This window comes from Ascaphus truei, chromosome 8 (genome assembly GCF_040206685.1).
Source record: "Ascaphus truei isolate aAscTru1 chromosome 8, aAscTru1.hap1, whole genome shotgun sequence".
In the NCBI taxonomy this organism is placed as follows: domain Eukaryota; kingdom Metazoa; phylum Chordata; class Amphibia; order Anura; family Ascaphidae; genus Ascaphus; species Ascaphus truei.
The window spans coordinates 85049317-85121405 of NC_134490.1; the positions used below are offsets into that span (position 1 = coordinate 85049317).

The following is a 72089-nucleotide window of genomic DNA, read 5'->3' on the forward strand; positions in this document are numbered from 1 at the left end:
ACTCACTCTCGGTCTGGGAGGCTTCTAAAACTAGCTGCTCTCTGACCTCCAAACACACACTGATGGCTCCTTTATTTGGCAATCCGGACTTTGCTCCTGGGCTGGCGGAAAAATGCTTCCCGCGCTGGCGGCAATTAGGGATTAGTCGGTTGAAGGACCTGGAGGTTAAAGGCAAGATCAAATCTTTTGAACTATTACAGTCAGAAACGGGCGTACCTAACACTGATTTTATGAGGTACCTCCAGGTCCGGGCATTTTATAACGCACACCCGGTGAGACCACCGCTGACCAAATTCGAACAGCTCTGCGTGCGAGGAGCCGACACGCGGGGACTAATCTCTGCGTTGTACAGAGAGGTGGTGAATACTGACTCAGACGGGACAGTCAAACCCAGTTTTATGACACAATGGGAAGAGGATCTCCAGACACAATTAGAGGACGAGGACTGGGCTGCGGTGTTCAAAGCTGCGGCCTCGAGCTCCATATGCACGACATTGAAGGAGAACTCATATAAGGTATTATTAAGGTGGTATCTCACCCCAATCAGATTAGCTAAATTTGTCCGGGGGGCTTCCCCGCTCTGCCCCAGGCGGTGCGGGGAACAGGGGGATCTGGTGCACATGCTGTGGTCTTGCCCAAGATTAGTGCCGGTCTGGACCCAGATCCGCGATTGGCTGCAGAGGATCTTTTTAGGGCTCACAATACAGCTGGACCCGTGGCTATTTTTATTAGGTAAACCTACAAACGAGGTATCTAGATCGGGTAACAAGCTGATAGCACATTTTGCTACCGCTATGAGGTGCGAGACCGCAGCACTGTGGAATCAGAACGCAATTCCGTCTATTGATAAAATTAGAAACAGAATTTGGTTCATTTGTAGAATGGAGAAGTTAACGAGTTTAGTTAACGACTCAGCCGATAAATTTGAGAAAGTATGGTCATTATGGCTTGCCCAGACTGATATTCAGGGGATGAATGAGGCCACAATATGGCTCTGATAGAGATAGATGGGTTCTCCTTGGATGTTGGGTTGGGAGTCGGACGGGACGATCGGACAGTAGGACTCCCCCCGAGGTACAGTGGTGAAGAGATTCTCCGACTCATGAAATCCTGATGTGTTCCGGATCTGAGCTCCTCTGAGAGGCGAACTGGAGCAGAACAAAGGCAGCAATGGTGAAAGACCCCGGCGAAACGTGGAATCAGCGCTACTACCAGGCCGCTCCACCCCCACCCCTACCCCCCCCCTCCCCCCTCTTTTTCCTTGTCCTTAGATGTTGTCAGTCTGTCTGCGTCCTGTCCTGTGGTCCCCCCAATGTTCGTCCGTTACTTGTAAAGTTTCCCTGTAAGTTAGGTGTATACCTGATACAATTGACAACATCCTGCATTCTTTGACGTGTATGCACAAAAAACTAATAAAAACAATGTTTAAAAAAAAAAAAAAACCTGACCTGTTGGTGGCCTTTGAGGACTGGAGTTGGCCGCCCCTGTCCTTGTCATAGGCTATTACTTCCGGACATGGCATATTGCAGTTCAATGTCATTAAGTGACCACATCCGCACCTCCTTTTTTGTTCTCTTTTACAACCTGGATTTCAATCCTTGGATCACCCTCCTTTACAGATTGGAAGAGGGCAGAAGTCTCCCGGATTAAGCATTTATATTCTTTAACTTGGATTTCAGACACTTGATCTTCTTCATATAACAAAGAAATATAATATATTTCCAAGTGAAAGATTTGGCACGGCAGACATTACAAGTCTTTTGGCAATAGTGATCATACTCCCTTTTTATGCCATTTTGTTTTTATTTATCTTGTGTAACTCTTGCTTATCTATGTCTGTTCCCCCCACCCCTTTTACTATTTGTATATTATTGTTTGAACAAACAAAGGAAAAATGTTCTCACATAGAATCTAAAAAAAAATAATGTCTATTCGCTTGTATCACACCCTCTGCTTGCCACGCTAATAAAGGATTTCAGTCATATTAATAGGTTCTATTGAGAGTGTCAAAGTTTATATTGAGGTAAAAGGAGTAATCCAAGCCGTGTGTATATATATATATATATATATATACATATATATATATATATATATATATATATATATATAATGAGACCCATTAAGGTCGAAACAGCTGTCTGTGGGTGGTTTTCTGGGTATGCACCTTAACCCTGGCTGTGCTCAAAGCTGTGACCATGCAGCAAGCTTAAGCCTATAGGGAACCATGTTAAAAATGGTTTTTGAAGCAAAAAGTGGCACTGTGTGCTCATTTGCATGTCATTTCCCAGAATCCCTTGCTGCAGTGAAAGTGCTGTGTGATAATGGGGAAAGGCGGGGTTGCAGACCTGCCTAAGACATGCAGATGAGCATACAGTTGTATTTACATTTGCATATTTGCTTTGCTGTGGAGGGTTTTTGTTACTTTTTTTACTCACCATAACTTAACTCAGTATATATATATATATATATATATATATATATATATATATATATATATATATATATATATTTTTTTTTTTTTTCTTTTTTTGCATAGGATTGAGGCAGGGATTCTCCAGAACTGAACCCCAATAATTTTAGCTCCGGGTATCCCGTTTCCCGTGATACAGACCTCCAAAAGGGGGCGCCGGTATCTCAGCAAAGGTTAAAGCTCCCGCATCACGTGGGCCAATAGGAAGCCGAACCTGGTGGCGTCATGGCCTCCTATTGGCCAGTAGGACGTGGGAACTTTAAAAAGCGGCCATTAAATGAACAGTGGTAGCCGAGCGGAGCGGTTACCAGGACCCCCAACGGGAGGTCTGTATCTCCAGAAGTCAGGGGTTCCCAGAGCTGAAATGAATGGGGTTCAGCTCCAAAGACCCCCTGCTTCTTCCCTATGTTAAAAGAAATGCATGCTCGGATTGCCTCTTTAAAATCAGTGTTTCACACAGAAAGTGACGTCAACGGGAGTTTCCGTTCGATAACGCCCCAATCGTCAGTATCGCAGTTTAATGAATAACCGTCACAGTCACATAGGCAAGTAATTACAATAGGACGCCTACAGGTGCTGCAGCATGTGCTGAAACAGCAAAATACTCGGATGCTAATCCCGATAACTACAACTGGACAATCTGCAATGTGTGTTACATAATACAAGATCTATTAAATTGTGTATCTTTAATAAGAGTTCAAGAATCCAACCTGAAAGCCAAACTAATAACCAAGTCTACAGAAACAGAAATGTACAAATTGACAACAGAAAAGAGCCTTTGGGCCTATTTTCCCAACCCACTAATAAAAACAAACTAAATGTATGGCCTTTCTTCAGAACATCCAATATCTCCGTCCATTCCCAGCATTTTATTATTCACAGACTATATGTACTTCTCCCACTTTTATTTTCAGTAAAAGAAAATGACTTGCTCGCCTGCCATCTGCCATCAGCCACATACAGACAAGGATTCCGGATAGTGACAGGCAAAGGGGCGGCACTTCTTACCGGGCAGCCTTGGGAAACCCCCTCTCCTCTCTCTTCTCTCCACCCCCCCTCACTTGGGCCCTACCTGTGCATAGGCACATGCTGGGCCTTACCAGGCGGCTGGAGCCAACCCAGTCAGCGATTGCGGAAGCTGGGCCAGACTTCTGGTGGGGCCTGACTTCCGTGTTAGGACTGACTGCCGCTGGGTAAGGCCCCACACGCCCTGCTGCATAGGGGGAGGGGAGAGAAAGGGGTGTGTGACAGAGTGAAGTCAACTCCTATCAGTTACGCCTGGGAGACATATGTCTGAGTGCTTCATCCAGCACTCATAAGCGTTAACTCAGGTGGAAGTTAGGAAATCAGAACTCTTTAGCTGACACCTGAGAGCCAGCAAGGTAGATAAAGGATCATGTGACTGGCAGTAGCTGCCAGAGAGAGAGAGAGAGAAGCACACTGCTGCGTGAGCCCTTAGCCAGAGGGATTTCACCAAAGACTACTTCAACTAAAGTAAGGATTATTCATTTGTTTACTGACTGCTTAAAGTACCCTTATGGTTTGGTTCTGGTTTAGCCAGCCAGCCTGCTAGATAGGTCTGCTGTGTTATTAGTCAGTTTTTCTCCCAAAGTGGAGCAGGATTTATTTTGTTAAAGGGACAGTGTACCCGCATGTTATGTTACTGTGGAGAAATAAAGCCACTGAACGTTTTTATTTATCCTGAAACTATACGTGTGGACTGTTCCCTGACCTCGGCTACAGGCCGTCCTGCCACCGGGTGGCCCTGTACAAATGCCAGAACACTGTTTCCAGCAGGTGAGAGGATGACATGCAAATGAGCACATAGCACCCCTTTTTGCTTCAAATCCATTTTGACATGGATCCCTATAAGCCGGCCGCCGCATTACACGGCTTTTCAGCACAGCCTGGGTTAAGATGCATAGCCAGTAAACCTACCCACAGACAGCTGTTTCGACCTTTTGCGTCTCATCAGTGTGAGGCTGGTTATACTGGCTTTGCAATTTGAAGCTTGGATAGGTACCCACCACACATTAGTTAAGATATGGTGGGTAAAAATGTGACAAACAAAAAACACCGTAAAGCATATAGCAAATGCTATAAATTATATATATATACACACACATTTATACATACATACACAGTGCTCGACAATTAATTATAACTACACGCCCGTGGCGAGTGGATTTAGGCCGTTGCTGCGGCTCTAGGAATCCTCCTCCCTGATTGGTGTGACACGGGTATGTTCCTGATGCAGAGGCTTTGGCGCCTCTTCCTGGCTGTCGGAGGGATTCACCTAGTTTCTGAGGTAGGGCTGTGGTTCAAGCATTTAGGGTCAGCCCCAACCCCCCCTGCCCCGATCCCTGCTTGCTGCCCGGGCGGGTGGTAGGCTGGGTGGGTCCCGCGGCTGCTGCCCAGGCGCTTCCCCTCTGTCCCACGCTCCTTTGCCACACGTGTAGTGGGGGTGTTCCCCCTGGTCTCCGGTCTCCGCTCCCCCTCCGGTCTCCGGTCCCCGCTCCTGCTCCGGTCCCCGCTGCCCCTAGGTCCCCGTTACTGCTCGCGTGGGCCGCGAGATGGCAGCGTGGGTGTTCCCCCTGGTTTCAGGTCCCCGCTCCCCCTTGGGTCTCCGCTTCGCCTCCGGTTTCCGGTCCCCGTTACTGCTTGCACGGGCCGCAAGACGGCAGCGCGAGTGTTCCTCCTGGTCCCCGTGTCAGTCTCCGCTCCCCCCCACAGAGTGTGTGTGTATGTGTGTATATGGGATAGTGTGTGTGTGTGTGTGTGTGTGTGTGTGTATATGGGATAGTGTGTGTGTGTGTGTGTGTGTGTGTGTGTGTGTGTGTGTGTGTGTGTGTATATGGGATAGTGTGTGTGTGTGTGTATATGGGATAGTGTGTGTGTGTGTGTGTGTGTGTGTATATGGGATAGTGTGTGTGTGTGTGTGTGTGTGTGTGTGTATGGGATAGTGTGTGTGTGTGTGTATATGGGATAGTGTGTGTGTGTGTGTGTGTGTGTGTGTGTGTGTATATGGGATAGTGTGTGTGTGTATATGGGATTGTGTGTGTGTGTGTGTGTGTGTGTGTGTGTTGTGACAGAAACCAGGGGATGGTAATAAATTCCGTATATAGGGCTCCCAGGATACTAGACAGTTTCTATCCTGTTTGGCCTGGGAGTGCAGCCTTATAATACATACACTCCATCCCACAGTTTGGCAAGCGCTGGAACTGAGGGATGAGAGATCCAGACCAGAGTTTGTCTGCTGCCTGATTTCTGTCACCTGTCATGCTAATTAGGAATCAGGTATGAAAGACTGATTTCCTGTTTGCTCTGGTCTCCCCACAAGAGCCAGGAGGCTGGAAGGCTGCTGAACTACAGAGGGGAGAAGCCTCTTCCCCAAACAGGTTCAATCTTTCTGTTCATTTGTGTAAGACTGCAAAAGTACCGTGTTTTGATGTTGGAAGTGGAAAAGCCACTTCCAACCCTGAGTCAGGGATATCTAAGTTAAGTTATCGCTCAGGTGAGCAGCTTTTGTTTTGATCTGTTTTCTGTTGTATGCACTGTGGCAGTCTCAGTGCCTGGGACTGAATAAACCAGGCATAGCCTGTTTAAAGGAACAGTACGTGACGCCTCATCATTTAACCTACCCTAAAAGACCGTGTTCTAAACAGTCCCGGACAAACGACGGAGCCCCGGAGTAAGCCGTTTGTCACAGTGTGTATATGGGATAGTGTGTGTGTGTGTGTGTATATGGGATTGTGTGTGTGTGTGTGTGTATATGGGAGAGTGTGTGGGGGTGTGTAGAACACCAGAGGTACCCCCCCAATCAGTCACCCCCCCACCTAGTCAGTCAAAGTCACCCAGTCAGTCACCTCCTCCCCACCCAGTTACCCCCCCCCCCCGTCAGTCAGTTACCCCCCCGTCAGTCAGTTACCCCCCCCCGTCAGTCAGTTACCCCCCCCCGTCAGTCAGTTACCCCCCCGTCAGTCAGTTACCCCCCCGTCAGTCAGTTACCCCCCCAGTCAGTCAGTTACCCCCCACCCGCCCAGTCAGTCAGTTACCCCCCCCCCAGTCAGCCAGTTACCCCCCCCATCAGTCAGTTACCTGGTCAGTCAGTTACCCCCCCCGTCAGTCAGTTACCTGGTCAGTCAGTTACCCCCCCCCCCGTCAGTCAGTTACCTGGCCAGTCAGTTACCCCCCCAGTCAGTCAGTTACCTGGTCAGTCAGTTACCTCCCCCAGTCAGTCAGTTACCTGGTCAGTCAGTTACCCCCCCAGGTCAGTCAGTTACCCCCCCCATCAGTCAGTTACCTGGCCAGTCAGTTACCCCCCCCCCCCCCGTCAGTCAGTTACCCCCCCAGGTCAGTCAGTTACCTCCCTCAGTCAGTCAGTTACCTCCCCCAGTCAGTCACCTCCCCCAGTCAGTCAGTTACCTCCCCAGGTGAGTCAGTTACCTCCCCAGGTCAGTCAGTTACCCCCCCCCCAGGTCAGTCAGTTACCCCCCCAGGTCAGTCAGTTACCTCCCCAGGTCAGTCAGTTACCCCCCCCCCCCCCAGGTCAGTCAGTTACCTGGTCAGTCAGTTACCCCCCAGGTCAGTCAGTTACCCCCCCAGGTCAGTCAGTTACCCCCCCAGGTCAGTCAGTTACCTGGTCAGTCAGTTACCCCCCCAGGTCAGTCAGTTACTTCCCCCAGTCAGTCAGTTACCTGGTCAGTCAGTCAGTTACCCCCCCAGGTCAGTCAGTTACCCCCCAGGTCAGTCAGTTACCTCCCCAGGTCAGTCAGTTACCTGGTCAGTCAGTTACCTCCCCCAGTCAGTCAGTTACCCCCCCCCAGTCAGTCAGTTACACCCCCCAGTCAGTCAGTTACCAGGTCAGTCAGTTACCTCCCCCCATCTCTCTCCCCTGTGTCTCTGTCTCTCTCCCCTGTGTCTCTGTCTCCCTCCCCTCTCCGTCCCCCTCCCCGCTCCGTCCCCCTCCCCGCTCCGTCCCCCTCCATCCCCCTCCCCCTCCGTCCCCCTCCATCCCCCTCCCCCTCCGTCCCCCTCCCCCCTCCGTCCCCCCCTCCGTCCCCCTCCCCCCTCCGTCCCCCTCCCCCCTCCGTCCCCCCTCCGTCCCCCTCCCCCCTCCGTCCCCCTCCCCCCCTCCCCCTCCGTCCCCCCTCCGTCCCCCTCCGTCCCCCCTCCGTCCCCCTCCCCCCTCCGTCCCCCTCCCCCTCCCCCCTCCGTCCCCCTCCCCCCTCCGTCCCCCCTCCCCTCTCCCCCCGCCATCCCCCTCCCCCCTCCCCCCTCCGTCCCCCTCCCCCCTCCGCCCCCCTCCCCCCTCTCTCTGTCTCTCTCTCTCTCACTCTCTCACACTCTGTTTCTGGATCTTTTATTTACCCTGTATATCGTAACTGCCCTATACTACACCAAAATAACTTATACAGGCATACCCCGCTTTAAGGACACTCACTTTAAGTACACTCGCGAGTAAGTACATATCGCCCAATAGGCAAACAGCAGCTCACGCATGCACCTGTCAGCACGTCCTGAACAGCAATATCAGCTCTCTAGCTGTGCGCAAACGGGGACACTATAGAGCCTGTTACAAATGCGTTATTTACATCAGTTATGTACATATATGACGATTGCAGTACAGTACATGCATCGATAAGTGGGGAAAAAGGGAGTGCTTCACTTTAAGTACATTTTCGCTTTACATACATGCTCCGGTCCCATTGCGTACGTTAATGCGGGGTATGCCTGAATGAAGCAAGGATTACTTTAAAACAGTGTCTCTTGGAATGTTATCTGTGCTGGTCCTTCCCCCGATGTGGATGTGTTTTATGGCTAGAGGTGACACCACAGCACAGATAACATTCCAAGAGACACTGTTTTTAAGTAATCCTTGCTTCATTCATTGTAACATCGCCGGAAGAAGAGATCAGTGTATCTCGAAAGCTCGCACAAATAAAAGCATTTCGTTAGCCACAGAACGGTATCATCTATTTATTTTTTGATTATATATATATATATATATATATATATATATATATATACATATACACACAGTGTTCGACAAACCTATACATTTGCACGCCCCGGGCGAGTGGATTTAACATTGTGGTGAGTTCCTATTGGCCCAAGCAGCACACGTTTGGTACTAGGTGGCGAGTAGATTTTTTTGTTTGGCGAGTAGATTTTTTGGTGATTTGTCGACCACTGTATATATATATATATAATGTTTTCTTGCCCTTCCTTAAAGCTTGAGCTATTTGCAGCTGTGTTGGTGCCTTTGCACATAAGATGATTCTCACTTCCTCCTTCTTGATATCTTGATTATATAAAGGGCCATATTTACTAAGCAGTCTTCTGTCATAAGACACCTCCCTTCCGGCACTGGAAGACATCGTACAGCCTGCTGACCCGAGTAAGAATAAGTAACCCAAGTGATTCAGAACGGCGCTAAACAACACAGTGTATATAAAATATAAGTGATGCGAAAAATTAAATTAGGTGTAAGGTGAAATAGAAAAATTCTCGACCTTCAGAGGGAATTGTACAAATTCCCTATAGCAATAGTATACATCCAGGGTATGAAGGGAGCGATAAATCAGGAACACCCCAAAACAGAAAAGAATAAATGATGGTGCAGTAAAATCACATGAGGATGATAGAACAAAATTTGGCTCGTGCAAAATGCCTACTTACAAAAAGTAAGTGAAGAATCAGCATGTACCGGGGAACAGCCAAGTTTTGTTCTATCATCCTCATGTGATTTTACTGCACCATCATTTATTCTTTTCTGTTTTGGGGTGTTCCTGATTTATCGCTCCCTTCATACCCTGGATGTGACCCGAGTAAGCCGTAAGGTTTCTCCTAGCTCTGGAAGATATCTTAAGACAGAGCACTTCTAAGTAGCTGTGGGACAAGGTTTCAGTCCTCATTCTGATCCTGCCTTTGTTAGATGTACTTTGGGTGTTATTATGCTGTTTCACAGTTGTAGTGGTTAGTGCTTAGTTGCAAAGCAGTTTTTATAAAACACATTCTTGAAATCTTTTAATCAGGATTTCCTGATTTTCTATTAGGATTTCTCTGACGCAGCAAAACTTTAAGGGGAACTTATAGTGTATTGTGATCAGCGTAAGAATAAAAATGGTATATATATTTTTTTATATATATACTGTGTGGCTCAGTAATGTGACACTACACTGGTGGAAGTTGAAACTTGACTATTCTGATTTTAGAGCAGTAGCGCCACCTACTTGCAGGCCTGTAAAATTTCACTAAGGCTGGGATTATGGTGCCGGCGTCGCTGCAAGCGCGCTCTTGCGTGCACGTGCCCGGCAACCACTCTGCTCTATGTTGTTATGGGACCTACCCCACTGCCTGCGCAACTGCCGGCAAAGTAGCGAGTTGAAGCGGCAGCGTTCTCAGGATACAAGATAAACTGTGTTTTGAGGCGGCTGACGCGTGGCGTCAGTGCACGTGAGCTGGTTCAGCCAATGAGGCTGAACCAGCTTCGTGACGCGTCCGCCACGCCCCACAACGCGTCTACAATCTCCTGCAGCCAAGTTCACAAATCGCTTGGGCTCCAGGAATACGCACGGGGGCGTGCTCGTTCACACGTGGCCACGCAGGGCCATAATCCCAGCCTAAGGCAGTGGTTTCCAACCCTTATTTGGCTACGGTGCTCTATAATTATATTGTGAAATGCTATGGAACCCCAACCCTCTCTAATAGCGTGCCTGACATCAGATGCATTGTAAGGAACCCCAACCCTCTCTAATAGCGCGTCTGAGATCAGATGCATTGTAAGGAACCCCAACCCTCTCTAATAGCTCGTCTGACATCAGATGCATTGTAAGGAACCCCAACCCTCCCTAATAGCGTGTCTGACATCAGATGCATTGTAAGGAACCCCAACCCTCTCTAATAGCGCGCCTGACATCAGATGCATTGTAAGGAACCCCAACCCTCTCTAATAGCGCGTCTGAGATCAGATGCATTGTAAGGAACCCCAACCCTCTCTAATAGCTCGTCTGACATCAGATGCATTGTAAGGAACCCCAACCCTCTCTAATAGCGCGCCTGACATCAGATGCATTGTAAGGAACCCCAACCCTCTCTAATAGCGCGTCTGAGATCAGATGCATTGTAAGGAACCCCAACCCTCTCTAATAGCGTGTCTGAGATCAGATACATTGTCAGGAACCCCAAACCCTCTCTAATAGCGTGTCTGAGATCAGATACATTGTAACGAACCCCAAACCCCCGTGTTTTTTTCCCTCCCTTCTCTTTTCCCCCATTTTTCATTCATACATTTTAATCATGAGCAGAACTAATTTATTCTGCACTATCGCAACTGAAATAACACGGATATATATATATATATAAAATAGCCGTGTTAGTCCAGTTGCGATAGTACAGAATAAATTCTCCAGTATTAGGTGATAGCTTTTTTATTTGGACTAACAATTTATGTCATAGGACAAGCTTTCGAGAGTTATCCATTTGCTGACCTGAGGAAGAGAGGAGAACTCTCGAAAGCTTGTCATCTTATTATATATTTGTGAAAGCACTGTATGCCTGTCTGCATCTTCCTGTGTCCCTAGGGGAAATCTCATTGGTCCCTTGGGCCGCCCGCCCCTGCACACCTCTCATTGGACTGAGGCGGAGTGACGACACACACACACACACACACACACACACACACACACACTCTCTGTTGCTTGGCCTCACTCACCCCCGTCAGTTGGACCGCAGCTCACCTTCCACCCCCCCTCCTCTCCCGGTGCCCCTCCTCTCCTGGTGCCCTCACTCTCTCCCCCCACCTCACCCAAATCCCCACGCTCCACAACATCCACCTGCACCATCACCCTCACCGTGCGCCGCTCCCGGAGAGGGGAAGCGCGGCCCTCCTGCTCAGCAGCAAACTCCAGGCTCCTCCCCCCTCGCTCACAACGAGGAAAAGCGCGGCGCGGCCCTGGCCTCCTGCACTCCCCCTCACGTGCGCCGGATCCCGGAGAGGGGAAGCGCAGCCCTCCTGCTCAGCAGCAAACTCCAGGCTCCTCCCCCCTCGCTCACAACGAGGAACGGAGGGGAAGCGCGGCACGGCCCGGGCCTCCTGCACTCCCCCTCACGTGCGCCGGCTCCCGGACGGAGGGGAAGCGTGGCGCGGGCCTCCTCCTCACGTGCACCGGCTCCCAGACGGAGGGAAAGCGCAGCGCGGGCCTCCTGCCACTCTTGCCCCCTCCCCCTGCCAGCTTCCCGAACTCACCTCCTGCCCCAGCCAGATGCCACGGGGTCAAGGTAAGTCACCCACCGTCTCCCACCCACGCACTGTCACCCAGTCACCCACACACCCACCCAGTCACCCACACACCCACCCAGTCACCCACTCACTCAGTCACCCACCCACTCAGTCACCCACCCAGTCACCCACCCACTCACTCAGTCACCCACCCACCCACTCAGTCACCCACCCACTCACTCAGCCACCCACCCACCCACTCACTTACTCACCCACCCACTCACACACCCACCCACACACCCACCCAGTCACTTTCACCCAGTCACCCACTTTCACCTAGTCACCCAGTCACCCACTCAGTCAGTCACCCACCCACTAACTCAGTCACCCACCCACCCACTCAGTCAGTCACCCACCCACTCACTCAGTCACCCACCCACTCACTCAGTCACCCACCCACTCACTCAGTCACCCACCCACTCACTCAGTCACCCACCCACTCACTCAGTCACCCACCCACTCAGTCACCCACCCACTCAGTCACCCACCCACTCAGTCACCCACCCACTCAGTCACCCACCCACTCAGTCACCCACCCACTCAGTCACCCACTCACCCACCCATTCAGTCAGTCACCCAGTCACCCACCCATTCAGTCAGTCACCCAGTCATCCACCCATTCAGTCACCCACCCATTCAGTCAGTCACCCAGTCACCCACCCATTCAGTCACCCAGTCACCCGGGGGAAGCCCAACCCTGTCATCCGCCCCCCCAAAATTACATCCCGGGCAACGCCGGGTCTCTCAGCTAGTATGATATAAATTGTTAGTCCAAATAAAAAAGCTATCACCTAATACTGGAGAAATATATATATGCATAACCCTGCTGAAGGTCCCTCCGTAGTGACCGAAACGTTGGTTGCAGTGCCCCTTCTGTTTTCAATACAGTTTTCGCTTGGATTTCAACTTGCAGTGTGCTGTCTCTTATTACTGGACGCTTTCCCCCCCCCCCCCCTAATAATGGTGGAAGGCGGGGTTGCAGACCTAAGACATGCAAATGAGCTTACAGTAATATTTCCATTTGCTATATATATATATAAAACAAAAAGTGAGCGCTTGCTAAGATATACCAATAATATTGTGATACATAATCTTATATAGGTATAATCAAGGTAAAGGTGTTTGGGAAAAGATCATATAAACTAGGTGTAATGACAGTGAACAATAGATAAAAAGAAGTGTACATAGGAGTGTGACAATTCAATTAAAATATATAAGTGCTGTGAACATCATGATAATTGCAACAACAAAAAAAGTCCATACATTTAGTCCATATGCTGTATAGGACCACGAATAAAGAGACACAGTGCCGTGGCAGTGAGGATGAGCCTCTTCCACAAGAATCTACTTGGAAAAATGAATAAAGAGGTGCATGCCACATAGCATAATCTGTGCTGACATTTATGATCAAAAATAGAAGTAAAAATAGCACACTCACAAGTATAGCTACAACGTGCGCTCTGAGAGATATATTATCTCAAATAGATGCTACTCATCTGCGACTTCTTATGCTCCCAAGTAAAAGGCAATCACTCAGAATCCGGGGCCCATGGTGAAATGTAGGAGTCCAGGCTTTTGAAACATCCATGAAACGAACAGCAACAAAGTTGTCCAAATGTGTCATGTAACCACTGTAAGAATGTGCAAGTCTCTCAATACACTAGCTGCTCATGGACCGTGATGACACGATGGCACCCGGATTTTAGACATATGATGTCATCACGTATTACGTCTAATAATTATTCATTAAATTCATTAACTCAAATACATTAACATATGTGGTTTAATATCTCCATGTTTATGCGTTATTATGTGTGTGTTATTATGCTTATGTAAATTTCTATCAATTAGCGTCATGCGATTGGCCTGAAGGGGTATTTAAGAGATACATGGAGTTGTGAGCATTCACTCCTGATGAGGCACAGCTGTGCGAAACGCGTAGTGGTCATATTACACAATCTCCCTTCGCACAGCATCCGGTTGTTTCGTTAAGCCAGGATTTGGTGTATGCACACGTATGTACCGTGAGAGAGACCCAACCAGGAATACCACAAAGGCAGTGGCTCCAGCGCTCAAGGCACTGCAGAGGACATTTACCTGTTACTCCAGGACTTCACCTGTGGCGATCGTCATTTTTAACCCATCTATGCTACCTTCATTGTAAGTGTGCATATACATTTTATATTGTTCAAATTATACTTGTTCAATGATCCCCGAAGTGCTCTGTGTTTTTCTTCTTTCTTCTGTATTTGGTACAATTTTGGAATGCCCTGAAAATTGCAGGGAACCCTTTAGGGATTCCCGGGGAATCCTGGTTGAAAAAAACTGCACTAAGGCATTGCTCATATATAGTTAAAGCAGCAAAACATGTGAAATCTTGTTGTTTTTAAATAAATCAGTTCTGTAGTATTAGATAATAGTTCCTTTTTTTTTTTTTTTTTGTTATTCAACTCTTAATGCCATTTTTAATAAGTTTTAAAGCACCCTTTGGTTTTTCTTTGGGTTTTAAAGCACCCGTTGATTAGCAGGCTTTAGCCCACCTCCTAAGCAGTGCAAGGGCTTTGCAACACTTTCCTGTTTGTGATAATTTGTTGCCAATGTTCCCAGCAGTTTGAGCTGTAATCTGTAAAATAGATAATGTTACCTACCCTAGTAATATAAGAATACATTGTAGCTGAGTTACACCGACTGAAGGATTAATTTGAAACTGAAAGGCAGCCATTTAGTGAACCCTGGGAAGCAGGATCTTTGCTGATTGACCACGGGAGAACGAATCGATCGGCAGCTTAGGTAACTCGTTTTCAATAAAAATAACAAAATGCTGCATATTTTAAAAGAATTTTTTTTTTTTTAAGCTGCTTGGACTGACTTTTTAAGAGCAGTTAGTGACCTTGCAGTATTTTCCATGAACAATGCGGAAATGTCAACAGAATATCAGATTGCAAAATAAAAAAAAAACAACATTCTCTTTATATGTCTTTGCCAGAGAATAGATGGTACATTTCTATAGACAAAGAATCAAGTAATGAGTCATAGCTCAGGATCAGTAAGGCACTTTTTAAAAAAAATGCATGTATGTATGTATATATTTTTCTATTTGTATGGCGCTAACAATGTACCCAGCACTTTACATAAAAGACAATAGAACACAAGGAATTAGAATACAAGTAGTGCAACTAACATAAGCAGGGCGCAAAAGATTTTACTGCCCTGTATCTGTCCACCATGGGAGGCCACTCGTCCCCCAACGGAGGCCACTCGTCCCCCAACGGAGGCCACTCGTCCCCCAACGGAGGCCACTCGTCCCCCAACGGAGGCCACTCGTCCACCATGGGAGGCCACTCGTCCACCATGGGAGGCCACTCGTCCACCACAGGGCCTATGCAGGAAAGACAGTGGCTGCTACAGAACCTCTTCTGTCAGTCACAGTGGCGGATTTCGAATTAGGCCCGGACATAGGGCGGAAGCATTTCCGCCCCCAATATGAATTTGCCGCGCTCTCGGGCCTACTGGACCTAATGGGAAGTCACTTACATGTGTCGGCCACCACCTTTCTGCCGCCCTCTATCTCCTTTAGAATCCCAGCGTCAAAAAACGGCACGGACGCCCCAAGGTGACATCACGCAGTCTCACGTTGATGACGTCCGCTGCGTCATTTGACGCTGGGATTCCAAAGTAGATAGAGGGCGGCAGAAAGGTGGCGGCCGACTCATGTAAGTGACATCCCATTGGCCCGCATGATGAATGGGATTTAAACATGCTGAAATAACAACGCTTTCTTCCCCAATATGTATCTCGGAAACCAGGGCAGTATCTCAGGTTTAAATGTCCCATCACATGGGCCAATAGGATCCCTGACATCATATGCGACTTCTGTGACAACCGCCCCTCTTTTGTAGCGGTGACGTCTGTCTGGGTTCTTCCCGACACAGTCTTCTAGGGTTAATTATACAAAAAACAGGAACATGCAAAGTATTACGTTGCTTAACTCAGGCTTCTGCCTGCTTTATTTTCATCCCAATAAGGGACTTCAGCTTTAACAGGTGTAGGCAGGAGGCATTCAGCGGTTTACTCATATCACCGTTGTAACATTTCACACACTGTCACTTTTAAGAAATAAAAACCAAATCATATAAAGAAATCCTATCCCATTCAGGGATCTAACTACACAGCAGAATCAGCCTCTCTAAGTGCTGCTGGACCAACTATCCTGGTTCCCAGCTTTAAAACAATGCCCTCTTATTTAGGGTCACTAGATACATCATAGTCTTTTAGATACAGCAATAAACATTTGTTTGTCTTATCTGTTCGTGGTAGGGAACTCGGTCCCAAGTGTCCAGGCAAATCCTCTGGTACTGTGATACTTGAAGGGGCCGTCCACCCCGAACTGGATGCAGGGGAGCAGTGAAACCCCCAGTCTCCAGGCTCTAAGAAGAGAGACTGAAAAGCAAACCTCTCTGCTCTAAATACCTGTGCTGGTGATTAGGAAAGCAGGTGAGGGAGAACTAGACACATTGTAAACTGTGGTCTGGATTCTCCATCCACCAGCCTGAGTAAATGTGAAGATATGGAATGGATCATTTTGAACTATTCCTGCACTTTCTGACCTAAAACGGGGCAGAAAGCTGCCTAACATCTTTGGACTATGTCACACTTCCTATTGGCCCATGTGCCCGGGGACTTTAAACCTCAGCTGAGATACATGCAGCCCCTAAGGAGGTAAGTATCTCAGGAAGAAAGGGGTCCCTGAGATGAAATTAACAGGTTCCACTCCAGACACCACCTGCTTCAATCCTACATGTATTAAAAAAATAACTAAAAAGGAAAGCATTCGTGCTGCTACTCTCTCCCTCTTGCCGCCCCCTTAGTAACATTTTAAATCCTTTACTCTACACCAGAGTTGAGTGCTAGACAACGGGGGCCTTTTTCTGTTCTCGTCTTTCCTTAGACCAGTGGTTTTGTCTATCCAATAGCCCCAGGCACCTCTCGCCACCTATACAGACTGTAGCAAGAGCCTTACCCTTCCCTCCCCCCTTCCCTTTTGTATTGCCCCGAGACCTGCAGCCTCTAGGTGGCGCCTTACCTGCTTACCACTTAGGGTCGGGCCTGGCGAAATATCTAAATTTAGCATAGGTTGAACTTAATGGACGTACGTCTTTTTTCAACCTTATCTACTATGTAACTATGTAACTATGATATGTAGTGAGAAGCAGATGAGTGGAGAGCCTGGAAGTAGAAAAGGGCTTTGTTGGGTGATAAGGAATTTGATGGGAAGGCAAGAGAGGGATTTAAGGAGGTGAGCAGACACGTTCTGGGAGAAAGTGAAGTGATTGTAGCTGCAGCTGTTAGTAGTAGGTTACAATAATGATGATGGGAGGGAATAAGGACACAGTAGAGTTGTTGCAGTAGATCAACAGAGGAAAGAACAGATCTTATCGTCGTCATGGCGGAAGAAGCGACAAGTTTTAGATAGGTCATGAATGTGAATATATTTTATCAGAGGCTTTATAGAAGTCTATGCGCACTACACCGAAATCAATGACAGGTCAATGACTTAGGCTAAGGTCATACAGCCTTCACCCACGCGGAGGCGTGCAAAGGCTGTGACGTCACCCGCGTGAAGCAAGAGTGTTTTCTGTCCATGGTAGACGTGCCGTGGGGGGCATGACAGAGCTGGTTCACCCTCATTGGGCAAACCGCTCACATGACCTGGCTGTCGCACCGAAAAATCAGTTTAAACTGATTTTTCGCGCAACGTGCGCCCCTCAGTGCCATCTACGCGGTTTAGGGGCGCGATCAATGCCTGGGGGCATTGTGATCACACCCCGTGCGGACACCTCCACGCGGTCTGCAGCAGTATGGACCTGCCCTTATGATTCTCAGTCACTGAAAGTCTGTATTAGCATTACATAGAATTAAATGTCACTCTTTGGGTTGTTCTAATTATATGGCTTTATTTTTTACAAGAAACCAGAAATCTTACAACGTTTGGGTCATTAACAGCTGTTGGTGTGGTCTTAGTAACAAATACTGGACACAGGCACATCACACGGCACATTGTGACAACAGCACATTGTGACATGACCACAGCACACAGTGACATGCCCACTGAGATAGCGCACAATAGCACATTACATCACACAGCACATTGTGACATGCCCACTGAGACCGCACACAGCACACGTGGAACTTTAGTGCAGCCGACTCCATTTCCGGGGGGGAAGATATTATGCAATGCACCATTAGCAGAGCCGCTGCTTTTGGTTTCACTTCCTGGATCGGGCAGTGTCATCAAGCCGGTGAGTGTCGGTTACCTGTCCCGCTGTGGGGGGGGTTCCTCCCGCTCTCCCTCCGCCCGGTACAGGCGGGCGTGCTTCGGTTCTCCCTCCGCCCGGGTACAGACAAGCGTGCTTCGGTTCTCAGCCGCGCGGGAGACCTCAGAGCCGGGCTGGGGGGCGCTTAGCATCGGGGGGAAGGTCATAGGGATGCGGGGACAGAGTCCCAGGCTGGGCCCATGTGACCGCCAGGGGAGGCACGAGACTCTGCGGCTGCACATAGTGGTACTGATCCATGCAGCCCGCAGCCCTGTGATCCTACGCAGGGACACAGCCGCACTGCAGCTACACAATCACACTATTACAAACTGCCGATTACCTTAGTAACAGCAGCCTATTTACTATATTAAAAGGACCATATTAGAAGTACCTTATAATATTACTCCTTATAATATTACTCCTTATATTATTACTCCTTTCGCCAGCAGCACGTGGCTTTTGGGAAGCGAGGAGCCATGCTCCAGCTGCGAAATCTTGAAGGATAAAGTAGCCACCGTTAAAGTGAGTAGGTGGCCCTGTGCTTCATTATAACACTGTGACCGCCACATGCTGCTGGAGTAGGGAGACGTGAAGCAAGCAAGAAGTGGCACGTTATGTTGGTTGCCCCACAGTGCTGTGCTAGCAGAAGTGCATGCAATCCACCTCATCATTGGCCATATCTGAAATCACCGTAGCTCTCCAGGGGCAGTCCTGCCTAGGGAAAGTGATTCAAGGACAGCTGCATGTTTAGCCAAGTTACATGTTGCTGGTTGACACCTTTTTTAATGCACGAGTTTCTGTGTTTAATTTATTTCATGGTAAACAGCCTTTAATGTCGGTGATTAGGATGGTCAGTCCGCAACTAGGAGGTGAATTGCTGTTTATTTTATCATTGTTTGTTTGAAGAGTAATTATGAATCCTTTACCATACAGGTAAAGATATCCCTATGAATGAATTCACTAGGCCCGGAGAAGAGGCATACTCCATTTTATTGTTCGAATACAGATAAATAAGCTACTTTAAGGGTTATGAATCTTTCTAGCGAAGCAGATTACACTAAGGGTCTTTTCTATGTATGGCGAGGAGTCTGTTATGGCTGTTGCAGACAAAGATCCTATTGTCTGCAATGGGTATTTTCTGCCAAACTGTCCTAAGAGCCGCTTTACCATACATAGAATTATCCCCCAACTCGTTTACAAACATATTGATCTGTTACACCATCAAAGTAAGATTCCTGTTGCTGCCCTTTGGGATGTTGGACCATCGAGTTCCCGGCTTCACACTGCAGAGCCAACAACCATAAAACAGCCACACTTGAGTTGGTTTGCTAACTGTACCTAAACATCTGTAGGCGGTGCATACAGAAAATAAAAGGTCACAGAGGGCCTTATTCACAATGCTAAGCTAATTGTTGCTTGAGCAACCCAGATTTAATGTTTAACTCGGAGATATTGAGATCCTAATTAACAACATGTAATACTTAAAACATTACAAATTGCAGACAAGGTATATTGGCTAAAGCTTTGCTTTATCGTTTTAACAATAGTATTAGTTGCTGAGTTACTATTTCTTTTAAACTCATCCATCTGTCCCAATAACACCTGATCTAATCAAAATCATTCCTGTCCAATAAAGTCACCACCAGAGAGCCTTGCTGTTCACTTTCGCTGGGTGTGAGAGGGGTAGGTGCCACCTTCCTTTTATTCACTAGCTGAAATGAAACTTATCTTTTTCCCTCAGTGGCTCCTCCTTCCCAGGTTTTAAGCCCGCCCTCCCCACTTCCCAAGTTAGTAGGTCCTTTCATTCTACTGGATATAGATCCAATGTTGGTCTTTCTCCCTCCTAATAGAGGTAAATTAGAATTGTAATCCTAATAGAGGTATATTAGTATTTTATCTGGTAGTGCTAGGACTTGCGAACAGGGTCTGCCTTGTCGTGGCTCACAGGCTTACACTGCTTTGGCCAAAGGATTAAACTAAATGACCCTTTTTCAAGAGAATATATAAGTATTTTACTGTGTATTTTTGTCATGTTGGATGTAGCATTGGGCTTCTCTGTCGCCTGTTGTATACCTATGCCACGCTCAATAGCACTCCTTTTTGACACTTCTATACATATATTTCGTGGGGGCTCAGGGGTTCCCAAAAAGAGTATATTGTGTTTCACTCCACAAATGCCCCAGCTGTGGATTTTGGATAATTTCCCATCCCTCCTGCTCCACCAACAGCCTACCGCTCCCCCCTTTCCACCCTGCTCAAACTAACACGAAGTGAGTAATGCATTTGAAATTTGATTTGGTTATACAATTTACTGGGGGATTCCCTGGAAATCATCTGTCGGAGATGGTGTAGTGATTGCTTTAACCTATACTACTAACCAGGTATACAAAGTACGTTATGGTGAGTAAACAAGTGACGACAACCCTCCACCGTACAGCAAGTCAAAAAAAAAGCTGTGTGTGCTGTGCACGCGCATAGTAAGTGAAACTTCTTTGACTTTTGTCACAGAAATTGTGTTTGTGATGTTTTAATTAAAAATCAAAATACAATTTCATTGACAAAACGCAAATAAATTTTGACTTTGAAGGTGCGTGCTCGGCACACATCCCCTGTATTAGCTATTTGCACTAGGTGTGAATTCCTCGTGCGTGTGACTGTGTGTGCGTGCGTGTGACTGTGTGCGTGCGTGTGACTGTGTGTGTGTGTGACTGTGACTGTGTGTGTGCATGTGTGACTGTGTGCGTGCATGTGTGACTCTGTGTGCGTGCATGTGTGATGTATGCGCACCCCCCTGCACTTCGCATATGCCCCTGCACCTCACATCACCTGCACCTCACATCACCCCCCTGCACCTCACATCACCCCCCTGCACCTCACGTCACCCCCCTGCACCTCAGGTCACCCCCCTGCACCTCATGTCACCCCCCTGCACCTCACATCACCCCCCTGCACCTCACATCACCCCCCGGCACCTCACATTAACCCCCTACACCTCCTCACCTCACATCACCCCCCGGCACCTCACATCACCCCCCTTCACCCCCTCACATCACCCCCCTTCACCTCCTCACCTCCCCTCACCCCCTACAACTCCCCTCACCCCCTGCACCTCCGATCACCCCCTGCACCCCCCTGCACCTCACATCACCCCCTGCCCCTCACATCACCCCCCTTCACCTCCTCACATCACCCCCCTTCATCTCTTCACATCACCCCCCTTCACCCCCTCACATCACCTAACGGCGCCGCTGCCAGACGCTTCTGCGCATGCGTGGCATCCGACAGGGTCGCCATGACTACTGCGCATGCGCGGCGCGGGCTGCACAGAGGTTGACGGCAGCTGAACAGCTCCCCTGTACGCGAGTGAGCCCAGCGGGGAGAGCTCTGTCTGAGTCTCCCGCCCGGCGGCAGAGGAGTCTCCAGCCCGTGTATCCGCGGAGGTATGTGTATGTAATTATATGTGTTTGTTTGTGTCATTGTGTTTGAGTGTTTGCTCCGGGGGCAGGGGGACTTGGTTATCGTTGGGTTATCATCTTGAGCATAGCCTGTAGTGCGGAGGTATGTGTATGTAATTATGTGTGTTTGTTTGTGTCAGTGTGTTTGAGTGTGTTTGCTCCGGGGGCAGGGGGACTTGCAGGGTGACAGAGGAGTGTCCAGCCCCGCGGCAAAGGAGTCTCCCGCCCCGCGGCAGAGGAGTTTCCCGCCCGGCGGCAGAGGAGGGGCAGGGGGACTTGCAGGGTGACAGAGGAGTCTGTATGCTTCTGACATAAGAGGAGGAATAACAGCGGTGGGACCGGAGCAGCTTCAGACAGCTGACGGAGTTCCCCCACCAGCGCCTGACGTCACTGGGACGTATAGTAGCGTTAGGAGCGGCGCCGGCGGCTATCGCTGCCGCCGCATATGTCTGCGGCCGTGTGGGGGGAGCGGGGGCCATTAGGAGCGGCGCCGGCGGCTATCGCCGCCGCCGCCGCATCTGATTTGTGGAGCGGGTATGATGTCAGTGTTGGGGTCGGGCTGAGCCAGAACACAGCCCGGCCTCAACTGCCAGCACTGACGTCACATCCGTTTCATTTCTGTCTCCACAATTCTTTTTTGCCCCAGTTTGAATGAGGTGCCACTAAGGAAGTTTCACTTCATAAACACTTATCAGGACATGCACTAATCTTAGGTTCACAATCTCTGCATGCAATGCTTCCACTGCAGCCAGGGATTTTGGGTAATGACATGCAAATGAGCACTCTGTGTAACTTTTTGCTTCTTAATCCATTTTAACATGGATCTTTATAATTGTATTCCTGCTGTGTTCAGTTTTTCAGCACAGCCTGGGTTAAAAAAAAACCCACATAAACTGAATGCTCATTTGCATGTCATTCATTACCCAGAATCCCTGGCTGCAGTGGTAGCATGGTATGCGGAGTAATTATGGTGAAAAGCAGATTTGTGGACCGGTCTGAGATCTGAATGTGCTCATAAGTGGTACCTGTGCTACTAAAACTGCAGCTAAATTTCATCTGGCCACCAGGTGGCACACAAGTCTAGTTATAGGCAAACTGAAGCACATCACGACTACACATTGTACTGATTATAAAGACCTCCCATATCTCTTATTTTAACATTTGTGTCCAAAAACTGAATTTATCCACTGGGTATACATAAAATGTGCTGTATAATTTTTGGTTGTTGTATCAGTTGTTTTATTATCTAGATCCCTGTTTTTCTACAGGGGTTCCTAGGAACCATTGGGTTCCCTGGCCATCCCTATAGGGTTCCCTGCAATTTTGAGTTGATTTAAAAATTGCACCAAATACAGAAGAATTTACAATGCATCTGATCTCAGATGCGCTATTAGAGAGGGTTGGGGTCCCACAGAATTTCATGATACAATTATAGGGTTCTTTAACCAAAAAAAGGTTAGGAACCACTGATCTAGATACAAATTAAAGTCAGAATTCTTTGTCTAGAACACCAGTAGCCAACTCCAGTCCTCAAGATCACACAACAGGTCCGGTTTTCCTGATATCCCTGCTGCAGCACAGGTGGCTCAGTCCAACAAGCAATTTCAATTGTCCCTTCTGTTATTTTAACCCTTTGAGTGCAGGACGACTGGCAGCACTCATCCACGTTAATGTATCACTTAGTGTAGCCATCACGTGATGGAAGGAAGGGACCTCAGGACGTGACTGGAATTGGAAGATATTCGGCTTCTGTTCCGATTACTTGGGAAACAATAGTTTCTAGTATAACGTACCTCGTACGTCATAGGGCCCCTAGAGTGCCAGCTGTCTTGACTTGCATGGTACTTCGTATGGCACTCAAAGGGTAAAAATAAATCATTTGACTTTGTAAACTGTATGTATACCACAAAGTGGGAATAATCGGATGTTTGGGGACTTTAATTCGTGGCCAGTCCAACCCATTATGATCCACCACTACCAGCGGTCTGCTCTTTTTAAGGGAGCATGTTTGGGGCAAAACGCCACAATTATGATTGATCAGCTAATGTTTTCTGTGTTGTAGAACATCAAGCTTGTTGGCGGGGAATAATCAGACCCAGGATTGCTTTGCAATGAGATGTCAGGATGCTCTTAATTTGCACAATTGATTTATATTTTATTCCCCATCCCAAACACTGGTATCCCAAGCCAAGCCAGTGTCATTAAAAGCTCACACCCAACACCTGCAGGAACTCTACCCGTGAAATGGTTGGCTAATAACAAGCAAATTTGCAACCTAAAAGCAGTCGTTATAAAGATAAGATGTAGGTATGCTTTCCAGTGCATGGTGTTTGAAAAATACAGTGCATTCACTGCTATCATTAAATGTACCTGTACTTCTCCTCTAGAAAATGGTCCACGCAGAAGCCTTCTCTCGTCCCCTGAGCCGGAATGAGGTAGTCGGCCTAATATTCCGCTTGACAATCTTTGGTGCAGTCACCTATTTTACCATTAAATGGATGGTAGATGCCATAGACCCAACTAGAAAACAGAAACTCGAAGCCCAGAAACAGGTATGAGTATTTCTTTTTAGAATTGCGTTAAGAATGACTGGAGAACTGTAGTGACTTAGGTTTTTGTTGTTGTTAAGCTGTGACGGTACCAATCTCGGTACTCTCTCACAGAAACGCTCATTGAAGTCAATGGGCGTTTCCATGCAATGGTATCCTGATCGGCACTATCGCAGTTTAAGCACTAACTCCCATAGTGTCTCTTTCATAGGGGATAAGTCTTTAAAGTGCGATGGTGCTAATCTTGCATTGCCACACAAACTCCCATTAAAGTGTGTGGGAGATACCGTGCAGTGGCGCCTTATCTGCAGTACTGCACATTAATAACACCCAGAGCCAAATGTTTGTGACCGAAAGATAGTGACTTGCCCAAGAGTCTTGTGTATTAGTGCAATTAGTTCAACCAATAAGAATAGTTCATTCAACAAAGCTCCCCAACCTCCATGCGTCCAGCAGAGCCACCTGGTGCACACAACTTTAAAGAATGGACCACTCTGATTGGCTCAGGCAATCACTGGCACGCTTGTATATCCATTGAACTTTGAAAGCCGCTCTCAGGAATAGTTCACCCACCCTGTATTGCTGGCACATCTGGCAGCAAAGTGGTAAGTGTGTTGTGTGCTTTCTCAAATGGTCGTGGAGTGGCAACATAATGAGACGGTCTTCGAACCTCTGCTCTGTTTCCCAGGCCGAGAAGCTGATGAAGCAGATTGGTGTGACCAACGTGAAGCTCACAGAGTATGAGATGAGTATCGCCGCCCATCTAGTTGACCCGCTCAGCATGCTGGTAAGAGATCCTTCATCACAGCTGCCGGGCACAGCTTGGGTACAGCGCCAGTACTGGGGGAAACCTTATGTGGGTGGAGTTTATTGGGTAGAACCGGAGAGTTCGTTACGGAGCCCTTAGAACATAGTTTAATGTCGTATCCAGAAAGTATGTGTAAGGCGCACTCACACTCCCACAATGTACTTTTATGTCTGCAGTGCTTGTTCCTATTATGTCTCCCATTACTGTGTCGCGTGTATTACTGCTGTAACGCGCTGGGTACATGGATGGCATTATACATATAACGATATACTTGCATACATATTTGTCACCGTTTTTAAGGCAACACATTCCCTCAAACCCTCTATGAATTTAACACATATAATGTTTTTATCTTGCTGCCTAATCTTGTCCTAAAAAACCCCATAAAAACAAGATTTTCTTCCTCTCTAACTTCTGAGGTTAGCACGGGAACCTTTAGGCTGCGTGTATAGCGACAGCGACTCACGGTCGCGCCAAAACAAATGTATTGCCGCCGTTGCGTGCGCTTATAGTAAGCGCGATGGCTTTGTCACGGTCGCTGGAAGTCAAGTCAATTTGATTTTTCCAGCAACCGCAGTGTGACGTCACCGTCGCGGCGACGGCACTATTAGCGCAGCCTTAGGCCCTGTCTATAGTGCCGTCGTTAGCGACGGCGGGTGAAGTCGCCGTCGCTTCCGGCGAAAGTTATGTTTTACCGGGTGGCGGGATTCCGGCAATTTGATTGGTTCAAGGGCTGTCACGTGACGCGATGGCCCTTGAAAAATCAAATTTTGCCGGCTTCAGGTTTTCGCGGCGTCGCTCCGTCGGTTGTAGTGCACGCGGCGGCAGCAATGTATTTGTTTTCAGGCGACGTCGCGTCGCCGGCACTATAAGCGCGGCCTTAGACTGCACTGGACTCTGGGGAGAGCTCCATTTTAATCTCCAGGACCCCTAATATTTTAATGCTTTAGTGCAGGAGCGGCCAACGCCAGTCCTCAAGTGCCACCAACAGGTCAGGTTTGAATGACTTCCCTGCTTCAGGTGGCTCAATCCTTGTCATTGATTGAGCCACCTGTGCTGAAGCAGGGATATCCTTTAAACCTGACCTGTTGGTGGACTGGAGCTTGCCATCCCTGCTTTATTGGAAAAGTCTTCTGTTTAGAAAGTAATTAGGATGCCAACAGCCCAAAACCTAACATTGAAGAACAACAAGTTTCTGATCAGAATGAATTTATGTGAAAAGTATTTGAATCTGAAGAATCCATTGATACATTTAAAAATACTATTTAGTTGCCTGCCACACGCATAGATAATGATGGGTGCGTAGCCACGTTCCATAGCTGTACCTAATGAAGAATATTGAAAGGTTGTAACATAAACAATTATTTGGTCAAATAAAAGGTACTATACACCTACTCCCTCTCCCTCCTCTGTTATTTTAGCACGTTACAAGCATAGTATTACATGCATTGGTAAGCTGAACAGTTTGTCAGTGACCTTAGAACAGCGGTGCGCAAGCTGGGGGGCGCTAGATTTTCTGGGGGGGGGGTTACTGCAGTAATAGAGGTCCTGCGCTCTCCCCCCAAGCATTTAAATTAAATGCCGGGGGACCGCGCAAGGCCTCTATAACACACTTACCTTCCCTTTCAGCGATGCATCGTCCTGGTAACCCGGCGTGAATTGACGCCGCGGGATGCTGTCACGTTACCATGGCGACGTGACATCACATGACCCCACGCCTCATTTGGCGCCGGGGTCGAACGGGGAGGGGGGGCGTGAGGCGTGGAGGAGAGCAGGCAGGGGTGCGCACGGGGGAAAGTTTGCGCACCCCTGCCTTAGAAGTTAGGTTTAAGCATTCTGAAATCCCACAAGAGATACCATCACAAATCACAACGGGCAGATCATCTCACCCTGCTAACTTAAAATGGAAAAACAAAGACAAATGTGGAGTGAGCAGGTTTTACAGGCCACAGGGGTCGGACTTTCAGAACATTGAAAAGTGTGTGTATATTGTATGCGAGAAACCTGTTGAAGTAAATGATCCTTTTGAGTCACTGATGAAATGTTTGCCATTTCTTCCCCCACTCGGAAGAAAACATTTCATTTTTGATCAGGCAGCCTTCAAAAAAACATTCGACACGTCCTATAAAAGTTATCTTTCTAGTCTTGTGTTGCGATCTAAAGCATACTGTAGTTCATGCTAAGAAGCACTTGATTAAACGTTATTAAAAATGCTTTTTAAAAGCATACAGTTGTATTTGATCAGCCATTTTTTTCTAAAAGGGACAATCCCTCCTAGGACCAAAGTGAACTATTCCCAGTGACCTGTTTAAGGAGTCTCACCTGGGTAATTAATGCTTTTATTACCCTAATCTGACACCTATACGTATTGTTAGTTGTTTTTACAACTTCATTTTTATTGATGTTTTTCCAAATGAGGTATGGGGAGGGGCTGTGGTCCAATGTAAGAATGCATATCTAGATAGTCCTGGGGCGTATTCATGATTTCCCAGTAACAGATTCTTCAGGGACTCCTTAAAAGCCAGGTTGTATATACATTTTTGAGCTTCTGCCACAGTTTAAAAAAATGAGAGATTGTAGGTAACGAATTCTTGATGGCTGTTCTGCCCTGGGAGGGGGAATGGGGGGGGGGGGGGGGGTGGGAAGCCATATGATCATATCCAGTTTCACCGGATGGACCACGGTGGCTTCGAGCGTGACCCATCTCCATAGTTCTTGATTAGCATGGCCATAGCACCAGCTGCCATGTTTGGTGCTGCTGTTAAAATATCAGGTTAGGCAGGGCAGAGCAAAGCCCCCTACTCTTGAGTGATGGGTTAGTGTATTTACTTATTCTGGTTCGTTTCATGTTCCAGATAAGTGTCAGGATGTGTGGCTGAAGCTGTGAATGTCTTTTTGTATAATGGGAATGCGTAGGGTCTGGAACAAGTAAAGCAGCAGAGGGCAGTAAATTCATTTTTACAGATTGTACTTTCCCAATCCAGGAAATGTTCAAGTTTTGTCCAAATTTGGAAGTCTGCGTGGAGGGTTTGCCATAATTTGGGGTTGTTAGCTTGATATGTGGTCTTGTAGTCCTTGGTGAGGAAAATTCCGAGATATTTTATTGCTTTAGGTTGCCACCGGAAGTCGAAATTTAGTGTAAAGAATCTTCCCATACAAAAGAAATGTAGTTCTAGCAATTTGAACATTTCATGTTGAAGATTTATATTACGTGCCTCAGACTTACTATTGTTTATCTTATCCCGATATTTTGTTAAATGGGGAACTAAACACATTTGGAAGAGAGGTGAGAGCTTTGGATAGTGTTTGAATGACATCGTCAACGAATAGGGCCATCTTGCATTCTTGGGTCCCGGCCCGGATCACCTTAATATTTATACTATGCCGCCTGCATCTCCCCACACAGGGAAAATAGAAGAAGGGAGAGCGGACACTCCTGTTGTGTGTCGCTTTCTATTGAGAATGCTTCAGATAGGAAGCCTTTGCAGATCATTTGATTTGTGTAATTGGAGAGGATTGCTTTCAAGAATGCACCTTCAAACCCAAATGTTGTTAGTACTATTGCATGTAAGACCAGTCAACACGGTCAAAAGCCGCCTCTGCATGGAGGCTGAGCAACATGGCAGGTATATTGTTTTTTTTACGCTAAGGCCAACAATAATTCTCCTAATATTATCGTCCGCTCGATGACCCATTACGAATCCGGCTTGATCGGTGTGGATTAAGGTGGGGAGGACCCCATTCAATCTGTTGGCCAAGATCTTAGAAAATATTTTCAAAGCTGAATTTATAGGTGAGATCAGGCGGTAGCTTCCAGAGCACACTGGGTATTTGCTCTCCTTATGAATAAGTCAAATTGATGCTTGTAACATGGATGGCAGGAACAAGGCGATGTGAAACACAAATCGAACAATTTTAGTAAAGAAGGGGAAAGCATTAGAGGGAAAAAAAATGTGTGTGTGGTGTGTGGTGTGTGGTGTGTGGTGTGTGGTGTGTGGTGTGTGGTGTGTGTGTGTCATATAAAAAGATTACTTGTGAGCATATTCACGTCTTAGACAGGTCTGCAACCCTGCCTTTCACCATTATCACCTAGCATACAGTGCTTCCACTGCAGCAAGGGATTCTGGGAAATGACATGCAAATGAGTACACAGTGCCACCTTTTGTCTTAAATCCATTATATATATATGTCCTGTACGTATTTTCAAATTGTTTTATTGTAACTTTGACTTGGGAGGAGTTTCATTTCCTCTGCTTTCTCCCTTCTGTGTGATCAGCAAGTGCTTGTACAGCCAGAGTTCCCCCTCGCTATCATGTGATAAGGGTTTCTGAGGAGTAGAAAACATTTGATTGACAAACACTTCCCCATTCTGAGGCTGCTGAGATATTCAACTGGCTGACTGTGGCATTTCACCTTTTTAAAGAGGTGGAAAAAACATATAGGATTTTGCTGCTTCAAATGGACATGTTAATTCCCAACTGGAGACTTGTCTTGAAGTTCTGAAATGACCATCAACAAACAAACACTCAGACTTGTTTGCACTTCAGCAGAACATGCTATTTATTGTTGGCTAATAGAATATCTTTATCTTCTGACCTGTTCTCATTCTCAGGTAAAATGGAAAGACATTGCAGGCTTGGATGATGTGATCACCGATCTCAAGGATACTGTCATTCTCCCAATAAGGAAGAAGCATTTATTTGAGAACTCCAGGCTGCTGCAGCCTCCTAAAGGTATCAACCAGTTATCTTAGGACCACAGCTCTGCAGCCTTTCTGACACTGTGAGAGAGATGTAGACGCAGTCCCAAAATATACAGTACATACCTATACTTTTGTTTCTTCATTACAATCGTAAAATATCATGATGGTATCTTTAATTATTTGTCATTGTAAATCTTCAAAGTGTATAGTTAGAACACGAAATAAAGAAAAAGAAAAAACAGTTTGGGCACTCAACCGCCGGTCTGGAAGATTTGTGTGTTAATTAAAACAAGTTTATTATCTACATTGAATGTTAAAATAATGGGTGTTAAAAATAACAACGATGCAGCAATGATCCTTCCTTAGAAAATACATTCTGGAACTAGAGAGAGTGCAGAGAAGAGCCACCAAATTAATAAAGGGGATGGACAATCTATCTTATGAGGAGAGGCTAGCTAAATTAGATTTATTTACATTAGAAAAGAGGCATCTAAGAGGGGGATATGATAACTATATACAAATATATTCGGGGACAGTACAAGGAGCTTTCAAAAGAACTATTTATCCCAAGGGCAGTACAAAGGACTCAGGCCATCCCTTTAAGTTGGAGGAAAGGAGATTTCACCAGCAACAAAGGAAAGGGTTCTTTACAGTAAGGGCAGTTAAAATGTGGAATTCATTACCCATGGAGACTGTGATGACAGATACAATAAATTTGTTCAAAAAAGGTTGGACATCTTTTTTAGAAAGCAAAGGTATACAGGGATATACCAAATAAGTAACATGGGAAGGATGTTGATCCAGGGATTAATCCGATTGCCAATTCATGGAGTCAGGAAGGAATTTATTTTTCCCCTTATGAGATATCATTGGATGATATGACTCTGGGGTTTTTTGTTTTCCTTCCTCTGGATCAATAAGTATAGATATAGGATAAAGTATCTGTTGTATAAATTTAGCATAGGTTGAACTTGATGGACGTATGTCTTTTTTCAACCTCATCTACTATGTAACTATGTATCCTAGTAAGAGTGCTACGGTAAGAACTCTGCATCAATCAGGATAACTATGGGGGACAGGATGTGGCTGTCACCACTAGATTATCCTATGGACAAGTATAGTATACTTAATAACCCCACACTGTCAGGGGAACAGGGGGTCAACAATAAACCACTAACCCTGGAGAATAAAGTGTGATATATAATATATGAGCAACACTGACTAATTGAATCAGGTAATGTATCCTTAGATCACCAAGATCTATATGTAGTATAATATGCCTCCTTGTAAATAATAGGAGCTGATCTATCGAGTGTTGGTAGGCGTCAAACAGTATTTGCCCAGTACAGTATAGCAGGTAAAACCCTAGGCTGAGGGTCGTACCCACCAGTGTGATGAGCCTGTTGGAGAGGCTGCTAGTGTATAGGCAGTATACGCTCAGTCTAATCACCAAACCGGGTAATCTTGAGGATATTGATGGCACGAGACATTGTAGGTCAATATATACCCAGTACAATATGGTAAATAGAACACTAAGCTGCGGATCGTACTCACCGATATGGTGAGCAGGTGATATGGAGCCACCCGTTGCATGAGCAAAGTTAACCGCTATGAGCCTGTTGGAGAGGCTTCTGGTATACAAGCAGTATATGCACCAAAACGGATAAGTATGTATTCCTGAGGATATCAGCGGGCGAGACCTTTAGTGCCACTTTTGTTCGTGCAAACGGTGATCATGAACAGTAGTAGAACAATCTACCGTAGTATCCACGAGACTAGTTCACGCAGAGGTGAACTAGTGGAGTTAGTCTGTGGTAATCAGTGATCCAGGCCCTGTCAGCTGTAACAATGATACGTCAGATCAGTGACAGTTACTGTTATATGGTACACGAATATGGAGCTCAATATAAAATATAAGTAACACAGTAGGATTGACTGATGGTTATATGGCTGTATTGTGGTAACCTAGATAATCTAGTAAATAGCTGATAATAGCCCTCAATATCTCAACTGTATCTATCGTATTGCTACACTATATAGAGAATAGCCATTCATAAACCTTCAGTACAAGTACTATAACACAATAGGAAAACAACGCCATTCAGTATCTGCAGGAATTTGTGTCCACTATACTCCAGGCTGGAGACCGGAACCTTTCTGGGTTTGCCAATATATTGACTGATTTGAAGCATAGTTGAATATGTGAAAACCCCTCCTACAAATTGGCATCTCACTTGAGTAAGCATGGCTAGTACAAAGGTCTTTAATTCCCGGGTACAAGGTATGCTGGTGCACTCCAGAAATGTTTCATTTTCAGCATTTGTTATTCCTCCATAATGTGGGATTAAGTCAATGTTCCGAACCAAGTCGGACTTCATCAGGGGCGAAACATTCTGGAGGTGTAAACCATTGACAATGCAATGAACGTCTGAATTCCTGCTGTGTGCTCTATCGTTCTGAGTGTTCTAATTATTGGATTATTTATCAATGTCACGTGGCTTTAGAGCACGTGTGGCCACTCCGGTCCTCAAGGGCCACCAACAGGTCAGGTTTTCAGGATATCCCTGCTTCAGCACAGGTGGTGATTGAGCCAGCTGTGCTTAAGCAGGGACTGATTGAGCTACCTGTGTTGAAGCTGGGATATCAGGAAAACCTAACCTCGAGGACAGGAGTCTGCCGCCCCTGCTTTAGAGGGAGCAGACACCTGGTTAGTTACTTAACCCCTTTAAGGGCACTGACCTTGTTGAAAGCGACGGGTCCTGTTACTTTGAGTTTTTTTGGCCGCCCTTTTGTTTTGTTGTTTTATTCATGGCTGGGAAGCAGGGGATCACTGGCTATTTTCACCACCTGGGGAAACAAAATGGTGGTTTAAATCTCCTGTGTCACGCGGCCCAGCAGGAAGCCACAATTACATCCGTTTACGGCTCCTGATTGGCTCACGTGACATCGGAGATTTAAATACATGGAGGTACTAACGCCACCTTTCCAGGTAAGTGTTTCAGAAGCCAGGGTTCCCCGGAGCTGAAATTGGCGCGGCCCAGCTCCGGGTTCCCCCTGCTTACCGCCCATGTTTTTACACACGCTGCTCCTTTAAAGCGTGCTACCAGTTGTGGGGTATTAGTATGCGGTACAGCTGCTACTTCCTGCTTTAGAACATTCTAGCCTCATTCATCTGAATGGAAACGAACGTTTTTCCCAGCACTGGGTAGCAGTATTTGAATAGGGGGCTCCATGTTGAGAGGCAACAATGCCAATGTGCAGTAAGAAGTATATTTTACAGGGGTACAGAATGCCACAACTTGTTATGCACAAACCATAATTGCTCTCACTTATAAACCTACGTTTGAAATTCCTCTTAAAGGAGAAGGTGTTTAAGAATTGTCTGGGGGGAGGGAGGGGGGGTTACACATCACAAATATTGTACAAACTTTCATAAAATTAATTTAAAAGCACCTTTACAAGAAGTTTAATATGCCAAGATATTCTTGAAATTAAGCACAGTATCACTACTTTTAAGGCACTTAAGCAGTGGTACTAGGACAGGAGGAGTTAACTGTGTGGGATTGGAAGGTGTAGCACGGAGTGAGTGGTATAGAGCCAACATTGAAACATTGCAGCTCAAACTGTTCTTCAGTTTGTACGGTTAAATGAAACCAATTCTCTCCGAACAATACTCCCCCGCTGAGAAAGTAATGAGCCAGTAAGCCCAGCTTGTGTTTAACATTTATTCATATACTTTTATTCAGTTCTCGAAACACTAAAACCTCAACAAAGTTGGATCTTGTATATTTGTTGAGGCTGACTACCATTTTTAAAAGCTACTTTGTCGTGGAAGACCCCCCCCCCCCCTTTTTTGTTGTTTTTCTTTCTTTTTTTCTTCATACGAAGAATGATTCTGAGAATACAAAAACGTTGATATTTTTTTCCCCTGTATCCGCACTTTCAGAAACTGAGAAGCAAGTCCAGAAAAATAAAGCGTTCCAAGTTTCAGGCAAACCCCCCCCTCCCCCCGCCCCCAACATCATGTATGAAGAGTCTTGTTTCTTACATTTAGTGCAGATTTTTTAGTTACACCGAGTGCAGCAAAGATATCCATCTCATACCCCACTATTTTAGGATTTGTAAAAACAACAAACATGGAAGTTACGAGAATGCTGTTTAGACATGCAGCCCATCTGTCTTACAGTAAATAATATCAAAAACATACCTTATACCACAAACGGCCACAACACATTTTTGGCATCAAGCAAGAAAACGTTTAAGTGACATCTTTTTGGGCTGATGAAGAAGCATTTTTGTTTGATATTCAGAATTGTTTTTTTTTTATTTCCTTCTGAAGTTGCATAGTTTTTTCCCCTAATACCCATGAGTTCAATATGTTTTTGGTCTTTCATTCTTGTAGTGCAGAGCAGACCTGCCATGCACAGCAGTCTTTAACATTAGAGATGGGCCCAGGCATTAAGCGGATGTAGACAGTTTAGAGCATTATGCAAATGAGCATATTAACCAAAAACGCATTTTGCATTGATTTAATCCTCAGAGAAACTCTGACTCGGCTGACGATTTTTCAGCAACTTTAAAGGCTCATTTCCCATGGTCCGCTACTTCATGCGAGTGCTTTCTACATCACCATTTGCCATGTCAGATGGTGGCTGACGTGTAAAGCAAGAGTAACCGTGTGGCTAACATGGCCGTTTTACTGCCAGATAGTCATGCAACACACCGCAATGCATTGCTTGTATGATACTTGATTTAAAAAAAACTCATTTGTTTTTGTGTTACCTTTGATTCATTTTACGGAGACTCGTCATTCTTGTTTGGTTTACCACTCCAGAGGTGCTGTTATTAACACACATGTACAACCCTAACAGCATAGACGTAGTTGGGGATGATCTCGTACACTACCAAATAGATTTTACAATAGATTAGTGGGAGCTGCACATTTTGGTAGGCTGCATGCAATGTCATTCTGCTTTCCACTCTTCTATGTAGAAGATATTGAATGCACTGCTTAGAAGTCTCCTGACCTTGATTGCGGCAATGACATGCTAACCGTGCACTGTTTATTTTACAGGAGTGCTTCTTTATGGCCCTCCGGGATGTGGTAAAACTATGATTGCCAAAGCTACAGCCAAGGAAGCAGGATGTCGGTTCATTAACCTCCAGCCGTCCACTCTGACCGACAAGTGGTACGGAGAGTCCCAGAAACTCGCCGCTGCTGTTTTCTCCTTGGCAGTAAAGCTCCAACCATCCATCATTTTCATTGATGAAATAGGTAAAGCCTTCCTCTCCAGTTAGCACGGGCAGCAGCAGACCGAATGCTGCATACTGTACATAGATTACAGAAAACCAGGGTGATTTGTGCTCACTAGGCTTCTAACTTTCATTATCTTTAACCCTACTTAATTTAATCCTCTGTGCCTACCCCATGTATCCTATTTTTGTATTTCGATGTCTATCCCACTCGGTTTGTACCCTTCCCCGCTTTGCCATGACTTTTAGTGAATGTGTTTGAAAGTCATAATAGTTGTACTGGTCCCAGAGTAGTGCAGATGTTTGCATATATTGTGATACCTATTCATCTCCCCAATACAAGAGTCCTTCGCAGATGGGATTGCAGCATACTGTGCTTCCCTTCATGTGTGTAAACCATTCAAAACCACACAAGTTTGTTTATGCATGGAGAAGACTTGAGGTTTTGAAAGCTCATATTCAGTATATTCAAAGAGCTTCCACATTGGTATTTTAGCAATTGAACCCTCTCCTGAGTTTCTTCTGCTTATACTCCTTTTAGACGTCTGTTATTTCCGCAGACTTGCAAAACCCGTTTTTTTTCCTTGTTTCCCACCATTCAGACTCCTTCCTCCGAAGTCGGTCAAGTTCCGACCATGAGGCAACAGCGATGATGAAAGCTCAGTTCATGAGTCTTTGGGACGGCCTGGACACCGACTACAGCTGTCAGGTTGTACTTTATTTAAGTTCATCATATATTTATGTGTGATCTATTTGTAAGGCCCACATATTCTATTACACGGTGCAACAAATGCAACTATATCTTTGTGTGTGTGTGTGTATATATATATTCACACACACAATATATAAACGGGTACTCCCCGCTTGTGAGGGAATTTATTGTAGGATCAATGATTCACACCCCCGCCCCATCTTGTTTTGGCCTAAGGCCGGGGCCAAAACATTGATCCTACAATAACTTCTCCACAATCGGCGAGTGCCTGTTTATATGGACGTCATTTATATTGATGTGTATTGAAAGTTATATAGTGCTACCGATACATTCTGTTATATGGCTGGGTCTGATCTCACCTCATTGTGTATATAAATATGTAGCAAAGGGTTCTTAAAAAGAAATACCATATTTATTTACCATTGCTTGGTACGTAAATAATTTTTGCTTTTTCTCCAGGCCTTCTGGGCTTGTTTGTGAGTTTAATTGTGCTCAGTATAATCTAAATCCCCTTGTATTGTCTCATGACAAATTACAAGTTGCGTGTGTGTATGTTTCATAGCTCCAAGACCTGGAAACCTAGCGACCTGAAACTTTGCATGCATACTAAGGGGCCTACGGTGGCAAAAAAATTCCGCCCCCATATGCTTTTGCTGCGCTCTCTGGCCTATCGGACCTAATGGGAAGGCACTTGCCTGTGTCCGTCGCCTCCTTGCCGCGCCCTGCGGCTCGTTTGGAATCCCAGGGTTGAATAACGCCGCCCGGTGTCACCAATGTAGCTTCATACGGCGTCTCATTGCCATGTCGACGTGACGTCACGTTTCCATGGCAACGCGCCACCGTGCAACGTCACGTTGGTGACAGTCGCGTCGTCATTTGACACTGGGATTCCAAAGAAGTAAGAGGCCGACACAGGCAAGTGCCTAGGAGTGGCGGATTTTGAAATCCCCTGCTGAAGGGGACCCTAGGAGTGTGCACCTGCATGTTCTTTTCAACTTTTTCTTCTTTTTATTAAAAATCGTTAATTCTATGGCGTTATTAACATTTCTCTGACAAGTAAGTCAGCCAGTGGGTGTTGTACCTGGTAGGCTATGTAGCTGGCACGTGAGATCAAAATGCACATAGCCTGCTGGCAGATAAGGAGTCAGATTAGCTATTATTTTTACACAACTCCGCTGGCTATAAAGTTTAGACATAAAGCAGATGAAGAGAAGAAGTCGGATGACAGGTGAGGGGAAAGCAAGAATGCTGGAGAACGCGAGGGGCGGAAAGAATTGGGGACATCATAAGGTATTAAAGGAAAGTGATGGTTGGGAGAGAGATGAGGTGCGAGTATGGGGGAAGAAGAGGGGTGGGGGAAGAAAATTCACTGCAGTAATACATGTTGATACTGAAGTTGATCATTTTGATGGGCATAAGTCATTTTGATTACTGCAACCCGTGGGTGTTGTAAAGGGTTTTATATGTAATCTTGGATAGTGTGCATCCCTCTTATACTTGATCATTCAAATAGATTGAGGGGCAGTAAAGTATTTTTGTAATCTTTCCTAACTAGGTGATCGTAATGGGAGCTACAAACCGTCCCCAGGATCTTGACACAGCAATAATGCGAAGAATGCCTACGCGGTTCCATATCAATCAGCCGGTACGTATTATATATATTAAAACTAATGTGGAAGGTAATAATTGCACGTACAGGAATACAGATCAGAAAAGCAGGGCGTGTTCAGGGTACATGTTACCACTCATGTAAACTTCCGTCGTCCTGTGGCTCTGGCCGAATTGGGTTGGAGTGTCACTGGATCACGACTCTGGGGACCTCAGTTGGATGTGCCTCCTTGGCGTTCAGGTTACGGAAGGTTTATGGCGGAAGAAAAACGCAGCACAAAGTCCCACACTCCCGGCTAGAGGACACTACCATCCTCAATGGATGCCTTAGCTCCGGTGCCCCATCGCGGGTCCGCTGACGTCTCTGGATTGCGCCTCTATTACGCGACCATCCAGCGCTGTCTCAGTGTGAGCAACAAGTGACATGGGGACAATAATGTAAGATTGCAGTTGCCTCAACCGTCCTACGTGTTTCTTAGAGTGAATCTACTTCTTCAGGAATAATTGCTAGGCATATACAGATGGTATTTAGACCCTATCTCTGTCATTGATTGGTCGATTTTTCCCCCTGAGCGACCAATCAGAACAGAGTTGACATGGATATATGCATGATTACAATCACTTTATACAGTTACATATATGTTTTATTAACAATAAGAGTTACATTTACAAGTAAATACAATTTATATCAAAACATCCTAAGTCAAGATATTGCAAAATTGGATGCTGCAAGATAAAGAAATATATCATTAGCATCATAGACAATAATTATTTAAACTGGCAACTAAAATAACTCACAAGAGAGTGAGAAGTTATAATCCATGACAGTGGTATTCAAAGAATAATGGATTACAACCTTTAGTACCGTCCCCACCAGGAGAAATAAAATGGCAAAATGGCGCATGAAATCTCCCTGGTTACGCTGCAGCGTCATTCGTTTGGTCCACGTCACGTTTGGAATTGAAATCACTAGTGTGTACCTGTGCTGGCGATCCCGGGATGTGTCTCAGGAGCCAGGTGTTCCCCGGAATTTAAATGAACGCGGTTCAGCTCAGGAACGGCAACATTTGGGAAACCGTGATCATAACATGATCTCATTTGCAATAAATGATCAAAAACCATATTACATTGGTTCAACAAAGACTTTACATTTTAGAAAGGCAGATTTTAATAAATTGAAGGAATAATCTACAAGGAATACATTAAGATGCGTTTTTTTCAGGGAAAAATGTAAAACTTAAATGGGCAGTCTAATACATTGTTAGAAAAGGCACTTATCAGTTTATATATACCCTTTGGTTTAAACTTGTTTCTTTTATATTTATTACCAATGTGGCTAAATAAACGGGAGGAAATGGCAAGGAAGAGGCGGGCATTTAGATTCTTAAAGTCAGAAGGGACAGAGGATCATATCAGAATTGCCGTATTTCCTTGATTGTAAGGTGCCATCGATTGTAAGACGCACCATTGATTTGATCACAATTTTCGGGGGGGGGGGCGGAAAGAGAACACTACAATATGATTAATACAGTGATTTAAGCACCACTCGTGCTCCAGCACGGATATCTTAAAGAGGCATGAAATTAGAGGTCCTTAGAGAAGGGAGTCTGGAATCAATCCTTTGCTTACAAGGTCTATCTTTGTCTTTACATGTCAATGTACTGAATGCTACAGCTCAAGCTGTCATAGATGAATCCAGTGCAGTTAGTGTATGTGCTTCAGGAACAGGAAACTCTACAACCCAGGTGAAAACAGAATATACAAAGAGGAAAAACTAAAAAAAAAAAAAAAAATATCAAGTACTAATGATTCACAAATCTTTGTGATGGGGCAAAAGATCCGGGTTATGAATTGAGATGTGCAAAACTGGCCAAAGTTCCTTCGCAAAATTTTAAGCGTTTTACTCCAAAATTTGATCACATGTGAAATGTTTAGCCAAGTCTCAAAGGGCTAATAAGGTGGCCAAATAAGTAAGTATTCATCTAACTACTGTATCACCAGATATTGATTAAAACATGCTGTTTGACTTTAAGGGAAGGAGTGCTGAACAAAGAATTGTATATACAGATCTAGCTAGACTTGCTGTCCCTGCTGCCGAGTAAAGCTATAGAAATTCTCCAGCAGGGCCCCTTGCAGCCTCGTGTTTTTTCAAAGACATCGATTCTAAGACGCATCTTGATTTCAAACATGTTAAAATGTGAAAAAGGTGCATCTTAGAATCGAGGAAATATGGTATAAAGCAGCGGTGCGCAAACTGGGGGGAGCAAAACTTTTCTGGGGGGCGCAAAATTTACAGAAGCCCCGCGCTGAGCGTGCGAGGCCTCTGTAAACTTACTTACCCGGCTGCAGTCACGCGTCTCTATGGCAATGCGGTGTCAAATGCCGCCCGTTGCCATGGAGACGTGACGTCAAACGACCCCCGTGGGTGATGTGATGTCACATGACCCCGCATCGTCATTTTACGCGACATTAGAGGTGAGGGGGAGGCGTGACCGAGGATAGCAGGCAGGGGGGGGCGCAGCGGAAGGAGTTTGCACACTGCTGGTATAAGAAATGTAACAAAAGTTGCCAAAGGGAAATAAAATTAGCACAAAAAAAAATTTGGTTTGACATCATTTTTAAAAGACCCCCACCACCCCAATACATTTTTGAAAGACCCCCACCGCTCCCTCCCCCCAGTGTGTCTCTCGCTCCCTCCCCCCAGTGTGTCTCTCGCTCCCTCCCCCCAGTGTGTCTCTCGCTCCCTCCCCCCAGTGTGTCTTTCGCTCCCTCCCCCCAGTGTGTCTCTCACTCCCTCCCCCCAGTGTGTCTCTCACTCCCTCCCCCCAGTGTGTCTCTCACTCCCTCCCCCCAGTGTCTCTCACTCCCTCCCCCCAGTGTGTCTCTCACTCCCTCCCCCCAGTGTGTCACTCCCTCCCCCCAATGTCTCTCACTCTCCCTTCCCTCCTGTGTGTTTCTCCCTTCCCTCCAGTCTCTCTTACCTCCCCCCAGTGTGTCTCACTCCCTCCCCCAGTGTCTCTCCATCACCTCAGTGTCTCTCCGTCCAGCCAGTGTGTCACTTCTTCCCCCCAGTGTCTCCATCACTCTCCCTCCCCAGTCTCTCTCACTCTCCCTTCCCTCCAGTGTCTCTCTCACCTTCCCCCAATATGTCTCACACCCCCATGTCTCTCTTTCACCCCCCCCCTGCCCATGCCACTCTTACACAATGACACGCTCACACACGCTCTCGCTCTCGCTCTCACACTCACACACACCTTATAACACTGCATGCAGCAAAGCAGACGAGGTGCTGCATGAGCTGTGCAGCACAACGCCACCTAATGCCTGACTGAGAAATTGCAGCTACAGACAGACTGCTTTTTTGAGGGGGAAATCCGGCACAGTGAGTGCAGGCGGCACAGTGAGTGCCGGCGGCCCCTCCGTAGGCGGAACCCCTGGGACTGCTGCGCGGAACCCCATTTGGGAAACGCTGTCCTATATTAATGAACAATTGGTTAACTGAGGAAGAAGTGCTTAGACAGCTTGATAAAATGAAAGTAAATAAAGCACCTATCCCTGATGGCATACAGCCAAGAGTTCTTAAGGAGCCAAATGCATTTAATATTCAAGGACTCCATTTCCAGGCTCGGTACTACAAGATTAGCGTAAAGCAGGCATGGTACCTATATTTAAAAAAAGAGCAAGATCATAATTGGGGAATTACAGACCTGTAACACTGACATCAATAGGGGGGCAACTACTTGAAGGGTCTCTGATTGAGCCACCTGTGCTGAGGCTGGGATATCCTGAAAACCTGACACCTTGGGGGGGGCGGGGGTGGGGGGCTAGAGGACTGGAGTTGAGTACCACTGCAGTAAGGATTATCAAAATAAATTGTGATGGTGGAGTCCTAAAAATCTTTATCTGTACAACAAGATGTCTCTTTTTCTTTTCAGGCTATGAGACAACGAGAGGCAATCCTTGGTCTGATCTTGAAAAACGAAAATGTAAGCAAAGTCGTTTTTGTGTCCGTGACGTCACTCGGGTCGAACGTCCCGGTTCCATGCCTGTAAAATATGCGCATTAACCCTTTTGCTGCTCGCGAGTCATTGGAAAGCTCTGCATTTCAGGCCACCGGACCTACGACACTTCCGCGTCATGTGACCGCTTCTGGAGCGATCACGTGATGCAGCTTCTCCCCCCGGATATAGGAACCGATGAGACTTTATCATAATACGGAGCAATGCATTGTTACCCCCTCCTGGGGGGGGGGGGGGACGACGACACTGGTTTAACTCTGCCCAATTTGTGTTTTCTTTCTGTTTAGCTGCAATTTAAATATTTGTGAAATAGTCAAGTAGTGTGTTTTATCGGCGATAAATGCACAGATTTACGAAATGGAGCAAATGATTGCTTCACTGGGATGGCCTGAAAGGTGCATTACAGTTCTGCACCACAGAGCAAATATGGTCTGAAGTGATTTAAAATCATTATGTGGCTAACACATCTGACTTTCCCTGCCTCTGTGTGATGCCCCTCACGTGATCCCCTGAATTATTGCAGTTTCCTGTGTTACTAATACACTTCACAGAGAAGCAGTATAGATTTACATTCGTGTGCCTTCATAACTAAGCTTTTGACCCCACATTTGAAACCTTAATAAACAAGCGAAGAAGTAAAACGTCAGTTCAGTGTTGAGAGTTTTCCCTTGACTGCGTCTCGTCTGCAATGTGCAAAAAGCCATGCTTCAAAATCTATTCCCTCTCATTGAAAAGGTGGACGAACATATGGATTTGCTGGAAATTGCTCGAGGAACTGATGGGTTTTCCGGAAGCGACCTGAAGGAAATGTGTCGGGACGCAGCACTTCTGTGCGTCAGAGAATGTGTGAACAGCACTTCAGAAGAAAGGTGTGTATACATTCACATACAGTAGTTGCACTAATGAGAAGACATTGTACACATAGTACAAGTGCAGTGGCAATCTGTTGGTACAGAAAAAAACCAATTGGACGTGAAGGGCAGTTCGTTATTGCTGGGTCGAGTGCGTAGGTGTCGTATTAAAAAGAAATGATGGATGCAGGCTGCTATTTGCTAAGTTCTGCACCATGTTTTAAATGTCTCCTCTGTGCGATAAACTACATGCTAAAGATACACCAAGGTAAATGAAAAGGTAATACTGTATGTGTAATTGATGCCTGGAACAAAATCAGACCAGTATGAAGAAGTTTTAATCATTTTTGAAAGTTGTCTTGGAAATGTTTTTGAAACATTACAAGTTGGAACCTGGAAGTTTTAGATCCCTAATTTCCTTTTGTTTGTTTTTTTCCCCCCTTGCTACATGTTAATTACCATCACTCCTAAATATTTTTCTGATATGAAAGAAACAGAAATGCTCATATCATCATCATCAAGCTGGGGCTAAAGCCATCTGTGCGTCCTTTACCCCGCGCTGTGCCCATCCTCTCCTTTAGCAATGAAGATAAATCACTTTGCTGCTATTGAGGTTACAATGCGCTTCCTATCTGACCGTGCAGGTGTTATATTTGGACCTCAGTCTGTGCATCCTGCGTAGCGTCAGTGATACCTTGTGCATTTGTAGTCACGCTTTTGCCTTGGGGGGGGGGGGGGAACCTGATTAATTCCTTGTTCCAAATTTTTGTTCCTTCTAGTTTTTATGAGGAGATTCGACCGATACAACAACAGGATATGATGAGGGCCATTGAAAAGATGAAGAAATCAAAGAATGCGACAAATCCGGGTGTTTTAATGCACGTTAGTTTGGACTAACAAGTCATTTCAGTGCGTGACATCCTAGCTGTACTGGTTGCTAGAAAGAAGTCAGCCAGGGAACACTGGGCAAGGGGGAGATTCTTGTCCTTTTGAAAAAGGGACTTTGTTCTGTTGAACACTTTTTATGAACTTAAACCTAAGTTATTGAACATTAGTTTCCATTGTCAATAAAATCTTTGTAAAAGGCAGGGAGATGGAGACCTTATGACAGGGCTGAGCTGCAGGAGCACTGCCATTCATGGCCATAGTGGGTAAGGAATGCTACTCCATGAGACACCTTCCGCGCTGGAAGACACCTTGCAGCCCATGTACTTGATTGAGCCATATTCCTAAGTCGTGCTGGAAGGTGTCGTCTGGAATAGTGCTGCTTAAAGTGCGCTTGACTGACACTTATTCAAGGGGCTTGTGCTTATTGTCCTGATTGTTTCATTACCCAGTGGGGTAAACGCATTCATATATGTATATCTCATATAAATATATACATGTATAGTTTATCTGTACATGTGCATATGCATAACTCAGTGTGTGTGTATATATGTTTCTCTCTATCTTGATATATATATTTATATATCTATATCACACTAGATAATAAGCTGTTTTTATTCTGTGGGGTGTGTGTGTGTGTGTGTGTGTCTTCCTCCCCCCCCCCCCTCCCAAATGTCAGGAAATGATATTGTTTTGGGGATCTGTGTATGCGTTTTGATGGGATGTTAATGTATGTAGAAACGAAATTGATGACACTGTAGCTCAGATGAATGCGTTATCACAAGGAATGTAATCACCGCGTGTAAATTAAAATGGAGAAATCATGGGCCCATGTTAACCACTGACGCAGAAAGGCTTTTCATGAGTCTGTATTTGAGTTCCTTTTCATTTGTTTGCCTTTTTGTTTTTATGCAATTGCATCTATTTTATTTATTATGTTTGGTCCCATCCCCCCCCGCCCCCCCCCCCCCCCCCCCGTTCCAATCACATGCCAAAAATGAATAAAATAATAAGTATGGTGGAATGACTGATTACTGGAGAAATGATTGTGCAGGTGGTCCTGAATGTGCATTTCACCAGGGGGCCTACGCAAAACATGCATGAATGTACTGCTTATGAAGATGCTAATCATACGAGTACAATCACTGTACTATACCTGGTGAATGGGGATTAACATTATGCCATTTACATTGTAATGTTGTAGTGTGCACTATTCTTGTACACTGGCACAATGACTGGAGATGCATGTTAGACTTCTTCAATGAACTGTTGTAGCTGTAATCCTTTTGATCAACTCTTTTTAAAGGGGCATATATATATGTAATTTTTTTTTTTTTTTTCAATTTGTCCATGTAATTGGCTTATTTTAGAAAGATTAATGTCCCCATTTATTTGTTTCTTGTGTTTTTCATGGCTACTTAATTCAAATGTTATCTGGTAATTATTGTTCATTTCCCAATATCTCTGTAAACGAATTATGCAGCCATCAGCCAAACAATACATCAATAAAGAAAGGACCGCATGAGCAAACTCCCTACATATGCAACGGTTTACAAACAATTGGCTAAATATCATAAAAATCCTCCAAAGCATTCAATGTTAAAAAGAAATACTTCTGTGATTTACAAATCCATTCCCTAAATGTAACCTAATGAGCATACTACAGCTACCTGTTCCCTTTGGTCCTTAGAGGGACTGCCCCTTTAATGGGAATGAATTTACACAAACTGTTTAGTAAATATCTGAAATCCCTGTGTTGTAAACTCCAAATCTGTTGTGGTATTGTGCATTAATTGATGTTAATCTGTTTATGCTTTATATTGTCCTACACCTGAGCGGACCATACAATGGAACATGGCTTATTTCTAGATAAGTACAAAGAGTTTGATATAGCTGCAGAAATTCTAGTGCACCAGAGCTAAAATAGGCATTGTTGGATCAAATAAAGTTGGTGACCGCAAACCAGATGGACAAAGTGCTGGATAAATGAACAAATAAATGTATGGTAGAAGTATTACAAAAATACCGATGTAATTTCCGAAGTTCACGACTAACTTGAGGACCTGATGTAGTACATCAGTCAACTTTTCTTCATTCATAATGATGTCCTTTTAAACCTTGTTTGTCAACGAGCTTCTAATCTAACACCCATTCCCTGCACTAATATATTAGTACATGCACGGCATTTCCCATGCTACAGGGTACCATTCTTTACGTTCCAAATAGACCTTTTAGCTAATATATGAAACCTATTGCTAATGATGTGGCTGTGTCCATAACTGCATTTTCTTTTCATTTTATGATCTCTAAAATGAAGTATTTGTTCCTTTTAAATATCCACGAATTTATTCCAGTATGTGTTAGTGGCATTTAAACTTCATTAACGGCTTTAATATTTATCTTTTCTGTTCATATGAGTAATAAGTCTAATAGTTGCAGTATTGACAAACTGAAGTCCAGTACAGAATCTTCAACCTAACATTTTAATTAAAATACAATATTACAGAAAAACCACAATGCATTGGGTTTAGAGTAAAACAGTTAGCATTGGATTAAAGCAGCAATCCTGCTTTTCTTGCTTTTTAAAGGGAAAATATATATATATCTATATCTATCAGGGGGTCGTTGGAGCTGAACTGTGTTAATTTCAGCTCCGGAGACCCTTTGCTTCCCGAGATATTTACCTCAATAGGGAAGTGCCGGTAGCAGCTCCGGCTGGTCTATGTGGGGTTATCGTAATAGTGAATTTAAAGCTCCCGCATCACACGTCGGCAAATAGGAATCCGAGACATCATCACTCGCAGCTTCACACTGGCCTGCCTGACCAGGACATTTGGTAAGTATTTCGGGAAGCAGGAGATCCCTGGAGGTGAAATTAACGCAGTTCCGCCTAACCCCCACCAGAGGGATCTCTTTCTGTTCGGGGGGAGGGAGCCTTTGCTCCTTTTAAGACGTCATTAGGAATTGGAGTTAGGTTGGCAATACAGTAGCTATTTAAAAGATGACTGCTTTGTTAGAATGTCCATGTTCTCAACCTTTGTTCTTGAAACGCACCGGCTAGGCTATCTTTTAGGAATAACCAACCAATCACAGAGTTAGAAGTGGAAATGTTTCCATGCTCATTCATTGGTTATTATTAAAATGTGGGCTGGCTATGTGTCCGTGGGGAGAGGGGTGAGAAGTACTAGAATAAGTCTTCCAAATTGCTATCCTGTACTGAGATTATTTTCAAACTGGCTGTAAAATATTGTATTTGAAATATAATTTTTATAATAAAGAATTTGCGTCCCAATTCAATTTTAAGCAGTGTGAATAGCAGCATTTTTGTTTGTGTTTGAAAGGTAAGAATTCTTAAAGTAAATCTCTAAGATTGTACAAAATATTACAGTGGTTAGTGTGAAGATTGTAAAAGTGTGCAGACCCGCAACTTGTGGAAATGATTAAACTACTTGTAATTTTTTTTTACTCCATTGGGTTTTACTTCTTTTATATCTACATTCAAAGCGACAGAACACTGATTTCTGGTGCTGATTGGTTATAAGAACTGGCTTAGTTGGACCAGATTTATTATTCTCGTCTGCTCCCCAACGCTTTATTTTCGATCTCTGCCCTCCCACCTCTGCTCCTCCATCTTCCTTGTCTACACTGCAATCCTATGAACGCCTCTACGAACAAAGGGATACAGGGAAGCAATGGAATAGTTTGCTCTATTGTCTCTAAACCCAGAAAGAAAACGTCACAATTCCTCCTCACGACCCAGTCGATCGAGCTTCCGTTCACAACAACTTTATAGGAAAAGTGTAGATTTTAATGTTTACCTTTTTATTTTAAATGGGTTGTTCCTGTTTACTTTGTAATCTATTTGAATAGGCACTGTAGCTGTTCTTACATTTTAGATTTAATATATAATAGGTACTGTCTGAGCTCCAATTGAACCTGTGTACTTGAGAACGTATTGTCCTTATTTCTGGACACATTTTACCATCCTGTTTTTTGGGGACCTCCCTAGGTGTAAGCCTTCAAATGAGTCCTGGCGATGGCAATGTAACTAGGGTGTTGTGTCAGGTTTTTGGGTGTGCTTGTTCATTTGAATGGCCTGCTGGGAAGGCGGGAGACACAGCGGGGGGCTAGATTGTGGATAACTTTCACACAAAGGAGGCGGTGCATAACCACGATACAAAAAGTGCAAGACGTGACTGAAGAGATTGGGGAAAAAATTATTTCATGTGTAATAATCGTGCAGCAAACAGGTCAAAAATTCTCGGACGCGTTTCCCACCGATGGGTGCTTTATCAAAGAGTAAATTCACACTATAAAAGCAGCCCTTACGTGGCAGTTCCCAGTGGTCACACAGGTGAGTGCAAATCTAAAAAGTCCACCTCAGAGACACAAAGTATCCAATGAGAAAAATGTCTCAACCGGAACACACCATGAAGGGGACAAACATACATGAAACACATACCAAGTATCGTAACATCACGATTAAAACAATTTGCAACAAAATAATTAACACCATGCATGCCTGAAATAGGAGACATTTGACTCAAAGGTCCAATTGTGACAATGTAATATAGTCATGAGATTTAATTCCCCTTAATAAATAATTTAAATTGCAACAAAGGATCCAAAGTAAAATGGAATTGTAATCATCAAATAATATTGTAGCTAAATAAATGGACTAGGTGAAACAAATACTGATATTATATATATATATATATATATATATATATATATATATATATATATATATATATATATATATATATATATATATATATATATATATATATATATATAAGCTGTGACCATGCAGCAAGCTTAAGCCTATAGGGAACCATGTTAAAAATGGTTATTGAGGCAAAAAGTGACACTGTGCTCATTTGCATGTCATTTCCCAGAATCCCTTGCTGCAGTGGAAGTGCTGTATGCTGGGTGATAATGGGGAAAGGCGGGGTTGCAGACCTGCCTAAGACATGCAGATGAGCATACAGTTATATTTGCATATATATATATATATATATATATATTATTTTTTTTGTGAGAAAAAGAGATGACCCCGCATCCATAAGACAAGTTAAGGCAACTAAAAAACCGACAAGGTAAATCTAAATATAATAATCTGTCGGTGGTGCTATAAGGGCATATAATATTGCAAGAGGGAAAAAGAGCCCAAAATAAAGCACTCTAGTTTGCCTGGCAGTACAAATACACAACATTTTATTGAAGGTTGTCACAGAACATAAATTTAAAATACAAAACACAGAGAGTTTTAAAATAAGGCATGGACGCCCTATATAGCAAAACTTGTTTTATCCTCTAACCAGAGTGTCCCATAATGGACAATACAAAGGTCTGAATGAACAGAAAAGGTTCATTCAGACCTTTGTATTGTCCATTATGGGACACTCTGGTTAGAGGATAAAACAAGTTTTGCTATATAGGGCGTCCATGCCTTATTTTAAAACTCTCTGTGTTTTGTATTTTAAATTTATGTTCTGTGACAACCTTCAATAAAATGTTGTGTATTTGTACTGCCAGGCAAACTAGAGTGCTTTATTTTGGGCTCTTTTTCCCTCTTGCAATATATATATATATAACACAATTTTTTATTTCTAACAACTAAATTTAGTGAGATACCTACAACAAGATTGGGGTATACTATTACACAATAGAACCAAAAACGCCCTCATCGTGATATCCCTCAATAATATCTGGGGGCCAGTGGTAATGGTCTGGGATAGTAAAATTATAATATATGTGATAACAATAAAATATTAAGCAGGTAGATACAATGGTGACATGCAATATTGATGTGGAGAAGCGCATGTCCCTCCTGATGTATATAGAATTGGTATACACACACACACACACACACACACACACACACACAATTACTGGATTAGGGCATGGTCTGTAATGTGTGCAACACTGGATGTAATTGTCAATACTATAATAAAAGAAGTGATCAGCCTGCATCAGGAGCAACACAGAGTAGAACAGTGACACCAGGAAAAAGTGGAAATCATCATCCCTCAGAGATGTACAAAACATTCCATAACCGGTTATATAGAATCATAAGAAATCTTTTGAGATATATAGGCGACTCTCCAAAAGGACTATGTAAAAATAACTGCTGATTTTAGAATGTGAATTTACGCTTTGATAACGCACTCATCGGTGCGAAATGCGTCGGAATATTTTTTTTTTACCTGTTTGGAAAAAATTATTTAATGTATAATAATCATGCAGCAATCTCTCCAGTCACATCGTGCATTTTTCGTCATGGTTGTGCACTAACACCTGTTTTTTATCCTATCCGGCAGGAGCGCATACACACCGGGAAGGCATTCACCACGACACTGCAGGAGCGCACACACCGGGAAGGCATTCACCATGTGTGTGCAGGAGCGCACACACCGGGAAGGCATTCACCACGACGCTGCAGGAGCAGACACCGGGAAGGCATTCAACATGACGCTGCAGGAGCACACACACCGGGAAGGCATTCACCACGACGCTGCAGGAGCAAAGACACCGGGAAGGCATTCTACATGACGCTGCAGGAGCACACACACCGGGAAGGCATTCACCACGACGCTGCAAGAGCACACACACCAGGAAGGCATTCACCACGACGCTGCAGGAGCACACACACACCGGGAAGGCATTCACCACGACGCTGCAGGAGCGCACACACACCGGGAAGGCATTCACCACGACGCTGCAGGAGAACACACACCGGGAAGGCATTCACCACGACGCTGCAGGAGAACACACACCGGGAAGGCATTCACCACGACGCTGCAGGAGCGCACACACCGGGAAGGCATTCACCACGACACTGCAGGAGCGCACACACCGGGAAGGCATTCACCACGACGCTGCAGGAGCGCACACACCGGGAAGGCATTCACCACGACGCTGCAGGAGCGCACACACCGGGAAGGCATTCACCACGGCGCTGCAGGAGCGCACACTCCGGGAAGGCATTCACCACGATGCTGCAGGAGCGCACACTCCGGGAAGGCATTCACCACGACGCTGCAGGAGAACACACACCGGGAAGGCATTCACCACGACGCTGCAGGAGCACACACAACGGGAAGGCATTCACCACGACGCTGCAGGAGCACACACACCGGGAAGGCATTCACCACGACGCTGCAGGAGCGCACACAACGGGAAGGCATTCACCACGACGCTGCAGGAGCGCACACACCGGGAAGGCATTCACCACGCCGCTGCAGGAGGCATTGTGAGTCTTAAGAATTTCTTCAGCATTGTATTTTCCTTCACGAGTCATATAAGGGCCAGTGCTGTACATCAATGTTTATCTTTGGGGTGTACAGATAGGGGTGGGAGTCGGTGGGCTTGCTGCTCTCACGGGCTCTCAGACTATCCCTGCCCCAGCAAACATGCACACATATAGGCTCGACTCTAATTCATTGCAGGGAATACACCTTATACTTTCCGTGGACCGCAGGACTCATTTACCGCTCTTATCTACTTCCATGTGTAGTTATTTCTCCCTGACTGAGTTCTGCAGCACCAGTTTCAGGACATTGTGTGAAAGTGAAGCCGTATGTATTAGGACACACGCTGTCCACACGTCCATATGAGCGAGCGTGTACGTGACCTGCCCGTTTGCTACCATTTCTTTTGCGATTTAGCAGAAAGGTAGAGAATGAACCCACTCCATCAAATAATGCGCTAGGCGAAAATTAAATATAGAAATATTTATTTAATATTAAATGTGAGCATTCATATCACATTTCCTGGATACATCATCAAGCAAGAGATACATTAAAAAGACACGAGTCCCGTCTCGTCTTCAATAAATAAATTTGAAAAATGGTTTTATGAAACGCTTCCAATTAAAATGTAATCAAAATACGACGCAGCGCAGGCCGTTGCGTTTCCCTTGCTGCCATTGGTATTTTGCACACGTCTTTACGACAGGTACAGCTTTCATAATAAACTAAAAACATGATTCAGTGCCCCTAGTACCATGTTCAATCAGCCCCTGCCAGAGGTTCCGATCACATCAGAGGCACGTACATTATTTCTCTTATACTGGAATGTGTGCGGTCACTTCATCGACACAATACAAATTTGATGCGTTAATATAAAACATTTCAATCCAGAAACAAAATACTGATTTCTTTTTAACAATGCTGGTAGCAGAAGAAAAAAATATGCATTGCGCAATACAGCGTTGAATCTGTTAAGAAATTATCTGTGATATTTCTACTTCTCGTAATCTTTCAATTTACAGTTACATATTGTCTTCGTTGTGCTTTAATGCATTAAATTGTGCACATACAACAGAGCAGCTAAACTGAGACAAAATAATTAATCTTTTTCAGAGCATTCATCCTACATGTACATTTTTTTTTAAGCTGGCACAGTATAATTTTTAAGTATAAAAAAGAGCTATTTAAAAATGTATAAAATACATAATTTTTTGTACTGATTAGTATATAAAAGTGTTCAGTTATAAAATAAATTTGCTATAACTTTAGAGTTCCGTCCCTGTCCACAGCGGTGCTGCTGGGTGGGGTTGTAATCAATGGTTGTTTTTTTCTAGAGAACTGTAATAATTGGTTAAGACTTTCCAGGCCTTCGGAGCCATGAAACCATCCGGTGGGTTTTTGTCTTCACGTGCAAGTTTCCTCATGCGAGTTCCAGAGATGAAGTCAAACTCACTGTGCCTACGATGAGACAAAAAAAAAAAAAAGAAGTCATTCTTGACTAACAGATCCCCACTCTGTTTTATTCATGCGATAGTTGGGCAATAGCTGTGGAAAGCACAGAACGCTTGTGCAATGTGTTTAATAATTAGCCGTTTTGATCTGGCAGATTTGTTTGCTCAAGTAACAGGGAAAAAGAATGAGGCAGAATTGAATACATCTCATAATATGTGAAACGTACAGTAACAAAGTCCTACTCACACTCGCCAAGTATACTTACACCGGTTGAAAATGCCCCATTTTGCACCAAAAATTGCATTGAAAACCCCAAGTGGTTAACTACATTTGTTTATTCTTTGCTTGATGAGGATATACAGCGGGTTCTAGCTACATCTTCCCTTTGAAGTGGTTTGCAGTGATCTATGCTGGTTTTGACTTATTTTCCAAGCCTGGGAATATATGAGGGTTCTGAATGTATGATTCTGCAAAGATCTTTTCCTATAAATACTTCTAAACCAAGCAGTGCCATTTAATAGTGCAGACCTGCGTAACATGTACTAGGTTAAAATATACTTGTTTTAAGGCATCAATAAAGTTAAAGTATTTTAAAATTATTTCTAAATATTTTCCCCACATATGTTTGTAGGCATTATAACCTGAGGTTTTACCTCTTATCTCACATGTAGGCTCATGTTATTGTTTGTTCTAGTACAGAGGTGCACGTAAAGAATACACTTATATCCAGTGTTCGACAAACCTATACATTTGCTCGCCCCGGGCGAGTGGATTTAACCCCCGGGCGAGTAAATATTGGCCCAAGCAGCACACATTTGGTACTAGGTGGCAAGTAGATTTTTTTGTGTGGCGAGTAGATTTTTTGGTGATTTGTCAACCACTGCTTATATCATTAGGGTGGAGCAAAGATGATTAAAAATCATCAACTTTTCAGATTCTCCTTTATATATTAAAACAAAGGACATACTGTATACAACTTATTTAAAATCAAATTAATTTATCTAAGTTTTCATTTTTTTTTTTTAAAGCATCAATCAAGTTGAATCATTTTCAATTACACGCGTTGACTTGAGTTCAACAAGGAACCGCACCTTTACCAATGGGTTCATGTTGCTGCTTGTAAAATGTGCATACTACAATGGCTGTATAGTATAATTTGCAAAGCTGTGCCAGCTGCAACTACGCAAGCAAGAGACCAGTGGGAAAAAGGATGTGACTTAGAACCAAAGCTTCAATCTGACCAAAATCACACCATGTCAGAACATATTTTCATTGTAGCTTATGGTTCTAATCTAGTGAGGACTTTACACTAATAAAGATAAATAATATGGACCATAACACTGGTTCAGTGAACATGCCAGAAGAAATACATGTATTTTAAACGGAACTCAATGCTGACCAACAGTGAGGTTTTGTTCTAGTACTGCTGGCCTTCTTCATAAACACAGCATCAGTATTTAAAGCAACAAAAAAAGGGGGGGAGGTTCCCAGCACTCCATAAGCAAGATATAGAAAAATGGCAAAAAGATATGGATTATCAATGTGAGATCGATGCAGAGTGTGCGGAGCAAAAAAATTAGGGAGACAGAAACAAGCCACAAAACAGGGAGCGAAGGAAGGGAACGAAAACTAGAGGAGCAATACAAATCTCAGTGGAATTACAAAAGAGGGGCAATCTTCCGGGGTCTTGAGGACCGTTCCCACCCGTCTAATACTAATGGTACTTTCCTTGTCTCATGAAAAAAAGCTCTCAATGCTGACGCAGGTCAGAAATAGTCACATCGTAAATCAAATCTATGCGTTTCAAGAAGTCTCAGCTCAGATAGTTCTCACAGAACAATGGCAGGCGTTACCCCCTTATGTAATTCCACTGACATTTTTATGGCTCCTTTATTTTTTGTTCCCTTCGCTCCTCGTTTTTTTGTCTCCTTCATTTTTTTTTACTCCGCATAATCTGCATCGGTCTCACATGGAACATCCATATGTAGGATAAGTATGTTATGTTTTAATGTGCGGTCGTTTCCGTGTTTCTTACTGGCTAGTGTCAGTATTGTTTTATGTGACGTGTCTTGGCACTTCGGTGATTTTCTGTAGATAACTGAATCTGTGCACATCATTTCCCGTATGTCTTGTTGATGTATTTCTACATCTTGCTTACTGAGCGCTGGAATCTCCCCTCTTTTTTTGTTACCATTATTTTTGAGGGAATAAGGGTCCTTGATTGTTCCCGCCGCACCCTTGCTGCAATTGTTGCGTTACCATATATCACTAGCTGTGCTGTCATTGCAGTGAATATGCTATGCATTCATTTTACATTTGGCGTATAGATCCATGTTAAAAGACACCAACACTGTAGGGGGCCTCTGTCACCTACAATGCTGTAGGAAGGCAAAATGGTTTAAAGCTCTTACTAAATGTTAGCCCTTTATTGATAAAAGGACATGACCAAGTATTAGTAGAAAGTATTAAGAAAAAAGGCCTTAGAAATCATCTAGCTCAGAAGTGGCCAAATCCAGTCCTCAAGAGCCACCAACAGGCCAGGTATTAAGGATATCCCTGCTTCAGCAGGTCTTTGCCCAGCTGCTGGTCCTCTCGTTGCCCCCGGGCCCCGGCTTTCCGCAGCTGTGGGCCTGCCTCTCTCTGATCCCCAGTGCGCGCCGGGCCTCTCACACCGGCATGAGAGAGAAACTCGGACAGTGAGGGGGCCCAGTGGCTACGAGACGGCCGGCAGCTTGGGAGAGCAGTTGGGCTAGAGTTCTGACTCAACTGTTTTGTCTGGCAGCCAGGCCCCATCTCTCCCCAGCTGTGGGCTTCCTTCACTTTCCCGTGCAGGGCCTCTCTCTGACGTTGGTGCGCCGGCGTGGGAGAAGCGCAAACGCGAATAGAATTGGAGAGAGTGAGGCCCGCAGCAGCTGTAGGAGAGCCTGGGCACCAGAGGCCTGAAACCATCCTCAATGTTATTGTGTTTTGTATGTATTTGGGGGGATTTGTATGTATTTGGGGGTGGGTTTTGTATTTATATTTTTTTGGGAGTGGATTTTTGGGGGGATTGGGGCAGGTTTTTTTTCTATTTATTTGGGGGGGGGTTATTTTAAATGTATTTTGGGGTGGGGGGGATTGTGTGTGACCATGGGGGAGGGAATGAGTGTGATGAGTGGGGATTGAGGGAAAAGGATTGAGTAAGAGTGGGGGTAATTGATGATGGGGGGGGGAAGAGTAAGGAGAGTGGGCTGGAACAGAGGGAGTGTGGGGCCAAGGGGGGGGGAGAGAGTGAGGAAGAGCGGGAGTGAGACCGGGAAGAGAAATACATGGGAAGAGGGGGAGGAAATAGAAGGGGGGAGCTGTCGAAACTGTAGTCATGGGCCATGGAAAATCCGCCAGCGGCCCTGAAGACACAGCACAGTTTCCCGAAATGTTCTCTGCAGCATTACACATTGTATAATGTGGCGTTTACAAGTTCAATTTCAAGAAAATGTCACTGGCCTTTATGATATCTAATGTGTTCCTGGCAGAAGGCTTTAATGTTGACAAAGAGTGAGCTACACAGCGCAGAAGAGCCATCTCAAAAATCAATGCTGGTGGTTTACATCCTCTGCTAAAGGACGACACACCAGATTGTAGCTGGATTAAAACAAACTGCATTCTGTTCGGAGGTCAATTGTGGTCGATGTTTGCGCTTGCCAAGCAGCTGAACAGAGTATCATATTCTATCCAACTTGTTTGCACAATACTTAAATATGTGTATTGGCCTAACAAGCTGTACTGAAATGAAGACAACACCCACTTTCATGTACTACCTTTCTTTGTCATAAAACTCCATGGCTCTGTTCACTTTGTTGTAGGCAGCAACTCTGAAAGGGATGATTTCGACGGAAGTTAGTCCCGGTGCCATGCTGAGCACTTTTCCTCCATGTGATGGCTCATAGAGATCCTCTTGGGTCTCAGGATGTGGCATGCCAGCTGGGTCCCGTCCCACGATGTAGAAATTGGCCCCAGCAATCATTCGAGCTCTGCAATGCCACTGAACCTGTGAGAATGCAAGGACAGGATATTTGTAATGACTTCTACAAATAGAATAAAAGTAGAACAACAGTCAGAAACAATATCTACTATTCTTTAGTACATTACATACGGTTTTGCAGGCACAATACATATCTGTGCTTCAGAGCCTGCAACCTACTATTAGTGCCTAATTCTTATAGTGATAAACAGATTTGCTCAGTTCCACTCCAGAAATGGCTCCTTCTAGAGGAAACTATACTCAACCATTTAAAACCGGTTGACTAATGAAAACCAATATAGAAAAAATGTCCAGTCCGCGCTCTTGCTCTTTAAGAAACTGGAATGGTGATTCCTCTCTAATCTTTTGCAGCTCTTGATGTTAAAGGTGTCTTCCCCCACCTCCAATGTGGATCCCAGCAGAAAACTCCGACAGCGATACCAAGTCCCAAGAAAAAGAGAAAAACACAAAAGCGCACCAAGAATGAGATATAATGTGTATTACAGACAGATAAAATTAGTAGTATACACTTACATGAATAAAAACTTTAATGGTTCTGATCACGATCGTAACTTCTATGGTGAGGCAACAGATGGGATGAAAAGGGGGTGATTTCAGTCTCTAGAAACAAGCCCCGCGTGCTGGGGCTGTGTCCTGGGCTATGCTGCGTGTTCAGCTCCACACGGTTGTCAGTGTGATGGCCTGCATAACGCGCATGCGCGACGAATGAAGCCCCCTATAGTAGTCCCGGATATCGCCTGAGGAAGAATACTTTTGTATTCGAAACGCGTCGCGAAGGGTGTCGCTGGTCTGTTTATCACATACAGCCAGTCTTCACACAAGTGTTTTTATTGATAATCACGATTAAAACCAAAAACGGACAGGCATATCCGGGACTACTATAGGGGGCTTCATTCGTCGCGCATGAGCGTTATGCAGGCCATCACACTGACAACCGTGTGGAGCTGAACACGCAGCATAGCCCAGGACACAGCCCCAGCACGCGGGGCTTGTTTCTAGAGACTGAAATCACCCCCTTTTCATCCCATCTGTTGCCTCACCATAGAAGTTACGATCGTGATCAGGACCATTAAAGTTTTTATTCATGTAAGTGTATACTACTAATTTTATCTGTCTGTAATACACATTATATCTCAATCTTGGTGCGCTTTTGTGTTTTTCTCTTTTTAATGAAAACCAACATATGGTGGCGCGGAACATATATTAAAGATGGTTAGATAGGTAAGTGAAGTCCTTCAATACCAGTTACACTACCAGTGATTACACACTATTTATTGGTGCTAATACTTTGGAGGACAGTGAAATTGACATTAGCAGGCTGTACAGGTTTCTGCCCTATGCCACAGTGCACTTACACTGTAAGAAGTTTCCTTGACATCTCCATTTGAAGCAAGGTCAAAATAACGCATACTGTTTGTTTCCCGGGCCCTGTGGTATTACAGCTTTCAAGGTTTTAAATAGGATATCGCATGGATTAAGGTGTCAAATAATATCTTCCTTTTACATAACAATCATGTTCTCAGGAGCGAGTGAGGACCAAGGTTCAAATCAGGTGTTCACCATATTAGGCAGAGTGGCTCTTGTACTTTATTGGCATTTTGATTTGTATATATTGTTATGATGTATACTTTGGCAATTTTGTCCCTGAGGAAGCTCCTTTGCTGGAGGGAAACGCGCGTTGGACGCGCCATGTTGTCAGTCTCCTACTTGGAGCTGCTTTTATGTAGTGTTCTGTAGTCTACCTGGCTTTATCTATGTAGATCTGAATTGGGTACTTTACTAACACTCAGTGTGCAAGCCTTCCTGCTCTTTATATGATATAACCACTTGGAGTGTGTTGTAGAATGATTCAATGATTAATATGCTGTGAACATTTGCTTCACTAAGCTGTGAATCATCTACCCTCCATCACTATACTATCAGCAGCACTTTAATATATATTGGTTTGCAATACATGTATAACTAACATCTTTACGTGCACTGTGGTTTATAAACTAAGCAGGACTGCTGGAGCCTTACGACACATCTTAGTCACTGAGTGTCTACGTTTATTTATTTATTCAATAACACTTGTGTACCTGATCTCATAGGTGCCCCAGAGGGGTTTATACCCTGACCAAGCAGCGTTCTGTGTCTAGAAGCCTCTACCACTAATTGTCGTTTGAGACCACTCTAACACACATTCACTGACACAGACGCTAGTTAATGTCAATTTAATTTATTTTTAATGTATTATACACAACGCTTTTGGTAACATATGTTTTATGAAAATATATTAAAAGTTAAATTTTAAATTAAGTAGGAGTGCATTATAGTGAATTCTTTTAGGAGACACATTCATTTTGTGTTCTCCTTTCCCCTCTTTTTCTGATTCACTTTTCAGTTCACAGTTTGCACCCACTTTTTTGGATTACCATTCATTCACCTATTATTTGCTTCAATTGGTGTGGTTTTGTGATCACTCCCTAACTCTAGTGTTTTTTCTGATGTATACTTTGACATGATAAATTATAGTAATGTTTAAATACATTTGATATATTTTTTTATTGGAGTGCTGGGACTTCTTCATTTTTTTGTATTATGATTAAAAAGGTGCAAGATGTAAAAAAAAAATGTAAACTTAAATTGACTATTGTAAACTTAAGAGTGGGCATGCATGGGTGATCCATCCTGGAGGGAAGCAAAGTTAATTTATCACACACAAGAATACAATCCTAAACCCCAGAGTTGAAAAAGTCCTAATGCCTTAAAAAAAAAAAAAAAAGCAATACATTCCAATTGATGGTACCTTTTAAGCCACTTAGGGTAAACCAGTATATAAAAGGAATAGACATCGCAAAGAGTATCTTATATACTTGATTTCTATTCTTCTATTTCTATGCAGTAAAGATGCTGTAATCTCCAAAAACTACTATGTCCAGTTAAAGTTCAAGATAATAGATGTTCTACAGAGAGAATTCACTACTAAACTAGCTCTGGTGAGCGGAATACACGCAGTGTCATAACAGGATCTGATGCTGGCAGCTCACGCAGGTCTTTCAAGGGAATTGTCAAGAACGGACAACAACACTGACCTGAGTTTTCACGAACAAAGCCAAATGAAATGATTTGTTTAATGACACACAGGAATGGATATAATCCATTCAACAATAGCCAACTGACAGAGTTTTCAGTAAAAACTCATGGTCCAACAAAATCATCACAGTAAAATTACCCTATTCCATAGTGCCTCATTGGTACAATGTACTCATTTGTTTCCTGACGTTCACAAACCTGGTGACATTTGCAGTTGCGAAATTGGCTACATTTTAAGAACTAGCCTTTTGTGAAAACTTCACAACTCAATATTTAAGAACTTTGCACTACTATTGTTTCTTTAATTAAACGTCACCAAATGTCCTCACCCGTTATTTTTAAATGATCTCATCTGACACAATCCAAAGCACAGCCTTAAGTAACCTGAGAATGAACTCCAGCTTTTCATTGTATGCAATGTATGGTTTTACCTGCACATGAACAAGTCCCCAGTACTGCAGAGGAAACAACCTTCTCTAGGGAAGAACATTACTTTACCTCAGTGGGTCCAGCATACAACATTGGGGATGGAAAGATGGCAACAATGGTTGTCTTTGGATCCAAGATCCCCTCCTCAAGCACAGCTGCGTGTTGCTTCATGCGCCAATCCAAAGGCACATCATCATCTTTGGTCCACCCTCCCAGAGGGTGAAGCAGAAGCACAGGGCACTTATAGCCTCTCTCCAGCAGATGGCGCTTGGTGTCCTGCATCAACAATGCATGTCCATTGTGAACAGGGTTGCGCAGCTGAAATGCGAAGACGGCATCTGGAAAAAGATGACAGACATGATTTTCCATAATATAGTATGAAATAGTTGATCTGGATTTTCTAATACACACCTAGTTCTTAAACCCATGCAAACAGAACTCTAGTGCCACCACATTTTAGGAATAACGGATTCATTAACAAATAATATACCTCTGTAGCATCAATTGTTGCATTTGGAGGGGGGATCTGGGGGTAGATCCTCAGAGGTCCGTCACTTTTACGCCAATAACGACCGTTACCTAATTAGGTAACGGACATTATGAGTTCAGTTTACAGTTTAACAGGTATCCTCGTTGCATAGCTAATGTGCCATTATCCGGCTAACATCAGGGTAAGCGCTATCCCAATGCTAACTGTCTGGCGTTAACCATAGGGTTAGGAAGATGCCAGGTATATAATGCAATATAGAGCAGGTATCTGCCTTCTGAATAAGAAAATCTTAAATGAACCCCTTGGAAGAAATCGTGGCCATGATGGCATGCATTATACATGCCTTCAGGGCGATTAAGGTAACCATGGGGTTAATAAAAACACCCTATTGTGTTCCAGTAATGTTTAACTAGAGTGTCAGAGTACCAGGAACTGCATTCTTTGTTCATACATCATAACTTGCAAACGAGTATATATAAATGTTGTTATATAGAATGATTTTATAGACGTGTTTGTTCCCTTAGGTGATGTGATCAACGAGAACAAATCTTGTGAATTTAAGAATAGTAAAAGAACATGTTAAAGTAGAGTTAATTGGAATATAGTTAGAAAAGCTGTCCAGTACAGCTGACAAATCAATAACATGATATTATTTTATGTATATGTTACTAATCAATATGTTATTGATTTGTCAGCTATACTGGACGACTTTTCTAACTATATTCCAATTAACTCTACTTTAACATGTTCTTTTACTATTCTTAAATTCACAAGATTTGTTTAACAAATACAAGTGAAATAAGGTTACTGTGTAATGAACAACATGTAATAAATGTAATTCTGTTATTTTACAAATCAAATGGATATATGTTTTTACCTATACAATACTCCAACCAAGGAAATGAAAAAGAACAATTGAAATGGACATATACAACAAATGTTCACACATTTAAAATAACAAAAACAATTCTCAAATAATGATATGTAACAATAATAACAGTATATGTCACAAGGGTTTACTGTACTGGCCACAACAATTGTTTGTGACAAAGTTTCTGTACATTCTACTATTGCTGTTAGCAGGTTCAGGTCAGACATAGTCCAAAGGTGATGTTAGCTATGTTCAATTAAGCTGTTCTAGCATCATCTTAATGCTCAATACTAAATGTATAGTGTTCCCTCTCTCCCTCTCTCCCTCTATATATATATATTATATATATATATAGTACATTCTGGGAAGGCACACTAAAGCTAAGGTTCAGGATGATGCAGAAACCCTAAACCAACAAGGTTATGCAAAAACATAAAAAAAACCTTAACCACTGTGCCCAGATTCTTCTCCAGGTACTCCATCAACGGGCACCCAAAACCAACAATATAAATCAATTGCAATAGTGTCTCCATAGCTGCTAATGTTCACCCAAGAAATTCCCCAATACCTTTTAGTCTCTTCCTAGCTCTGCTAAGATAAAGGGGATCTAAATCAATAGAACATTGGTAAAGAGTAACACAAGACAAACTGTAGTGCCGCAATCTCATAAGGCAAGAACAGAATTCACCAGTTCTGTATCACAGCATGGAGAGATAGGAATATACAGGTGTTTACCTGCATTCATATCTTTAACCGTCTGCTTCAACTCCAGTGGTGTGAGGCGGTATTTATCTAAACCATCATCCCATTTAATTCTTTCCAGGACCTCAAGTTCTCCACCAATCAGCCAATTCCCACTTTCCAGCACCATCTTAAAAGGATAAAAATATGTTTGTCGTGAGAAAAGTAAGATAAAATCATCGTAAAATGCAGAGTTTGTGTTGCCTGCACCTGCACTGAGACTCCCCCTTTCCTCTGAGCATGAGCAGGACTTCCAGCTCTGTCTGCTTTGTTACTGAGCCAACTTACCCGCGGCTCCATTATAAAGCCCAACATAACATTATTATCTTAATAGGTAAAGATTTTTTTGTTTAAATCACCTTACTAGCATTTAAACACAATCAATATATTTACTTACCATCATTTCTATAGACTAAAAAAAATCCCCTAAGGGAAGTTAAGACTCTTAAATTCAATGTTTACTTGTCTTACTCAGTCTTTCATAATCTCTTCCCTTTAGGGTTTAAAAATACAAACAATTTTAACTAAAGAGTTGTGCACAAGTCTGGCCCTCTTTATATAATGATTATAGTTTTACTATGTCCTTTATCTTGTTCCCTTATGTCTTGAGAACTAGAGCAAATGTCACACCCTAACTTTTCATACCTTATAGTACTTGATTCCCTTCTTTGTCCTAAACCATGATGTTCTAACCTCTTGCCCAATTGCCCTCTGAGATTGAGCTGGCAGTGAAATGACTAAGGATTTAGCAATACTTTCAGTAGACCAAAAAAAAAAGAGATATACCCTTGCTACAGCCTAGGGGAAAATGAAAGGTGCAATGAGGAGTGAGGTTAAAGCAGCAAAACACGTGAAATCTTATGTTATTTTTTTAATAAATCACGCCTGTAATAGTATTAAACTCAATGCCATTTTTAATTAGTTTGAATATACTGAGCATCCTGTGATTTCTATAGCAGGTTTTAGCCCACTTCCCCAGCAGTGCAAGATCTTTGCATCACTTTCCTGTTTGTGATAATTTGTTGCCAATATTCACAGCAGTGTGAACTGCAAACTGTAACAATAGATAATGTCACCTTAGTATAATATAAGGATACATTGGAGCTGCTCAGTTACACTGACTGAAGGATTGATTGAAAATGAAAGGCGGCCATTTAGTGAACCCTGAGAAGCAGGATCTTTGCTGATCGATTACGAGATATCAAAATCGGCCGCTTAGGTAACTCGTTTTCAATAAAGGTAATCAAAGGTTATATATATATATATATATATATATATATACATATACATATATATACTAGCTGAGAGACCCGGCGTTGCCCGGGATGTGAACCGTGAATAAGTATGTGTAAATGTTGTATTGCAAACTGTTAATGTCATGTGAATGTGATGTAATATTTGTGAAAAGTAAATTGTGTAAAAAAAAAGTAGTGCAAGGGGAGGGGTGTTGCAGAATTGTAAATCAGCATGGTGTTGAGTGTAGTGTGTTTGTGGCAGCACGGTGAAGTGGAGGTGTGTTTGGGGAGGGAAGGGTGTGTTGTTATGTTTTGGCGTCCGTGTGGGTGTGTGTTAAAGCGTTGTGTAGGGGAGGTGGGTTGAATATGCGGCAGCATGCGTTGTGGTGTGGGGGATAGGTAGGGGTTGTGTGGAAGTGTTTTTTTGTGTGGCGTATCAGCAGAGGAGGGTTGTGTGTGTGTGATGACGTGTGTGGTGTGTGAGGGTGTGTGGCGTGGATTAGGGCATGTGTGTGTTGGCGTGTTGCGTGTGTCAGTGCGTGTGTGTGATGTGGTGTGTGGTGTGTGGCTGAGGGCGTGTGGCGTGTTTGAGGGCGCGTGTGTGCGCGTGGTGCATGGATGAGGGTGTGTGTGTTGTGCGTGAGTGCGTGTGTGAGGGTGTGTGGTGTGCGTGGCTGAGGGCGTGTGGCGTGTTTGAGGGCGCGTGTGTGCGTGTAGTGCGTGGATGAGGGTGTGTGTGCTGCGTGAGTGCGTGGGTGAGGGTGTGTGGGATGGCTGAGGGCATGTGGCGTGGCTGATGGCATGTGGCGTGGCTGATGGCATGTGGCGTGGCTGATGACGTGAGGCGTGGCAGAGGGGTTGTGCGGGCACGTGATTGAGGGGGCGTGTGTGTGTCTGTTGGGTGTGTGGTTTAGTGTTGTGTGTGTGTTTGTGTGTAAGGGACACAGTGATCCTAGATTGTTTTATGAAGCAGACATGTGTGAGGAGTTGCTGTTAAGTGGAATGAGTGCTATGTTATTTTGTGAAGCACTGATGTTGCATGAGGTTGAATGTGAGGTGTGTTGGGCTACAGGAGGTGTTGGTGTGTTTGCAGGCTACGTGTGGGGATGTGGGGTGCGGGGGGGGAGTCACGGCAGGGTTTGTGGGGTGGTGAGGGCAACGGGACTGTTTTGAGGTGTCTGGCTAAGGTAGTGTTTGGGAGTGGTGGCGTGCGGGCAACGGGAATGTTTTGTGAGGGGTGGGTGGTCATGCGGGCTATGGGAGTGTTTGTGGGGGGGGGAAGGGGTGTCCGGGTGGGCTACGGGAGTGGTTTTGTTGGGTGGGGGCGGCGGTCTCTGGTAGTGTTTGGGGGGGGGGTGTCCGGGTGGGCAACGGGAGTGTTTTTTTTTGGGGGGGGGGGGTGTCCGGCGTGCTATGGTAGTGTTTGGGGGGGTTTGGGCGGGCGGTATACGGGAGTGTGTGGGGTGGTTGTAGCGTCATCCAGGAGCTCTTGCGGCGTACAGTGAAAGAATACAGCGGCAGCATGGTGAAGTAGAGGTATGTGGTCCCTGGAGGGGGGTTGTGGCGTGCAGCGGGAGGTGTTGTGGTTGCGTGCTCGGTGGGTGTGAGGGGGGGTGATGGCGGACGGGCTACGGGAGTGTATTTATTGTTAAGGGCGGTGTAAAGGAGTGCTTTGTGCGTACGGTGGTGGATGCGGGCCCTCCTGCGGTAGTGGTTGCACTCCACGTGCGTCGTTGTGATGCGGGCCCTTCGGAGGTAGGGGTTGCGCTCTACGTGCGTGTTTGAGATGGGTGGCCCCCGGAGGTAGGGGTTTGTGGCGTCGTCAGTGCGTTTTGGCATGGGAGGGTGCACGGGAGGGGTTGCGCTCGATGAGGGTTACGGGAGGCTGTGTTGCGGCCTTCGGAGGGGGGGGGGAGTGTGTTGCGTGATAGTGGAGGAGATGCGGGCGTTGTCCGGTGGCGATGTTTGCTGGTTTTTGGGGATGAACGTGTTATGTTGAGGTGAAGGGGAGGGGTGTTGGCAGGGTAGGCAGGAGTGTGTGCGGGTGGTAGAGGGGCTGCGGTAGCGGCAGAGGTGTGGTGTGTTCGGTGGTGGTGTGCATTGTTGGGTGTGTGTTTGTTAATAGGGGGTGTGCGTCGGTGTGCGCTCTGTGAGCGTGCGGTGTGTGAAGGTGATCGTGCGCTGTTGCAGTGTTGAAAAGAATATAATGATAGGTAAGAGTGTGTACCTGCTTCCTTGTTTTGACGGTGAGGTTTTTGAGGTTTGAGAGGTGAGAGCTGTGAAGCGTCGTCTCCCAGAGCAGTGAGGGTTAGGTGCTGTGAAGCGTTTCCAGGGTTAGGTGCTGTGAAGCGTTCCCAAATCTCCCTGAGCAGTGAGGGTTAGGTGCTCTGAAGCGGTTCCGAAAGCTCAGTGAGGGCTGGGAGAGTGTGGCAGTGGGGTTGGTGTGTTGGTCGCAGGCCAATGAGAGGTGTGCGGGGGCGGGCGTGGGGCCAAGGGAGCTATGTAATTGGGCTGAGGCCGTGGTGTCAGTGGCAATGAGAGGTGTGCGGGGGCGGGTGTGTCAGGGGAGCAATGTGATTGGCCTGAGGCGGAGTGACGGGCCAAAGGTCCAATGTGATGGGCCGTAGACACAGGGACCGTAGACACATACAGACAGACAGGCAACGACACATAGGACACTTTGAGAAATATATAGTAGATATAGTAGATATATAAAAAAAAAAAATATATATATATATATATATATATATATATAAAGTTTTCCTTGCAGTGTTTTAATGTATTAAGCAAAGTTGCAATCTACACAGATGCCAATACTACATGCACCTGCTATCCTGCATTATGTCCTGTTAATTCTGAACATTGTCTCATATTAAAAGTGATTGCTTATTAATTCCAAAAGAAGTTCAATGAGGACTGTACATCAAATGTGTACATTCCAGACTGTTGGATACATTTCTTCATAGGTTTATAGGGTTAGTGGAACCTATGTCTTATGTGATAAGAGGATGTTCTGCACACAGCATACCTGGATATGAGGCACGAGAGGCAAATCTGATGCCTTTTGAGTTCCAGGATTTCAATAAGTGAGATGCTTTAGTGCCCCTTAATTGGTATATAAGCCATTTTAATTTGCTAAAATCAAACTCTGTTAATGCTACTGAAAGCCAAAAATATGTACTATACAGCAAGATAGAAATGTAATTCCCACCATACATTAGGCCACACTTACTAAGCAGTCTTCTGCTATAAGACACCTTCTGGAAGACACCTTCCAGTCCATTGAAGTCATAAGGCTGCCATGTGTCTAAGCGCAGGAAGGTGTTTTGTGGCAGAAAACGGCTTAGTAAATATAGCTCATTGTGTCGTAATAAAACATTCCAAAAGCTATTGGCGCGAGTACCATGCATCAACGAGAATAACAATCAGCCTATCAGAGTGCTCCGGTTCTCGACGTTCTACGTATGAGACACGTTTTGCAGCACCATTAAAGAGGATTTCCGAAGCAGTCTGCCTAATCTCTGTCCCCAAACTTACTTTGACATGAGGATGTTTGGCACAAGCTGTGCCCCAGACACGGGCACATCGCTCTTCCTTCCTGTGGTCATAGAACTCTGGATTCCGCAAGACGGCCACTTTTCGCCCCTTGTATTGTAGAGCAATTGCGTTGGAACCGGCCAATCGCTCCTTATTTTCCGTAGAAACAGGGAGTACGATGGGAATGCTGAAGTTGATCACACCTCCTGCAAACACAACCTACAGATTAATACCTACAATAGACGTAGCAGTTGATTTGTCACAATGGATAAGCTCAGAGAAAGGGAAATCTAGGGATAGACGTTGTGTCTGTGTGGAATATTCATTTGGCCTTCATCATGGCCCAAACAGCTGTTTCTCATGATATTAACAATAAAGATAACGGGGGAAAAATGTTGCGTTATATGAGCGGTGTGGCCAAGACTATCTTTAAACTGTAATGGTTCTAGGTAGGACAGCAGCTATGTTGAGCTAGGAGCACTCTGGTATTCCCAGTTAGATTTTTTTTTTCTATTGTTGATTTTTTTTAAATGGTGTAGTACATTTGTATTCTTATCTAAGAGATTAAACTAATGGAGACCAACAGAATACAGGGACACTTTCAAAACTTTCAAAGATCAGCTCCAGAAGCAGGAGGTCCCTGGAGCTGAAATTAATGGACTTCAGCACCGATGATGGCCTACTTCAAACTTGTATTAAAAAAATGAAGAAATTGTTTTTGGCAGTTATCCGCTCTTGCTACAAATAATAGGTATTTTGTGGTTGAACAAAAACTGTGTTGCGATAAAGAATGCTGAAAAGGATTAAGCATGTTAAATAAAATCAGGGAAAAAAACACAAATAAAGTAATTTTTTTTACATTATAGTTTATCATTTACCATTAAGATTAATAAGCACAGTAAAAGATAAGAATCAATTCACAGCTATGTAAAGTTGTTATAGTGTATGGTTATGAATCTTCTCTTTGAGGTTCCGAACATTCTAAAAGTGGTTCTGTACATTCCATGATTACATTTCACTTAAGCTAAGCCTAAGGCAGTGATAAGTCCTCGGGGGTTATTCACCCCTATCACCAATTTGTGTTAACCATACATTATAAATGGAAAGAGAACACAACAATAAGCAACTAACCCTGTGTTTCTTTTTTTATGGTTAAAATACCAGTATGGACTTAAGTATTGCTTTAAAAAAATCCATATGCTGACAACTGAAATCTTGACAGAAACACAGGATCATTGTAGAAGGCTTCTCATGCATTATACTTTGTGTGACCAATTGGAGACACAGGAACATCATTTATCATTGTTTTGCTTGTCTTTCTTTTTTTTTTTTAACCTAATTTAAGACTGGAATGAAAGGCAGGGCTGGTACGTTTATTGTAACAAAGTAAAGAAGAAAAGGGCAAAAATTAGCCAACCGCTTCATTTAAATGTGCAAAACACAAAATGTTTCTAAAAATGCTTTTTCCGCCTCAAAATGTTAAACTTTGAAGAGTACCACCCCTGTGTCTTAAATCTGGTTAATGTTTTTCACATTCTTGAAATTAAAATGATAGAATTATTGAAATACGATTCATCAATTCATCAATAATATTCATCATTTACTGTAGGATATTTAAGTCTTTGTAGCAATAGTGGGATTCACATATCGAAATGTTATTCGAAAAAGAACAAATTATAATACAAACATAGCCGAATTTCTTCAAATAATTTTGGTAGAGTGACGGTTCCCAAATTGTGATTGGACTTTGAGATGGTTTCCATATGTGCAAACCACTACAATCCATTCAGTAAACATTCAGCCCCAATGTTAAGCTTACGGGGAAAATCTTTAATTAATTAGACATAGATCAGTTTATTATCATTTGAATAAATTGCTGAATGTTTATGATTTTGGACAAATTCTTGAAAATAAGGTGGACTCACCAAGGTACTTTGTGAGTGATAAACCTGTGTTATGCATCGCATCTAAGGAAAAGTGTAGTTTAATACATCATAATGCAGTTACTTACAAAAGCCGGGTTTTCATTAAAGAGATATCCCTAATTTTATTTAAATCTAGTACAAGGCAAAAAAAAAAAACACGCTAATTTTTAGAATTGTGTTATAAAATCAGTTTACCCAGCGCTGGATAAATACAACTGCCATTGCAAAGAATGTAAACGAGTGAGAAGAAATATGCATCTATATGTGTCACTGCATTGCGATACTTTGCTTCAAGTTCCAGCAACCGCAAATAAAAACCCCACGTGTGAGCACATTCGCATTTCTCAGAGACGTCTGCAACCCTGCCCTTCCCCATTAGCTCTTCGCATACAAGGCTTCCACTGCAGCCAGGGATTCTGGGAAATGACATGCAAATGAGCACACACGGTGTTCCAGTAACAGAAGTTGATTAGATATAATAATAGGGTGTTTGAATTTCTGCATATATCACAGTCATCTCTCCTTGTTGTCATCTAACGCATAAGTGATAAGCCGATGTAAATGAGGAGACTTGTTTTAAATGTGTGATACTTGAATAAAACGTTTCTTAAATATGAGCTGGATAATCGCACAAATGGGAGAATAGGAAACAACTAAAACATTGCATGGTGCTTAATGCAGGGTGATAGATGCAAACTATTGTTTCAATAGATGGCACTTCAGTGAGTCAGTTCTGTAACAAAGTGACCCTGTTGCTTTACCACGGCCTATATCAGCGACATGCGAGGGCAGAGGTTCCCAAATCCAGTCTCCAAGGATCACTAGCAGTGCAGGATGTAAGGATACCCCTGCCTGAGCACAGGTGCTTCAGTCACAATGATGGGCTCATGAGAGGATGGCCTTAAACCCTGCACTGTTCGTGGTCCTTGGGACTGGAGTTGGGCACCTCTTCCCTAGGGGGTTTGCAAGGTGTCTCAAGGGGTTTGCCCCCAAAAACATGTCATGGTGTATCCCAGGCAGTGTAGTGGGTTCCTGAGTCCGTGTAGGGACGGCGTACATAGTAAGGTCCCAAACTGCACCGTAGCGTCTCTAAAGTCGCTCCCCACAATATTTAGCATCCACAGTGGCAATGCATTGTGGGGCGTGACTTTGGAAGCTCCCACAGTAATTCCCAACTATACAACACTGAGGTACAGTTTGGACCCTTACTAAGCATTTGTTACACCCCCCCCCCCTAACTCAGGACACCTGGGAACAGTCCAACAGTTTTGTAAGCAATAGTCTGAGGAGTAGGCAATAAGATTTACTAATTAGGTCTTCCCAGAACAAATACTTTCTCGTAGAGGTGCACAATGTAACAAGGCTTGGGAACCACTGGCCTCCATCTCCAGTGACATACAGATTACATGAACATTCCTCTCAGACAAATGTCCAATTTCATTAATAATTATCTTATTAACCATCAGATAATTCCGATGAGCCATAAGTCCTTCAATTAAAGCGCAGCCAATGGCTCAGCAAGGAGTTGAGGTTAAGTGTACAATATGAGACTGATATTATGTAACTTACTCCACAGATCTTATGAGACATTAAATGGTTTGTTAAAACATAGAGGAATTAATGTGACTAATATCATAATACTGTAGCTACAAACGTAATATGGGATTGCTGTGCGATAACCAGTGTCGGAGTTTAGTGAATCTCCCCCTAAGATCAAACAGATTTCAATATTAAAGAGGCAGATATGTCAATGTATCCAAACTAAATGTAGAACCAGAAAGCACATCACAGGAAATGAGATATTGCTACAGAAACTATTACATTTTCATGGTTCACCATGAGTTCTAGTTCTACATTTATTTATTTATGTTTCAGTGTGTATAGATATCTCCTTTTTGAGAGAAATATATATACATATATACACACTACACACACTACACACACACTCCCCCAACATTTAATTTAAATGCCTTGGGGAAGAGTGCGGGACTTCAGCAACCGCCCGCACCCCCCCAAAAAAAATCTCACGCCCCCCAGTTTGCGCACTGCTGCATTAAGGAACACTGTAGTATCTGGCATAAATGTTGTTGCCTACATAATGTTATTACAGTCCGATTGGTAGAAAGGGACCACGTTTTCAGAGCGCGAAACGGAAGCAATAAATAGCACCAAACGTATCAAAGAAGCTGAAGCCAACTGTAAGCAATTGCTTTTTTTTACTTTGATAAACCTTGTGCAATTCTTTGACACTGTATTTCCCCCCAGTTTTAAAGTCAGAAAACTTTAATCAACAGAATCCATAGTTCTCTTACGCTCTCATTAATTAAACAGCAGCAGCAGCAGCAGCAGCAGCGTTAACACATGAAAACTTTTCATAAGAGGACACTGCTGCAGATTGCAGAATCTGTGTTCTGTAAATGGAAAGCATATACTGTACAATGTGATTTTGTTATGTAACTACCATGGAGCTTAAAGGCAATCTACAGCAGTTTTTAAACACCGTGTCTTCTCTATTGTATTCTAACGAAATAAAAAAGAAAGACAGAAATATAAAATAAAGACAGGAGTTGGGAGGCAGCCATCTTGGATTCATGATGTCATTTGCGATACTGCAAGTGCCCGAGTGACTGTGATGTATTCCATTCGTAACCGGTTAACATATGTTGTGCTTCTCTGGGAACAATAAACTGTCCTCTCCCCCCTTTTCCTCCTCAACAAGTATAACAACATCACAGTATTCGATTATTGTTCTGAGGAAGCCAACAGAATGGTTCTGTGGCAGTGGAAGCAGAACCAGTCCTCAATACGCTGAAGCATCTCGAATACGTGCATTGTCAGAAATGACATTACAAGACAGTTAGTACCTGATTCCCGTGGAGATAATAATTGTTGCAGAATAAGGCTCTTCATGAATTTAGATGTACATACATTTTCAAGACCTCGTTTTCAGAAGAGCTATAACCATTTATACACCCTGTTCACCACTGTAATGCTACCATTTATAAATGGGGTTGGGGTCCGTGTCCAAGAGAGACTTGTACATATAATATATTTAAATTGATACAGGCATATTATTTTACAGATGTAGTATGACCGAGTGTCTCCAGAGCCGTGGCTGAAAAGGCAGAAAGCCACACCGCCGGAGACAGTGCCTGCCACAACATCGCTGGGGGGGTCCATGCTTCTGTATCAGAGCCCCCGCAGCTGCTGTCCCGGTCCCACATCTTGCCCAGTGCTGGACCCAGCAAGGTCGGCTACATCTGTATGTGCTACAACTAATAGAAAATAAGAGACTGTACCATCCAAGAGGGTGTTAAAGTGAATAACTTGTAGGTATTCCCTCTCACGCATGAAGCCCTTCAGTGGAGTGGCCCAACCTTCACTCAGAATCTGCACCCACTGGAGATCCAGCTGCAAGAAAAGCACAATATTTCCTAAAGCTACCTCATAACCACACTCAGGGACATAATAACAGTACAACCGGTCTGCAGCCACACAGTCTGTACCTCTGCACCTGTCTCTACGGTCAGCATTACGGACGTGAACATCTGATAATACTATGGGGCTATATGATGCTGGAGTAATATAAAGCAATGGGATCTATGTTACTGATAAATCTAGTGCTGTGTTTTGGAACTGGCTATATACAAACACCCCAACCTGTTCTACCTCACAGATTCAAACTGATGGGAAAGGGGGTTCTGCGTGGCCCCGATAAGAGCACTTTGGTTCTGCGTGGCCCCGATAAGAGCACTTTGGTTCTGCGTGGCCCTGATAAGAGCACTTTGGTTCTGCGTGGCCCTGATAAGAGCACTTTGGTTCTGCGTGGCCCTGATAAGAGCCCTTTGGTTCTGCGGTCACTGGAGAGTACATTAATGACGTTCTCATGCTGTTACAGCATGGTGCTCCCATACCCCTTACACGGCAGGGGAGGGCCTTATAATTACTCTCTACGTGCACATTTGCTTTGCTTATTCCCAGACAATGTCCTTGCTAGAACCCTGATGTAATATACAGATTTATATCATTTTATTATTCCCTATTTTCATTTGCACTTACAAAGCAATTAACTCTTTACATGGTCCCCAATGTGCTTCATTTTATTTCCTTTGGTATTAGCATTGTGTAATTGCCAAGGCCTATTTATCGTC

At 44.2% G+C, this 72089-nt stretch overlaps 2 protein-coding genes across 5 annotated transcripts in view; one reads left to right on the forward strand and one right to left on the reverse strand.

Annotated features, from left to right (window-relative positions):
- Positions 1-17922: 17922 nt before the first annotated feature.
- ATAD1 (ATPase family AAA domain containing 1) lies at positions 17923-46212 on the forward strand. 3 transcript variants are annotated; one of them, XM_075612901.1, is made up of 10 exons: positions 17923-18052; positions 23910-24074; positions 24760-24858; positions 29492-29612; positions 34656-34856; positions 35437-35543; positions 37102-37191; positions 41090-41140; positions 41909-42042; positions 42804-46212. In XM_075612901.1, the coding sequence occupies exons 2-10, from the start codon at positions 23913-23915 to the stop codon at positions 42919-42921; spliced, it is 1083 nt and encodes a 360-aa protein (XP_075469016.1). In that variant the 5' UTR covers positions 17923-18052; positions 23910-23912; the 3' UTR covers positions 42922-46212. The 3 variants fall into 3 exon arrangements, with proteins under 3 accessions (XP_075469016.1, XP_075469017.1, XP_075469018.1); XM_075612902.1 differs by lacking the exon at positions 17923-18052 and adding an exon at positions 18533-18589; XM_075612903.1 differs by lacking the exon at positions 17923-18052 and adding an exon at positions 18807-18936.
- A 4418-nt stretch (positions 46213-50630) lies between these two features.
- PAPSS2 (3'-phosphoadenosine 5'-phosphosulfate synthase 2) overlaps positions 50631-72089 on the reverse strand; it is an 86420-nt gene continuing 64961 nt past the window's right edge. Inside the window, exons 7-13 of one of the 2 annotated variants that reach the window (XM_075612904.1) lie at positions 71238-71349; positions 67939-67980; positions 66014-66219; positions 61236-61371; positions 59209-59477; positions 55412-55641; positions 50631-51620 (exon numbers count right to left, since the gene is read on the reverse strand). In XM_075612904.1, the coding sequence (XP_075469019.1) occupies positions 51476-51620; positions 55412-55641; positions 59209-59477; positions 61236-61371; positions 66014-66219; positions 67939-67980; positions 71238-71349 (1140 nt within the window). In that variant the 3' untranslated portion in view covers positions 50631-51475. The remainder of the gene's footprint in view (positions 51621-55411; positions 55642-59208; positions 59478-61235; positions 61372-66013; positions 66220-67938; positions 67981-71237; positions 71350-72089) is intronic. The other variant, XM_075612905.1, reaches the window with a different exon arrangement.

Coding starts and splice junctions, on each gene's coding strand:
- ATAD1 (XM_075612901.1), top strand. CDS start 23,913: ATGGTCCACGCAGAAGCCTTCTCTCGTCCCCTGAGCCGGAATGAGGTA. Junction 37,192..41,089: donor GGTTCCATATCAATCAGCCG/GTACGTATTATA, acceptor TTTTCTTTTCAG/GCTATGAGACAACGAGAGGC. Junction 41,141..41,908: donor TGATCTTGAAAAACGAAAAT/GTAAGCAAAGTC, acceptor CTCATTGAAAAG/GTGGACGAACATATGGATTT.